Source organism: Maylandia zebra, linkage group LG2, assembly GCF_041146795.1.
Source record: "Maylandia zebra isolate NMK-2024a linkage group LG2, Mzebra_GT3a, whole genome shotgun sequence".
NCBI classification, from domain to species: domain Eukaryota; kingdom Metazoa; phylum Chordata; class Actinopteri; order Cichliformes; family Cichlidae; genus Maylandia; species Maylandia zebra.
Window position 1 is genome coordinate 5,052,377 of NC_135168.1, and position 72,089 is coordinate 5,124,465.

At 42.3% G+C, this 72,089-nt stretch overlaps 2 protein-coding genes across 2 annotated transcripts; both read left to right on the forward strand.

The window, feature by feature from the left end:
- Positions 1-9,552: 9,552 nt before the first annotated feature.
- LOC143413378 (uncharacterized) lies at positions 9,553-21,234 on the forward strand. The gene is made up of 4 exons (XM_076876300.1): positions 9,553-9,652; positions 12,264-16,642; positions 19,220-19,900; positions 20,226-21,234. Exon 2 carries the CDS (start codon positions 12,828-12,830, stop codon positions 15,321-15,323), a length of 2,496 nt encoding a protein of 831 aa, XP_076732415.1. The 5' UTR covers positions 9,553-9,652; positions 12,264-12,827; the 3' UTR covers positions 15,324-16,642; positions 19,220-19,900; positions 20,226-21,234.
- A 13,007-nt stretch (positions 21,235-34,241) lies between these two features.
- Positions 34,242-41,122, forward strand: LOC143420409 (protein NLRC3-like). Its single transcript, XM_076888531.1, has 5 exons — positions 34,242-34,389; positions 34,474-34,638; positions 36,866-36,944; positions 38,920-39,124; positions 39,276-41,122. Exons 1-5 carry the CDS (start codon positions 34,301-34,303, stop codon positions 41,075-41,077), a joined length of 2,340 nt encoding a protein of 779 aa, XP_076744646.1. The 5' UTR covers positions 34,242-34,300; the 3' UTR covers positions 41,078-41,122.
- Positions 41,123-72,089: the final 30,967 nt, after the last annotated feature.

Sequence of the window (72,089 nt, forward strand, 5' to 3'; positions counted from 1 at the left end):
AACAGAGGTTAGCAGTAACAGTACGGGGAAGTATATTGTGTTGTTCTTTTGTTGGTTTTTATTTTATCCTACTTTACTTTGTTATTTTGATTTTACCTGTTGTGAGTGCTTCCCGTAATTCTCCTTTTTCTTGCGCCGCTGCGGCCAGAGTTCACAACATTACATATTTTTGTATCTATAAACAGGAAGCTGACACTCTCCAGACTTTATCAAAGGTGTGAGCGTCACAGCAGAGGCCTTTGTGTCAACGTAGCTGAAGACAAAACACAGAAACACATGAAGGAGATTTTCCTGGCCTGGATTTTATACAAATATTCTGCAGTACATCAAAAATGAAAGAAAACCATTAGTCAACATATGAACATCACCTCTGAAGTTACAGAGCTTTGATTGGAGACACAGCTGAGCGTTTTGCATTTTGCATAATTAATTACATAATTAATTATGTAACCATAATTAAATGGTTACATCATCTTTAAAGTCCCCAGAGATCAGGAAAAGGGCCTGAGGGTGCTGTGTTTGGAGTCTGCTGGTTACAGTGTGCAGGACCTCACAGGCTGCTGCAGCGTTAGCAGAGGGCGGGACATACACAGCTATCATAATCACGTGTGTAAACTCTCGTGGTAGATAGTACGGTCTCATGCTAACCGCTAGCAGCTCAATGTCCTTACAGCATAGCGTCTCTTTGATAGAGAAATGCCCAGAGTTACACCATCTATCGTTCACAAACACAGCCAGACCCCCTCCTCCCTTCTTACCACTCTCCGCTGTTCTGTCATAAGAGGCTCAGCAGCTAAAGCAGCACACCTGGGTCTCCCAGCCTATTAAAAGCAGCCCTTTGCTTCACCTGCTTCACTAAACATTATTATTTTAAGCAGAGTGGTGTGATTTATGTAGGCATTGCTGTGTGACAGGATGACTTTTCTTGCACACCCACCAAATGAGGGCGCACATGCTTCCACGCCCACTGGTGACTGCACACATCCTTTCAAGGAAGCATTTCATTCATCCCTAACAAATGGAACAAAACACTGTGCAGCGTGTTCAGGTTTGAACGTGGCCCTGGCCTCTCTCTGCATCCACCTGGCACATGCAACACACATCCACTCCCTGCTGAGCTGCTTGTATTTGATGTGTTGAAGTTTTGGTAAAGTTTGAATAAATTCCACTTTATTTATAGGAACATTTCATCTGTGGACTCCTGCTTCCCCTCTCCTTGAGCCAGTTTGTGACGGGAACATGACATAAGAAAAGTAATTTATCCCTTTTTGATTCTGTGTATCTGGCGCTCATCCAGTGAGTTCACACTTGGCAGAAACAGACTGAATTTGTCTGGAGAACTTTGGCTTCAGCCAAGTTAGATAAACACACTGTGTCTCTGTCAAAACAGCAGTGTAGTTGTGGCACCCCTGTGAGGGAATGACCACATGAATATTATTTTGTGTAAAACACTCATGTAACGGGACATTTTTCATTGCTATATGTATTTATTTTCAGTTTCTTTAAGAGGATAGAAAATCCATGTAACAGGGATTCATTTTATGTTAGAAAGCAGTGAGGGCGGAACTTTGGTGCTTGCTCCGGGGTTTCGGGGAGCAGTAAGTGGAGCCCACCTTCCGCTGCTTCCTCAGACACGTTCTGGAGGAAAGCAGAGACGCATCGTGTCTTCCTTACTCTGCTCTTCACCTGCTTTTACAGGTCGGTACACGGTGCTCGCACCGAAAATGTTGTTTATTGTCACCATGGTTACCCACGTTAATGTGAATGGGAGAGTTAAGGCGGTCCGCCAAAGTTATTTATATGTAAACACGGGAGAAAACCAGAGGAGTGTCCCGCGCGACCGCACCGCGAGCCCGCTCGTTAGGTGGAGCGCTCGTGAAGCAGAGTCAGTGCGCTCCTATGCTCTGTGCAAACGTGTTGTAATGCTCCAATCAAATCAGTTCTGTGAGATGTGAATGTTAATAGTTCTGTTAAAGTGACTGAGTAGATTAGCTAGTGTAACACAAGCACTCTGAGCAACTCTGTGTAGCTAACAGAGGCATTCATGGGTTGATTCAACAAGCTGTGTTTCATGATGCACTAAATAGTGATTTTGCCAGTAAATTACTGGAGGGAACAAATGTAATGTATTTACCAATGCTGTTATTGAATAGAACTGTTTAGCCAGTAAGACACTGCAGAAGACAATGTGATGTGTTTATTGATATGATAAAAGGATGTAGCTGTTATGGAAAGAAGTGTGAACTTGAGAAACTGAACCAGTTAAAAAGAGTATATTTCACTGATGTTGTGAAATAAGTAAATGTCATTGATGTGAATGAGGAACCAGCTGAACAGTATATTGAAAGCTCATGTTTAGTGTTTTATAGCATTTATTTGTGTGAAATAAATCAGACTCAGACACGTTCTGGAGGAAAGCAGAGACGCATCGTGTCTTCCTTACTCTGCTCTTCACCTGCTTTTACAGGTAACATATTTGTCATCGAGGTCTTCATCCTTGGGACCCGTAACATAGTAACTTCTTCATTGTTATACTTCTATAGTTTTCCCATTTTGTGAGCTGTGGATGTGGAAAGTGTCTCAGTGACACATCCACATGAAAACGGCGTTACCTTCGTTCATTTGCACGTCAAATGAACGAGCTGTTTGGACTTTAACGTCACAGCTGATGCTTCGATACTCGAACTCAAGAGTTCAGCTTCCACTCAGAGGTACAAGTACACACAGCAAAGATAAACGTGTACACAAGGTGGAACCCACAAGTGCACAGCTCCAACCAGAGATGGGCAGTAATCCGATTACTTTTTTCAAGAAACGAGTAAAGTGAGGGATTACTATTGCAAAAAAGGTAATTAGATTACTGTTACTTTGCCGTAAGCACGCTGCGTTACTGCGTTACTAAAACCGCAGCTGTGTGCAGATGAACAATGGATAATCTATCGAGTGTGGAGAGAGTGTGAGCGTGCAGCGTTTAAAGCGTGGAAGCACTGACCTTACTTTGAGTTTGACTCTGTAAAAAGTGACAAAAACATTAGCGTCCGCTGTTCACTGCGTGGGAAGACAACATGCTCACTCACTATGTGTTAATGGGCATGCTTATTTATAACTTTGATAAAATGTCATAAAAATAATTCCATGCCAGCTCACCATTGGTGATCAGGTAGTTTCTGTTCCAGTTCCAGTCCCATAAATCATGAAGCTTGCTGCCAGAAAAGCTTCAAATCTCCTTTGAAAGCTGTTTGTGGTCTTGATTGTGGGAGCTTCAGTTGTCTGACTCCAGCTGCCACACAGTGCTCACTGATATCATTTGCAAAAACCCCAGTGTGACAATATTTATCAGTGAAGCAGAAATCAGGAAGGGACGACTTTTCTTTGAACATTTGCTAAGGCTAAGCTGTGCTTTCTACCACAGTTGGGAATTTCCTGGTTTACAACAAATTATTGTGTCAACACCGCATAAGATTTCAAACTACAGGAAAATCACTGGAGTTATAAGAGGCAGACAACGACACACACACCACATGCATGCTGTTGCTATTTATTGTGGATTAACCTGTCAAGGGCAAGAACAAAAGAATTCTGCCTCAAATACAGGAAATCATAGCTTTCCTGTATTTCCTCCATTGTTGGCATGCTGGTTAGTGCTGTTGCTCCACAGTAAGAAGGTCCTGGGCTAAATTATCCATGAATGTAAACGGCTGTGTGTTTCTATCTGATAGACTGGTGAGCTGTCCAGGGTGTACCCTGCCTGGTAACCTATCACTTCAGGGTTATTTCCCAGCCCTGCTGCAACCAGGATAGAGATAGGAGGATGGTAGTTGTTGTAGACCCATTCAATTTCAATTGAAGGATTAAAATGTTCCAGGAGCTCAACTTACTCCATCTGAACATGTTTCAATCGTGTTTTATGAACACAACATGCAGCTTTACTGAATATGAAAAGGTTGTGTTGATTTAACTCAGTTGTTTAAGTTTCTGCCAAAGCAAAACCTTTGTGTGCAACCAGTGTCCACTATTGAATCAAGTAAATCCAACATGTTTTTGTCAGTGCAAAAGGAGTTACGGTGCCTGTATTCCTGCACAATATTGTCCCGGGAGGGAGGAAAACTTTCTGGTGAAGTTTTGGTTGATTTTTGGGTTTTGCTTGACACTAGGTTGATTTTATCAGTGAGGTTTGGATTGTTTTCTTTCTCTAAGAGAGAGAAAGATGGTTTTATGCTTGGACATGTTTGCAATGGGCCCCAGTATTGGAAACAGTGGCAAAGTGTTTTTCTCCATGATTATAATGGGCTTGGGAGAAATTCACTTATATGTGACATTGATCACATGAGAAGTCCTGAGCCTAAAAGGATTGCAGCGAGTCAATCCAGTCCAAAAACAAGGAACTGTTTTCCTTTAAAATGATGACGTCATCTTGCTGGTGATGGAGGCTCGAATAGGCTGCGCGTGAGACTCCATTATCAGCAATATCTGGTATGAATGTGTGTGGATGTATGCATGTGACTGGACTGTGACGGACTGACGACTAAAAGTTTAACTGACTTGATACTGAGACAAAAACGGTGCCGACTTTAGGATTAGTGAATGTCCACAACAATTCACCCAGCCTGTAGAAGAAGGGTGGAGGTTTTGTCTTGCTTTGTTTGTGCAGGAGCAGAAGGATGACAGAGACTAAAGGGGGAGGCTGTAGCTTCACATGAGTGTGAGCTGCAGACTGAACCCTTTGGTTGCTAATGTTGAGTCACTGATGTTTGCATTAAGAAAATTGTGTTTTATTAGCTGTGTTTTAATTAAGGTATCACATTATATTGTTGGGAATGTTAAATGCTAAAGTGAAGAAAAGCTTTGATTTCACTCATGACTGAACATGTTATTATTAACCATAGCAGGCCACTGTAAAGAGTCAATTAACTGTTATAGAGGAAAAAAAGGCCAAAAACTCTGTTAATACCTATGAATAACAGGCAATGATAGACTTGTCACATTCAAAATAGAGATATGTAATAACAAACACGGGTCCGTGTCATTTAGGTTCTCCATTGAAATAGTCAATCATTTAGAAAAGTAGAATATATATATATATATATATATATATATATGTCTCAACGCTGTTTCTCAATAATATTAAAAACCTAAAAACTATTGTTGTGGAAGATAGAAGTCACTGTGACAGCCCTCTGACTGTGGAGGACGTTTGTAATCCTATTTCTGCACTTAAGGCCAACAAATCTCCCGGCACAGATGGTTTAACTGCAGAGTTTTATGAATCATTTTCTAATCTCCTGGCTCCGTTCTTACTGCAGCTTTTCATAGGAAGTGTAGAGAATAACATCCTCCCTCCTACTCTTACTCAGGGTCTCATAACACTTATTCCAAAGCCAAACAAAGACTTACTTCTTATTGATAATTGGAGACCCATCTGTCTGCTCAATGATGACTAGGGATGGGTACCGGTGTCCGGTGCCATGATGGCACCGGTTCTGACATAAACGGTAGTAACCAGACCGAAAAGCAGCGCACATTTCGGTGCTTTATTTCGGTGCTTTTTTTCCTGAGCCTTGATACACTTCTAGCCAATCATTTTACGTTTCCGAGGATAGTAGGCGGGGCCAGGTACGTACGTTCTGTTAGAGCAGAGCTACCGATTAGAAATGCCCAAGACGAAGCGGTCAAAAGTCTGGCTGTACTTCACAGCAAAATATGCAAACTCAGCAGCCTGCAACAAGTGCTTTAAGCTGATACTGTGATACTGTCAAAGAAGGTAACACCTCAAATCCGATGAAACACCTGGCGACGCATAGCGGGTTTTTTAAAGCCGAGAAATGCACCGTATTTGATGGCAGCAGCAGCCGTTCTTCTCTGTTGTTCGCGTGTAATTTACGTTGAGTAGGCTAACCACGTTATTACATTAATGCATGTAAGGTGAACTAGCAAACATCATCATAGCTACATGCGGCTGTCTTCTTGTTTGATGGCAGATACTCCCTTCACCCTGGCCAAAAAGGCTAAAATGACCAAAGAAAAAGAGGGAAACAGTTAAACATGAGAGGTTTTTGGATAAAGTTTGTATTTTTTCCATTGGTTAAGCACTGCTTCCAGCTAAGAGTGATACCATATATGCCCCATAGCTGCAGAAAAGGCTAACATTGTTATCTTTTTACACAAAACCAGCTGAACATGAGAGGTTTTTGGACCAATTTTGTGTTCTCCATTCTTTAAGCACCGGTTTGAGCACCGTTTGAGCACCGGCACCGTTTCAAAAGTACCGATTTGGCACCGGTATCGGATAAAACCTAAACGATACCCATCCCTAATGATGACTATGAGATTATGGCTTTAGTACTTGCTAACAGAATGAAAGAGTTCTTGGACACAATTATGGATGAGACACAATCAGGCTTTATGAGAAACAGACACCTTTCTAAGAACATGAGACTGGTTTTAGATCTACTTGATTACTCTGATTTGGTATCTGACTATAGCTTCATTCTCTTCCTGGATTTTTAAAAGGCTTTTGATACAATTGAACATCAATTTATTTTCCACTCTTTGGAAAAATTTGGCATTTTTCTGTAAAGCTATCAAAACCTTGTACACGAATGGCAATAGCTCAATTAAAATGATTAAGACTCCACCCCGAGATTTGACCTGTTATACAAGGAATCAGCACAGCTGATAAGGAGCTCATCATCAGCCAGCTAGCTGATGACACCACACTCTTCTTGAAGAATGCAAATCAAATCCGTCCAGCCCTTAGTGTTATTAGTGATTTCTCTGAGGCATCTGCTTTATGTCGAAATCTAAAAAAATGTGAATTACTAGCAATTAAAGGCTGCACTGCAAATGCTCTCTGTAACATTTCTGTTAAACAAGAAGTCACATATCCAGGACTGTTAATATCCAAAGACCAAAAGTCAAGATGCTCGTCAAACTTGTCAAACAGTGTTGGGGAATTCTCAATGGTGCTTGGTGCCATACCCTCAGGGACTTTAATGTTATATAAAAACACTGACAGCTCAATATCTGCCTCAGTCACTCTCCCTGATCCAGCTGAGTCAGCAGTGGGAAAAATCTGCTTTTCACAGGAACTTGGTAACAGCAATAAGAGAATACGTAGTTTATTATGGCGGGGAGTCTCTGGCTGGCTGCAGCGGCATCTAATAACCAACTCGCAAAACAAAATAAAAACAACACAACAAACAGATATTATGATACAGACTTATAATCTGCACCAATGTTTTTTCTAAATTATATAAAGTGAGCGCGAGAGCCCTCGGTGCGCCTGCGCGCTGCTGAAGTCAAAGTAAACTTTATTGTCAAAGGAGCTTGCATAGAAAAGCGTCTGGACTTCTTTAAGTTACTTGAAGACGTTTCACCTCTCATCCGAGAAGCTTCTTCTTTTGTCCCTCTGTGGGGGGTCACTCCCACTAGGTTTATATCTGGGACTCTCCACCATTTGACCTTAGAACTGAAGAAGCTTCTCGGATGAGAGGTGAAACGTCTTCACGTAACTTAAAGAAGTCCAGACGCTTTTCTATGCAAGCTCCTTTGACTACGATGACCTGGATGACTGAGAACCTTCACAGACATAAACTTTATTGTCATCTCCGCTACAGACAGTCCAGCATATCCGGTTGTTCAGTCTGACGTCACTAGCCGTGTCTGGGCCTAAACTCCGCTGCAGGTCCATATATCAAACGATCACTATGGCATTACTGAGAGTTGAAAAACTGTCTAAAGTCTTTCATCTTTAATAAAATGAGCAGCGTTCTGCTCTACCAGGTGTAACAATTGAGTTTAACATTCCAGGCATCCATGAAAACGGAATTTATGACATTTAACGGAGTTAGAAGTTAGCAGGAAGTTAGCTCGCTAGCTTCTATCTAAATACAATATAGCATGTCCTGACTGCGGGGTTTTGGAAACAAATTCAAACGTACAGCTCTGCTATCACTTCCAGCATAAATGAAGACAGAAAACTAAACAGCAGTGGCGTTTGTAGGGTTACTGAAGTTGGGCTAGCTGGTATATAATGATGTGCTACGTGACCGTTAGCAACACAGCTATGTTAGCATAATATAAACAAGCTAACTTTTTTTCCACTCGATAAAAGTTAACGTGAGTGTTCTCGGTGGTCAGGAACAAATGTAATCGCATGGCAGGATGCTGTAAAAGGACCAAACTTCAGCCAGGAGAACAACTGAGATAATCTATCCACAATACGAGGTTAGTCATTCATATACTGCTGCATGGGCTGGGCTGTAGTTACATCCTAAGGTTTTAAAAACTGAGCTTAAATAAATGATTAGCGGTAATAAAAGCCGAGGGAGGTCAATAGTGATCGCTGACTGTTTTAGGAGCGTTTTGAGATCAAATAGAAGAAAATACATAACATTAAACATGTTAACAACACAAAGCTATATTAAACGCAGACTACTTTAGGCCCGGAAGTAGGATTCGTCTTGTCATCACTGAACAACCGGATAGAGAGACGAGACGACGAGGCTGCAGTTACAGCGGTGCAAGTAAACAAACAATAAATATAAGAAGAGTAAGAAAATAAATCTACACTTTAGGACTCGGGGTAAAGGATCAATAACAATTTAAATTTATAATTTACAGTTTGATGATTTAAAGTCTCACGCAACCCGTCAAAAGGGGCGGGGCCGGCTGCTTCCAAGTAGAGCACATTTCATTTATAATGATGTAAATCCAAGCCCATCATGGATTCACGATCTGAATCCTGGGTTGTGTGAAATCCCAGAAATCAACCTTAGACAAAGTGAATCTGTGAACTAAGGTGTAGGTCTGTTAGGTTAATTGTGCTGATCCTCGGGTTGGGGGATTTGTGTTTGTACTGGAGCGCAAAATTCAAACCAATGGAAGATGGACAACAAAAGTTCAAAGCCATCAGGTGCTCAGTTTATGTATTTATTTTTGGCCTACATCAATAAGAAATGCCAAATTATATACACAAAGTTACAGGAATCACCACTCCTGTTATTCAGTCTTTTCTCTGCAAATGAACATTTTCAGCCAATATAGGTAATACATCAACATGGCTGCCGTGGCTAAGTTAGGAATATTTATAATGTCATTTCCAAAACTTGCATGTGATCTGCAATTTGTAGCAGATCTACTAACTGTCACAGAGCAGCTGGAGCAGTCTCAAATGCAGGTCAGTCCACTGCTGCCCCCTGTGGCCAAGTGCCATAGCTACTGCTGGATGAACTCCTGACACATGTGCACCTGTTTCTATGAACACATTGAGTCTGAGTGGCTGCACTTACACTGGTGCATTCAAACATATTGAAAGATGCCAGCAATGTGGATTGTCAAGACTCAAACCAATCCACATTGCTGGCGTTGCATCTTTCAATGCCAGCAATGGCAGGTATCAGTGCTCAAACCTTTTGTGTTTGTTTCCAACAAGTTGCCCACCTCGGGAAACAAAAATGTGTTCTTTTACTTGTCAGATGAACATATGAGACACTTTGACTCTTCAGTGCAGTGTGGAGCCTAACAAAGATCTGTTTTGTGTCCCAGCTGATCAGCAGGAGGAGGAGAGTCTGACGGAGCAGCAGAGGAACATTTTCAGCTACTTGGACTCAGCTCAGCCACTACAGAGGAAACAATGAGCTCAACACAGAAGGTGACAGACAGAGCAGGACCATATGACCAAAGATATTTATCACCATATACATTTGAACATTTGCCATAACGATGTAGCTGACGATAGAATTGACACCAGACAAAATACTTTACAGCTGCACAACTTTATTAAAAACCCATCAATGTATTTTCACTGAAACAAGCAGCTGTTGTTTATGTGCATTAAAGTTATATAAAAATGTAACAGTGCAAATGCAAATTCCTCGCTGACAGTTTAACCAAAAGGCGTTTCCAGTGGAAACTGGCCGACACATCCTGAGCATAACCATGTATAATATCCACTAAACTTCAGAAGAGGTTATACAGTCGTGGCCAAAAGGTTTGAGAATTGCATAAATATTGGAACCTGGAGAAGTTGCTGCTTAAGTTTTTATAATAGCATTTTGCCTGCACTCCAGAATGTTATGAGGAGTGATCAGATGAACTGCATCGTCCTTCTTTGCCATGAAAACGAACTTAATCCCCAAAAAGCCTTACCGCTGCATTTCATTGCTGTCATCAAAGGACCTGCTGAGACCATTTCAGTGATCGTCTTCTTAACTCAGGTGAGAATGTTGGCGAGCACGAGGCTGGAGATCATCATGGCTGTATCCCGATTCAGGTTCTGCAGCTTTAAAGTCCTCAAGGGCCGCGTACTCAAAGACCGCTAAGGCCGAAGTGCGAGGCTCGTAGGCTCGTGAAATGGGACGTCTAGCCTCCGTCGCGCTGCCCAGGTTGCCTAGCAACCATGATACTAACAGCTGGAAACGTTTCATACAGCTTTGTTTGACAGAAATGAAGGAGAACATATTTAGTTCATTTGTTTCTACATGAGCTCTGTGTGATTTGATGAGTATCTGAGGCTGAGACCACAGGACTGTGAAACATGATTGTTGGGCTTCATTTCTGTGCTGAACAGTCGTTTAAGATTAGCTGTAAATAACAATTAGCTGATGTTCATGAGACTAAAGTCAGTGTAAATATGATATGGCCAATATTATAGTTATCATATTAATCACTTCACTCACAGACAAGTATCTGTGACAGTGTGTATACAGATGTATCATATCTATGTATCATGTCTCAGTTATGTGTGCCTTTACTGTATTTAACACACACATAAGGCGCACTGGATCATAGGGCGCATACAAGTACCGTATGCGTATTTAAAAATAAAGCAGGAGCAAACCTGAGTTCGGTACCTTACTCACATTTTTATTACCAGTAATCGTCATCATCAACAACACACAAGCATACAAGTGTGCGTATTTAAAAATAAAGCAGGAGCAAAACAAAGTTTGGTACTCACATTTTTATCATCAATCAAACCCATCGAAGTCCTCATCCTCTGTGTCTGAATTGAACAGCTGCGCTAAATCTCCATCACACATGCCAGGTTCACTTTCTTCACTGTCAGTCACTTTCCGTGCCGTGCGGCTCCTCGGAAACGATGCCGGCTTTTGCGAAAGCTCGAACAACAGAGCCAGCAGCCATGTTAGCCCAAGCATCTACAATCCATTGGCAAATTGTGGCGTAACTCGCCCGGCGCTGCCTTCCACTCTTGGTGAAACTGTGGTCTCCATCGGTCATCCATCGCTCCCAGGCCGCTCGCAGCCTTACTTTGAACGGGCGGTTCACACCGATGTCCAGCGGTTGGAGTTCCTTTGTCAGGCCTCCCGGAATGACAGCAAGCTCACAGTTCATTTGTTTCACTAGTTTTTTCACATCGGCTGTGAGATGGGCACGCATAGAGTCACAGATCAACAGCGATGGTGATGCGTGGAAAAAAACCACCTGGTCTCCTTACATACACCTCCCTCAGCCACTCTTTCATCATTTCCTCATCCATCCAGCCCTTTTCATTTGCCTTAATGATGATTCCTGCTGGAAACTTCTCTTTAGGCAAAGTCTTTCGCTTAAAAATCACCATAGGCGGCAGTTTCTGTCCATTAGCATGGCAGCCAAGCACAACAGTAAAAGAAGACTTTTCATACCCCGTTGTGCGTATCGCTACCGTGCTGGTCCCCTTCTTCTCCACAGTGTGACTCACCGGGATGTCAAAAGTGAGCTGCTTTTAGCCGAATGGTGACCGTCGAAACGCTTCTCCCGCTCGTTCTTTGCTCGATGATCCACCGCTCGAGTCTTTCCTCCAACTCGGGCCTCCTCGCCTTATGTCCGCGGAAACTCAGCTGCGTTTTCTTGACCTGCCGGAGCTTGTTTTCTAGCTTCCTCCATTTGCAAACCATCGATTTGTTAATCTTAAATTCTCTCGCCGCTGCTCGATTTCCATGTTCCTCCGCGTAGCTGATGGCCTTCAGTTTAAACTGTGCTTCGCAAGCGTGTCTCTTTGGCATTTTCAGGGTTGTTAAAACAACGATGTTCTGCATAATGCACATACCTGTTCTTTTATACAGGTATAAAAGAACAGGTATAGGGCGCACTGCGCTATAGTAGGGCGCACTGCGCTATAGGGCGCGCCGTACTTTTTGAAGAAAATCTAAGACTTTTGGCCTTATGGTCGTGAAAATACGGTATGTGTAAAAAGCAAACGTAGGAGCTGTGATAACTGTCTTCTTTTTTTTTTTTTTTTTTTGTCCCGTTTGGATCTATAGCCATCAGAATTGTTGTCTTGAGGCCAAGAAAGATGCCAAGCGGATTTATTTTACCAAGTGGATCATCATTGAATTAAGATGGCGCCGGTGAGGTCGGCTGCCGTCACGACTGCTCCGACCACTTTTTCTTTGTCTTTGTTTTTTTAAGTTAGTTTTCAGTGTTTCTAAATCGGCAAAATCATCACCATTGGGTACATTAGGTATGACAGTGACACTCTTGTTTCTATTGGTTTACAATGTACTCACAATTCGAAGTTTTTAACTCCGGATCCGAGCTGGCCGAGTGAGATCTCGAGGGAGAACAAAGGGAAGCGGCGGCGGCCTAGAGGGAAGCGAGCCGGCGTCAGGAACAGGCTGAGAGCTCGTGCACACCGCACACCTCTGCCTAGCATCCTGCTCGCCAACGTCCAGTCACTGGAGAACAAGCTTGACGACCTCAGGGCCAGGATAAAGTTCCAGAGAGACATTCGGGACTGCAATCTCCTCTGCTTCACCGAGACATGGCTGAACCCAGAGGTGCCGGACCACGCCATCCAGCCGGCCGAGTTCTTCTCGGTTCACTGCATGGACAGGACACGGGACTCGGGGAAGTCAAGGGGAGGCGGCGTGTGTTTAATGGTGAACAACAACTGGTGCAACAGTGCGAACGTTGTTCCTCTCACACGCTCCTGCACACCAAATCTGGAACTACTGTCCATCATGTGTCGTCCTTTTTATCTACCTCGGGAATTTACATCGGTCATCGTAAGTGCCGTTTATATTCCACCACAAGCGGACACGGTCACCGCCTTATGCGAGCTGCATGAGGCACTCACACAGCACCAGACACAACACCGGGACGCTGCGCTTATTGTGACGGGGGACTTTAATAGCGCCAACCTCAAACGCGCAGCGCCGAACTTTTATCAACACATCACCTGCCCCACCAGGGGTGAAAGGACACTGGACCACTGCTACACTACGGTCAAGGACGGCTACAAGGCACAATCCCGCCCCCCGTTTGGCAAATCTGATCACGCCGCCATCTTCCTCATGCCAAAATACAAACAAAGGCTGAAACAGGAAGTTCCGGTTCAGAGGAAGGTCGCGCGCTGGACGGATCAATCGGTGGCCGCGTTACAGGACGCACTCGATGACGCAGACTGGGGCATGTTCAGAAACAACTCCGACGATGACGTCAACGTGTTTACGGAAGCGGTTGTGGGATTCATCGGGAAACTAGCGGATGATACCGTGGAGACAAAGACTATCACAACGTTTCCCAACCAGAAGCCGTGGGTGGATAAAACCATCCGCGACGCTCTGAGATCCCGCACCGCTGCCTACAACACGGGACTCATGACGGGGGACATGGACCCGTACAAAGCCGCGTCATATAACGTGCGGAGGGCGGTGAAAGAGGCGAAGCAGCGCTACGGGAGGAAACTAGAGTCACAACTCCAACAGAGTGACTCTAGGAGCCTGTGGCGGGGACTAAGGACAATAACGGACTATAAAGCACCAACAACCGGTATGACGAACGCGGCCGTGACTCTGGCAGACGAGCTGAACACTTTCTATGCTCGCTTCGAGGCTGCAGCTAAGGTCTCCAACAATGCTTGTGTTAGCGGCGCTAACGGCTGCAGACAGGAAGATACTGCCAGCACCGGAAACGTGCTCGTCATCTCCGAGCATGAAGTAAGGAGAGCCTTCAAGAGAGTGAACACCAGGAAAGCAGCAGGACCAGACGGCATCCCAGGTCGTATCCTCAGAGACTGCGCATACCAGCTAGCTCCTGTGTTCACTGAGATATTCAACATCTCTTTATCTCAGTCGGTGATCCCCACATGCTTCAAAGAGTCCATCATTGTTCCTGTCCCGAAGAAACCCCACCCTGCTTCTCTCAATGACTATCGCCCTGTAGCCCTCACCTCAGTAGTGATGAAGTGCTTTGAACGCCTGGTCAGAGACTTCATCATTTCTTCACTACCAGACACACTGGACCCACTACAGTTCGCTTACCGTCCAAATCGTTCCACAGACGATGCCATCTCTCATCTCCTCCACACATCACTCACTCACTTGGACACTAGAAGGGGGAATTATGTTAAAATGCTCTTCATAGACTACAGCTCTGCATTTAACACCATAATTCCCTCCACACTCACCACCAAGCTGGAGCATCTGGGACTCAGCTCATCTATGTGTCAGTGGATCTCCAACTTCCTAACTGGCAGACCACAGGCAGTAAGGATGGGCGGACATGTCTCAGCCTCCACCACTCTCAGCACTGGAGCCCCCCAGGGGTGTGTTCTGAGCCCCCTGCTGTACTCTTTGTACACATATGACTGTGTGGCCACTACCAGCTCCACCACCATCATCAAGTTTGCTGACGACACCGTCGTGGTGGGCCTGATCTCTGATAACAACGAAACGGCCTACCTGAAGGAGATTAGGAATCTGGAGAACTGGTGCCAGAGGAACAACCTCCTTCTAAACGTCAGTAAGACAAAGGAGCTGATAGTGGACTTCAGCACTAAGCAGGAGAGGAACTACCAGACCCCCGTCATCAACGAGTGCCCAGTGGAGAGAGTGGACAGCTTCAAATACCTCGGAGTTCACATCACGCAGGACCTGTCATGGTCCTGTCACATCAACACCGTGGTGAAAAAGGCCCGACAGCGTCTCTACCACCTCAGATGCTTGAGAGACTTCCAACTGCCCTCCAAGGTGCTCAGGAACTTTTACTCGTGCACCATAGAGAGCATCCTGGCGGGAAACATCTTAACCTGGTTCGGGAACAGCACCATGCAGGACAGACGAGCTCTACAGAGGGTTGTGCGGTCAGCTGAGCGCACCATCCGCTCCGAGCTCCCTGACCTGCACTCAATCTACAGCAGGCGGTGCTGGACCAAGGCCAGGAAGATCGTGAAGGACCTCAGCCATCCCAACAACAGACTGTTCTCTCTGTTGAGGTCAGGAAAGCGATTCCGCTCCCTGAAGACCAACACAGAGAGACTGAGGAGGAGCTTCTTCCCGCAGGCGATACGGTTTCTCAATCACACCACCACACAGTACTGACCCACACATACAGTTCTTACACACACTGGACATTCTGGACATTGGTTTTGCACAACACTGGTCACTATATTCTTCATTTCCGGTTAATACTTGTACAGCTGCTGTTATTGTGTATATATTTATTTATATTTAGATTTCTTCATACATTCTTATATAGTTCTATATTGTGTATTGTGTATTTTGTTGTACAGTTATTTTATTTTCAACTTTAATTTATATATTTTATCTTATTCTTCCCAGTTAAATTTACCCTTCATTCTAATTTGTGTTGTACAGTTATTTCATTTTTAACCTTAATTTATATTTTATTCCTTCCTAGTTAAATTTACCCTTTTTAATTTTTCATATTTATTTCCTATCTTATTCATAGCCTTTTCCTTTTTTGTTTTCTTTAGGTCACGAGCAGTTGTCCAAGCATTTCACTACATATCGTACTGTGTATGACTGTGTACGTGACAAATAAAATTTGAATTTGAATTTCATGGCCTTGCCATATTGGTCCATTTGATTGATCTTTATTATAATTATGAATTTATTTTATTTTCAGTTGCAAACGGGACAGACATAACTGTGGGATAGGACAGGGGGAAAGAATGAAAGAAAGAGGGGGAGAGAAAGAAAGAAAACCAAAGGGGAGAAGAGACGGTGAGAAGGGGGGGAAGAGAGAAAAAAAACAAACAAAAAACAAACAAAAAAAACTCCTGGGTCACCTGTATGGAGAAAAAAAAAACAGAGGAGACAGCAAACAACAAAGAGCAACATAATAATAGAAAAAAAAAAGCACCATCACAATAAACTAGCTAGCAGTAGATATCAGTAGATACTAAATAATAAACGATATTGTGCAACACTCAAGATAGACAGCGCACAGTGTGCTTTGAGGCAGCAGCCAAGAAAGCTGTAGTCCGCGTCTGTGAATACCTGTGTGGATCAGCATGCTTGCATTCCAAAGGTTTCTCCATGTAATGATCTGCTAGGGAGTGTGGGGAGCCACAGCCCTGTCCTTTATGGTATCAAGCAGGTATGGAGGAGATCAAAACTCCAGACATCCAGAGGCCCCCAGAACACAAGAGACCAAGGAAGACCCACAGAGGGGCAGCCGCGCCACTGTCCCAGTAAGAGCTGAGGAGAGTCCCAGATGAGGGCTCACTCAGCAGCCGCGGAGCAGAAGCCAGGGGGAGTTGCAGTGACGCGCCCGTGAGCTCCGCCGGCAGCCAGCTGTGCCTGAGTGACTGAGCCCCAGGCCGAGAGGCCGGGGGCACCCCACCTCTGAAATGGCCCGAGCGAGCCCCAATAAGCGGCCGCCAAGGAGTGAGCCGGTGTGTACCCGGACGCCCACCCCCAGATACAAAGAACCACCAACACACCGACACCCGAGGGAGTCTGCCACCGGCAGGGGAAGTGGGGTGATAACTGTGGTGTGATAACTGTGTCTGATAGAATGAAGAGTAGACTGATATATGAAATATTCCTTTATTGGGTGAGAAAATCAGACCATGTCATAACTGCTGTAAGTCACACAGAATAGATATCAGAGCCTTAAACAGGCTGACGTCTGCTAAATGGGTCAAACTGGGCAGAAAGTCTACAACCACATAACATCCTTATAGAATATGATGTAACACTATAGATCAACTTAGCTCAGAATATATAAAGCATATAAACAGTTACAGCAATATGATGCAACAAACACAGCAGCTACTGATCCAAAACACTCAAAGCTTCATAGAACTGAAACCAACATTTATTTTTAGCTCCATCCTGCTGCTGATACAGACTTTAGGTTTCTGAACATTAAACTTGTTGCTGTCTTTCATAGTGTGTAACTTGAAGGCCCTGAGTACTTTCTCCCACACTGGAAACACTGGGATGATCACATTATTTGAACATTACCTAATAAGACTGATTCAGCACAGACAGTTGTGTTAAACTTTCCTAGCAGTCCTTCACAAACAGGGAACAGTCTGTCTATTCCCTCCATCTGTCAGCAGCTGCTGGCTCTTCCTCCTCCTCTTCCTCACACACTGCTGAGTTTGTCCTGGTGGATCATCAGGGGTGCAAAGCCTCACAGATGATGTGCAGCAGTGGCTCCCTCAGTCTGTCCTCACTCTGGACACTTGCAGTCGTCACACATGGAAATCAAATGTGTGATAAGCTGCAGGATTCAAACACAAGTGTAACTTATAAACACATGTTCATACTTTTATTCCACAATCAGAGAGAAAGAAACAGAGAGAGAGTGCAGGACAGACAGACAGGTGACAGTCTCAGGTGTACACACTGCTACACAACAGCACCAGAGAAGCAGGATTTAGTGTTTGTGTTATTACGAGTGTAAACAAGAAGAGTTCCAGATGGTGCAGTGGACACATGTGTGACTGCTGTGATTAAAGCATCTTTCTTTCAGCTTAACGAGTGAACCGTCAGCTCGTTCAAACACACGTTAAAGTGCGTTTGGCTCGACACCACCGAACAGAGGCAGCAATATAACACAGCTAACATTAACAGTGCAGTGAATCCTGCTTGTGCCGTGATGTTCAGGACTGCAAACCGAGCAGCATCACTGACTTTCAGCTTGTTGTGTTTGTGGATATATGACTGACTTTAATTATCCACAAAATCATCACATTCTCTGTTAGATGAAGGTCGACTATTGAACGGCGTATATTTTAAAAGCTTTAAAACCAAGTTAACGCTGAAAGTACAAACATCACTAATGTCACATAACTCTGCCGACAAGGCATAGCTATGGCTATGAAATGCTCTTTGTGTATCACTTCTTCATTATGAAAGATGTCATTAATGCACTAGTAATGTCTCATCTGGAGTATTGTTCAATCATTTGGTCAGCAGCTAATAAGACAGATCTTAACAGACTTCAGTTAGTCCAGAATAAGGCGTCCAGATTAGTGTGAAGATGTTCATACTATACTAATATTGATAAAATGCATAATAACCTTTCTTGGCTTCCTGTACAGGCTAAAATATTCTCTGGCTTACTTGTAGTTCTAAAGAAAGCAATTCTGTTAAACACACCACATTTATTCTGCTCAGCTGCAGTATCCAGATGAAATACATCATCATATTACACAGTTTTCAACAAACTGCAACTTAGTAAATGCTCGAGTTAAAAGTAACGTTTTGTAAAACTGTTACATTTAGAGCAACTTTTAAGTGGAATAAGTTGCCTTAAAAAATTAGAGAATTATTCAAAACTTCAATGAACACTTAAAAGCCGATTTACAGAGCTTTTAGTTGTTGTAAATATTGTAAGACATGATTTGTTTTTGAAATTTGTGTAATGTGCCTCAATGTTATTGATATTATTATTATTATTATTGATTGCTTATATTTGAACAATTGTGAAACCTCACTGTGGATGTAAGAGTGAAATTATGTGGATATCTTGAATCCACTTTATTGTGTAATATTTTATGTGAGTATTTGACGGAAGACGAGCAACATCTGTTGTGGAAGCTAACGGGGTTCCTTTAGAATAAACAAACATAGGATTTATTATCACTGAATAATTCTGTATAAATCTATACAAATTATAGAAATATGTAATAGGAAACAACAAAATAATCTAAATTATAAAATAGTGTGTGTGTGTGTGTGTGTGTGTGTGTGTGTGTGTGTGTGTGTGTGTGTGTGTGTGTGTACAATCAGGAGGGATGGGCATGATTTTAGTGTTTGAACAGTCATGAATTATCTTTAACAGCAGGTTGGATGTAATGTGTTAGAACTACCAGCAGGTGGGGATAAGAGACCTTTAAGGTGTTTGGTGCCACGCTCCACCTTCAGGTTTAAAACTAGTGTTAATGGAGTTTGAAGGTTGAGTTTGTTCCACGACTGCATTTCACTCACTGCCTCTGTTTGTATCTCTGTCACTGCAGGACCAACATGGAGCCAGAAGTCAGCGCTCTCAGGAGGCCGACAAACCTCACAGAAGAAAGGGAGAGAAAAAACACACCTGTGACGAGTGTGGGAAGGGTTTTACTGTGAGGGCTTCACTAAAACGGCATCAGGTCATCCACACTGGTGAGAGACCGTTCAGCTGTGACTTGTGTGGGAAGGGTTTTACTGTGAGGGCTTCACTAAAACAGCATCAGGTCATCCACAGAGGAGTTAAAGCGTACAGCTGTGATCAGTGTGGCAGAGCTTTTACTCAAAGTAGCAGCTTACAGAGGCATCTAGTTACCCACTCTGGAATTAAGGCATACAGCTGTGATCAGTGTGGCAGAGCTTTTACTCGCAGTAGCAGCTTACAGAGGCATCTAGTTACCCACTCTGGAATTAAGGCATACAGCTGTGACATCTGTGGAAAAACTTTCAGCCAGAGAGGGTACCGAAATACACACCTACGCATTCACACCAGACATGATGTGTACTGCTGTGAACAGTGTGGCAAAGAGTTTACAACAGACGCACACTTACAACAGCACATGTTTACCCACACTGAGGAGAGACCTTATCAATGTGACCTGTGTGAGAAGACTTTTAAAGCTCCACATCACCTGAGACAACACCAACAGATCCACACCAGAAAGAGACTCTACAAGTGCAGCTACTGTGAGGTATGTATTTATATTGTTATCTTGTCATTTTAGCCTGACTGTTTGGAACAACTCTGCTCATTAAACTGTGTTAGCATGTTAGCAATTCTACTGCATGGAAAAGCAGCTCTGAGTGATTATTCAGATTTTCCTTTCAGTTATGATTTTAGTATTACTGTAGTATTATGGTGGTAGTATTGTAGTTATTGCAGCCCAGTAAACTGAGTGTGTTAACTGAAACAGTCAAATGTAGTTGGACGTCTGCAGAGATGCTCTTTATTTCAGGCGACGTTCAGGATACAAATGTTGAAGGACTGACTTACACTGTCTTTGTGTCTTTGTTTAGAAGCAGAGCGACACAGATGGATCCAGTTCTCAACCCTGTCATCACTGTGGTGGTGGGAAAGACTTTCATTGTGACCTCTGTGGAAAAACTTTCAGTTGGCAAAAGACCCTAAAAGTACATCAACGTAGACACACTGGAGACAAACTGAAATACTGCAAAGAATGTGGGAGAAGCTTCACCACAACAAGAGATTTAAAACGACATGAACTGATTCACAGTGGGGTTAAAAAGCACCTCTGTGATCAGTGTGGGTCATCCTTCACCACTGAAGGTCAGCTTAAATCACACAAAGGAGTCCACACAGGAGAGAAACCACACAAGTGCAGACACTGTGAGAGAAGCTTCTCACAGTCAGGTAATCGTAACAGTCATGAACGTGCACACATGGAAGGAAACTACAGCTGTGACCAGTGTGACAAGAGCTTCAGGAATCTCAGTTCATACTCTGCACACAAACGATCCCACGTTACTAATAAACTGTTTCACTGTTACCAATGTGCCCAAACATTCACCTCATTGTCTGCTCTGTGCAAACATCAGCGCGATCACTCAGGGCTGAAATCACTCCCATCACTGGATCACAGTGAATCTGAAGACACAGAAAGATCCTCTGGTTTCTGTGTCAGACTCAAAAAGCTTGAGATCAGGCTCCACAGAGTTCAGATAGAATCATTTAAACTTGTGTTGAACTGAACTGGTTGCTGGGATGAACTTCTACATAATACAGATCTACATGGGATCTTCTTTTCTGTTTTTTACTGAGTCAGTTTTGTCCTTTTTTCTCTGTCCTGGTTTTGCTCGTCTGTAAATGATTGAAACTCAGTCAAATAGTTCATTGTTCTCCAGCAAAACGTTTTGGAAACTCATGTTTAACCTTTAAAACTCTGACATGTTTTAGCACACAAGGCTTCATCGGGGAGTTCACTCATGATTGGACCATGAGAACAAAGGTTTTTAGTTCTTTCAAAGAGAGTCTTGGAGATGTTTGATGTTTCTGTTTTTCTGAAACCACCTGAAAGAAAAACTATTTTTCTTGCTTTATGTAGTGTGGAAGTTTTTAATGTTTCTTCATCTGTGATGTTCTTGAATGTGTTCACGTGAAGATGGTACAAATAAACTGTCCTTTCAGCTTTAGCTCCTAATTTATTCATTATTTATGGATGTAGCACAGCAGCCGTCTCTTGATTAACACATGGAGGGCTCGGGATCTGATGGTGTCGTCTCCCTAATTTGCCCACTCAGTAAATCTCACTCATGGCCAAGAAATTGAAATAAACCTTGTTTCCCTGCTGGATAGTGATCCACTGTAACTCTGCTCCTCCTTCCTGTTTAGGATTTCTGTGGCTGAAGTAAAATTCCCTCCATCCATCACTTATCCCAGCTAACCCAAAGTGAAATAAAGTTTTGCTCGTCTTAAAAAAGCATTACAATAATGGGCATTACCAATGCAAACTGAATGATACAGAAGATGAAAGAAGAGACTTTGATCAGTTAATAAAACTCATGATCTGGATTCATTGTGGCTGCTACACAGATACTTCTGGGTCACTTCTCTCAGTTAGGAACCTTCCTCACCAAACTGACTGTTGGACCACACCCCTGGTTTCATGAGAAATTGTTTCAGCCATGATTTCTCTTCCTGTATTTCAGAGTAAAGACTGAAGTGACAAATGGAAGCATGTTTAAAAAACACAATGTGAGAGAGACGTTGAGGTCCTTAGAAGTTACCCTGGGTTTTTCTGTCACCCTGCTAGATGTTACACACCTTGTTATTGGACTGATTTCTACTGCTGGACTACTCTTGCGGAGAGTAACAATACTCTTACTAATTAGCTCCCTTTCACAGCTTTGGGGATATTTATTTTTGTGTTTGCAGCGCTGTGAGCCAGAACAGCGAGAGAAAAATCTGCAACAGCGACGAGCCGAATGCTTACGTGAATCGCAGCAGCTGCACATGTGCTACGCTGAATTAGAGGATATCTTTGCTCTGGATTTCTATTTCTACTTTTTCATTTCTATATGATTCTTCTTGCATCTAAACAAAGATGATTCAATTTGCTAAATGTTGATGGCTCTTCGTGCTCAGGTGTAAATGAGACGTAATATTTGCTCTTGGTTTGGTTCTCCTGTACAGAACCTTGCAGTACAACAGAAACCTAAAAACATTATTTGTAGTTGTTATTCTTAGTTGTTCTGCTGCCTAAATACCACAGGGTCTGATTATGAAGTTATTGAGCTGCACATACTTTACGACCTGCTTAAGTTCGAGGTCACAGCGTCTGTAGAGCAGCTGGAACATAATGAAGTCTACAAGGTTAAAGTTTTCTCTTCAGTTATTGTTCTTTCTGCTGCTTGGTTTGATGGATCTGAGAGCTTTTGTTTTTATTATTGTTATTATAATTATCATTAATATTTTACTCTCTACAAGCTTTAAAATAGTGTTTGTGTTTGAAAAAATTGATTTAAGAATTGAACAGAAACATCTGTCCTTCTGAAAATGGCCCAAAGGCACGGAGACAAAGTCAAAGGATGCAACCTGTAACTTTCTCTTCCTTCATGTCAGGACCATCATCCATGATTTATATAAAATGCATATAGCAACAGTAGCACTTTAGTTTGGACTTTATGATTTCTGTAACTGGAAAATATTATTTTGTTTAAAGACAGAAGTGACCGCATAGTTGCAACATCAAAGGGAAATATTAATTAATTAGCATCAAGTATATTTGTTGCTTAAGCGTTTGCACTATAACTTAAGTAGGATTATAACTTTTAAGGAAGGAAAGATTTCAGATATTTAGTTCACTGCTTCAGTTATTTTATATGAAATTAAAACATTTACGTTGGTCAAATATGATGCTCTAAATCAAATAAAAGTTTGAAAATAAATGATGTATTTTTAAATGCTGCAACAAATGTTCACAAAAAGTAACTATAATTAAAACCAGTTAAACAAAATCAAATGTTTGAATCATGCTTAACCAAATGCCAGGCTGGAGAGCTGAACCTAAAGTATACGTAGAAAGATTTCAACATGTGAGCAGTTTTTAATGTTTTTATCACATATAAATGTCACAGCAGTGGGTCCTGGCCCAATGCTTTGTGTTTTTGGTTTTCTTTGACTCTTGTTTTTCTTGCTTTTTGTTCTTCTTATTTATCAGGCTCTCAGTAATCTTAGTTCTCCCTCCCTCAGTGTTCATTTCAGCCTGTGTTTAGTTTCTGTTCCCGTGTCCCACGTTTCATCGTTTCATGTCGAGTCAGCCCTGTCTCTCTGTTTCCTGTGTCTCCCCAGTCAGCCCCGCCTCCCTCGGGCACTCATGTGTGATACAGAGTAATAAACTTAAATACTTATTTTCCACCCTGAGTTACGAATAAATTCATACCAAATCCTACCATGTGAATTCATGGATTTTTTTTTCACATTCTGTCTCTCACAGTTGAAGTGTACCTCTGGTGCAAATTACTGACCTCTGTCATCATTTTAAGTGGGGGAACTTGCACAATCGGTGGCTGACTAAATACTTTTTTGCCCCACTGTACAGCTGATTATGATGCATGTTTTACTATTGCTATGTTCACATCATCTGCTTGGCTTTATTACTGAAAGCCTGGAGATCCTCTGACGTGTGCATGGCTGATGTGAAGTATGATTAGTCCTACATGACATCAACAGCAGAGGCAATGAAAGCTTTGTTGTTAACAGGTTGTAGGTAAAGTCAAATGTCTACTTCTACACTTGTGTTGGGTAAAGTTCTTCTCACTGCAGCAGATTTATATCTGTGCTTTCACAGGGCGTGATGTGGAGCTCAGCGCTGAGGTGCAGGTCTCCTTGGAGACGGCATCCTGGCTGAAATATTATCATGCTTCCAAAACATTTCAGCTTTTATTTTGAAAGAAACAAGACTTGAAAACGAATCCCCTTCTTCCTCTTTGTCTTTGTTCTTCAGAGGAGTGTCACCTGGACAAACTCAGGGCTGTTCTAGAGCCTTTGTTATTATTTGACTCCATAGAAATAAAACTGAATCGAATCAAACAAAAACTCCCAAACAGCTAAAACACTTTGCTTTATTCTCTTTTTTAACAAATACGTTGAAGTCCATCCACAACAACACAGCTGAGATCTCCTTTGTAATCAAGTGTTTACATCCTTTGTACAGATCTGCATACAAAACAATCATTTACGTCCCACAGAAGTCTAGTTACACGTAACTATACAAGAACTGGTGAATGACAGAAACATGAGACACATGATCACAGGTGATAACAAAAAGAGAAAGAATTCATGTGTTAGTGATGTTTTTCAGCCCTGATGGCTCATGTTGGAGAAACAAGCTGAGGTACGTGGAAAGTTCACACACACAAGTGGGCGTGAGCGCACACACAGAGAGAAACACAACTGAAGCATCTGTTTGCTGTTTCTGCTTTCATCATCTCTGCTGCTGTGTCAGGCTGGGGTCTCTCAGTGACGTGGTTGAGGTGAAGTATGACGAGTATCCCTGATTCAGTCCATCGAGACAAAGGGCAAAGAAAGCTGTTGTTAACAAACTCTATGGTGATGTGGCATTTAGCTCTGACTCTACGCTCTGCTGAATCCTTTGAACCTGCTGATCAGTAAAGCTCTACGTGCTGCAGCAGATTGACCTCATCTGTGTTCACAGGTGTGGACCTCAGCGCTGAGGTGCAGGAGACTTTCATTCAGTTCTCCCTGCAAACAGCATCCAGCCTGGAAATACTGTCATCTTTCCCACAAATGGTGCTCTTATCTCAGAGAAGAAGTCTGATGTAAATAACTGCAATCAACAGTGATGTTCTGCACAGATCACTTTTCCATTTTGCTCTCTAGATGAGTCCCAGCTGCCTGACCTTGTGTCCAGGTGATCGTCTCACTGAGGAGCTTTTGTTCTGAAAATCTCACGTCCATCACCTGTTTCCTTTTTACTATCTCTGCTCTTTCTTTATTCACAATGCTCATAATATCACACAATTATATTCATCACCTGCATGTTTTTATCCAGCTGCTGTTAGAACCAAACAAATAAAAAGGATGAAAAGCCTGAAATCCTTTGATTTATTACATTTGAAACAAATATGAGAGCATCCCTAACAGCACAGCTGAGACCTTTGTTTTAATCAAGCCTTTGTATCGACACACTTGTAAAGATTCATATACAAAACATAATAGAATAAATCAATATAAAATACACATAATCACAAAAATGCAGCCATGTTGTGAGTTTGCATCTAAAACATGCATGTTTCCCTTTGTACAGGCAGATTTACAGCAGACAAAGCAACACGCTGATCGACTTTGACCGCTGCAAAAACAAAATACCCACCAAGTCTGAAGTCGATCAGAGGAACTGTTGACAGACTGACAGACAAACAGATGCTTGATTCATTAGTGCGATTAAATGTTCTTCTTTAGCAGCATCACTTCATGTGTTTGTGTTCCAGGAATAAAGGTCTGTTTAAACTGGACGTCTCCTCAGCATCACTCGTGCTGTCATGGTTTCAAAGCTGTGCAGAAAGAATCTGAGGGATGATACAGAGGTGACCAAAGTTACAAACATCCAGCTGTGCTGCAAATGTTTGCAGAGCTCCAAACTCTTTGGCTTTCTGCAGAGCAAGTATGGAAGAAGCACCTGAGCTAACTTCAGTTTAGACGATATGAGGAAAAATGCTGCTTCCCAAAGTTTCCTACAAGTATCCAGTTTATATTTAGAGAAGCGAAGGCTCTTTATCCTGACAACTACTCCCTGGTGGATCCCTGTCCTGTGACAGCAGCAAAGACTGTGTATCAGTATCATCAAAGCCACTTCAATAACCAGTGTTTAAAGCTCTCTAGCAGATGGACTTCAGTGGCAGCAGCCTCTGTCTGCTGTGTACAGAAGGTTCTCTGATGAAGCACACAGCAGATGCTGCACTACAACAGCAGCAGCAGCTCAGCTTCAGTTTGCTTCGACGCCCTTTTTGACCTGTGAAACAGCAGAAAATGAAACATTTCAACACCCGTTTGTTAGCGTGAGCTATTCTGCTGTTTTTCATCATTTCACAGGTGAAATAAAATCACATTTACTTCCTGTAGGAGTGATCGTGTCCAGCCTGACTGAGACCATGTGCTCCATCCTGCACAGGTAATAAACCTCTGACATGAAGGGCTGTCAAGTAGTTTTAGACAAATGGGGGTAAAAGAGACGTTAAAAGCTTAAAGAGAAACTACATTTTCTAAGAACTGTCTGACGTTCACCTCTCACACAGTGGATACGATTCTGCCGCTGCAGGAATAATCTTTGTGGTTATGAAACTGTCCATGTGTTTGCAGAAAATGTCACATGTTCAAAGCCATCCCAGCACCTGGGGTTTGTATAAGTGCAGCTGCTGGTGGGGAGATAGTCTCACTCTTCTATATAAAGAGTCAGCAGGCAGCAGATCTTCATCTGTGATCTCCTCCATCATCACGTCTTCACTCTTCAGCAGCTATGGCTTCACTTCGTGCCCTTCTGGGAGTGGTGCTGTGCTCCTCATGGTTTCTGCTTCTGCCTCAGGCCGACTTTGATTTACAGAGTCATCCATAATATTTTTTATTTTTTATTTTACTGCCCATCTATTTTCATACAAATGTCTCCGTCTTATGGAAAAGGGGTGGAGCTTATCCAACGAGGACAGGCAGGGCCCCCCCAGACAGTTTAGCAGTCTATACAGGAGGCCGACCTTTGCAACATGTACTTCTATAATGACTTCACCATTTAGGTTATTTGGTTATGTTTCACCCTGGATTTTGTGAGATAATATTTATTTTGTCCACTGATTTAAAAACAACAAACTATATGAATATAAAACAGAGTGAACAACAAAACATCAGCTTTGGAAACTTTGATGTAAAATTCTGCAATTGTTTTCTCAGATATAGCATAAATCAAACTAACATACATCAGTGTGTTATTAATGTGCACACACACACACACACACACACACACACACACACACACACACACACACACACACACACACACACACGTGTTACAATAAACAGCTCTTATGCTTCTGTATGATTCTCAGTGCTTTCCATTTGCGTGTCCACAGGTTGCTGTAAGTGGTGCTTGACTGCAGTTTGCTCTCATTTCAAGTGGTTTGCTGTCACAAAGCCAACAGGAAGTCCGGCCATGGTTGAGCCAACTGAAGATGGGTTGAAGGTGGCGTCCTCGTTTCCTCTGTGAGTGCGAGAGGACAGACAAAGCAAACACCGTTTGGACAGCATTAAAATATTTACACTGATGATTAATGTTGTGTCTTTGCACCTGTAGCGATACATGTTGGAAAATGGAGACTTTAGCCACCAAGACTGACGTGCCTGGAAACTTCCCTGTGAGTACGCCCACAAAGACAGGAAACAGTTTAGCCACCGCGGTTAATCCTCCATCATCATCATCCAGTATTTTTCACATCTTTTCTTCTGCTGTTTCCCTTGTTGTCAGTCACGGGGTTTGTGACTGAAATGCGTGTGGTCGACGGGAAGCCTGACGAGTACGGCCTGAATCATTCCATCAACACCGGACGGAGTGAAACCTTTGTTGAAAACAGATTATATGGTAACGTTGCATTTAGCTTCAGTAAACTGTGAAGTTACAGCAGCAGATTTACATCACGTGGCTTCACAGGAAGTAGTCTGGACCTCAGCGCTGAGGTTCAAGCAGCTCTGCTTGCAGACGGCATCCTTCCTGAAAATGTTCTTCATCTTCCTAAAACCAGAACTTTTACATTGGTGCTGAAGTTCTATATAAAAACAGCCTGAAATACAAAGTGATGTTGTGCACTGATTACCTCACACTTTCCATGTTTCCTTCTACAGAGGAGTGTCCGCCTGAGTGTTTTGTCTGATCTGTTGTTGATCGTCTCATTGACACTGCATGCAGATCTGACACCAGGGCTGGACTGGGACAAAAAATGGTCCCGGGCATTTTGACTGGAGACCGGCCCCCCAGGTATTAAAGGAAAAACCATAAAGCCTTTGAATGAAAACAAACGCTGTTGTCACAGTGATGGACACTGTCTTGTTGGTATACATGCATCAGTCTAATAAACTTAAACCTGCACCATCCTCCCTGTCCTGGTATTCTAAACAGGAAGTAGACTGTTGGTCGAGTTAACCTCCTGAACATCTACAACACACGGTGGAAACCTGACATTAAGACAGAGACTAGAGGTGAGACATGATCATTGCTGATTACTGATGACAGATTTAGATATGTTTTCATAAACCTTTCATTTGCCACATCAATAAACAGCACGGCAGGGCAAAATATGTTTTCTAACATGGCAACCTTTAAAAAGTGAAAGGAGACAGAAAGACAGGTGAGAAAGAATCAAACTGACTTTTTGATGCATTTTACACACAGTACTGGTGCAGAATCTAGAAAATGTGGGAAACACTGGCATCATATGCAGTACTTACTTCTGAAGAAATTATGATGGGACCCTAAAAAATGACTATGTACAATAATGGATTTCTATACATTTTACATCAGATGGAAATGTTTGTTGTAAGATTCAGATAATTATTTATTAAAAGTGAGACATTTTAAATGAGAACAAGAAAGAAAAGTATGTCTTTGTGCCCCCCTCTCCCTGTTAATGCCCTACCTGCCCCCCTGGCAACACTTTGCTAGACCCGCCCCTGCACAGTTACCAGCTGTCAGCTACACAAAAAGGATCCTGGTGTTATTTGTCTCTCAGAAACAGTTCATAACTTCAACTCATTTTTGTTTTGTCATGTTTTGTTCTTTACATTGTCTTTCTTCAATATAATTGTTAAACATTTAATAAATATGTCTACAAAAAGATTTTAAAAATCAGACATTTCACACAGACACCCAAATGATTTCTGACTGATGAAGGGGGCTGAAGGTGCCCTGCTCTTGCCCAGCTTCTGCTGCTCTCTCCCTGCTCACTGTCAGCAGCTGGCAGCCTCGGTCCTGCCTGAGACTCTTCATCTATCAGTGCCAAAGAATATGGGAAATAGCAACGCACAACATGCACATTACAAAACAAGCACATGAATCAGCATTACATTCATTAGTGAAGTGCTGACGTTCGTTCCTAAACTTTGGGCCTTAATTAACATCACTGTGAACTAATGTTTGCTTTGCTTCTTAACCAGTGAAGCAGCGAGGGGCTTTCTGAGGTTCCTGCTCGTAAATGCCCAAAATGAGTCGAGTATTTCTGCAACTACAAACTCTGTTTTCATCAGAGGTGTAAATATTACAGCACTGTGTCAGAGTCACTGAGGCTGGAACACAGAAAAAGGAAGTAGATGTATTTATTTTTAGACTTTATTGCCTGGAACCACTTTAAAAATACGCTTTGGGTCACAATTAACTGCAGAAACCAGGAATCCACATATGAACATTATCTGTGCAGAGATTTATGCTTCTGAAGGTAAACAGTGAAAACTTGCAGCACTAAATGCACAGATAGCCAGGCGTTTCACATTTTGGGACCATCTGCCAGTTTTCATTTCTTAGGTATTGAAGAGCAGAAATGATTGAATTTTATTTACATGCTTAAAAATGTTTGCTTTTGAATATTATTTGAAGAATTACCCACACACTCAGGCACTGTGGGCCTGTTTCCCTTTGCACAACCGAGTGTTGGAAACGGGCCTTTTCTCTTTAAACTCTGAGGGGCTGTAACTTTGGCTTCTATTGGCAGATTTGCATGATTGACCCTCTTTTTAAAATAGTTTTAGCCCAGAGAATCAAGCTAACATCACTGTTTTTACGTCAGCTCACGTCACACGAGCTGTTTCAAGAAAAGTCCTCCTGTCACACAGCAATGCCTACATGAATCACACCACTCTGCTTAAATAATAATAATAATGTTTAGTGAAGCAGGTGAAGCAAAGGGCTGCTTTTAATAGGCTGGGAGACCCAGGTGTGCTGCTTTAGCTGCTGAGCCTCTCATGCTAGCCTCCATCTATAAGCTGGGATCACAGGAGCACTGCAGTCCTGACTAGATCAAGGATTGTTATTCATGCAGGTGACAAAAGTTTACATTCACAGAGTCATAGGATTGAGCCTGGTTTGAAAAGCAGCTGTTTAATGCAGCTGCTTAGAGTTCACACACAGTAGAAGAATCAGACTTGAGTCACATTTCAAACACTGGAAAAATACTCAGCAAGTAACAATGAAAACAGCACAGACTCAGTATATCCTGTTCAGTCCTGTGTTTGATATGAATGTGCTGTTCAGAGAGGATCTCGTGTCCTCTTTTACAAAGCCTTTGTTTCATGATGTTTGTGTATAAATGAATGTAGGTGTGTTTCTAAGTGTGAAGGAGCCCTGGGAGAAAAGACTGAAGCTTGTGCCAAAGAACAAACAGGAAAGAAAGATCAGCATTAATGAAGACGAGCACAGAAGGAGCCCAAGCACGTGTTGCTTTTTCAGATTTCTCTAAAAGTGTGTGTTCATTTGTTCCATCCTTCACAACAAACAACAGCTGACAGACACACATGCACTCTGTGTCACTTCACAGGGGCTGATGAAAGTGGACACAGTAAAGGGAGAGCTGGACCTGCTCTACACATCCTGCACTCTGTTAACAGACTTTATTCTGCAGCATCAACAGATAAAAATATATGAAGATATAGAAACGTTTAACATTGTGACTGTTCACATTAGTGAAGCTGTTACTTTGCTGCCAGGTGGGAAAAGAAGCCTAAAGCTGAGTCTGATTAAACATCTGCTGCACCAGAGAGTTTCATGGCCCTGCTTTATCCTGTGCTTGCTGACCACCTCGTCCTGAAACCTCTTCATCATCCTCACAGTTGTGTGAAGAAAGAGGGAAGCAGGTGGAAACCATCTGTGCTGCTGTGTTCACTTGTGTGTGTGCGTCTATGGTCATATCTAATGTGTACCTACAGACAAACACAAACACCTGGCATTGCACAAGAGTCTCTATGGAGCAACCTGCAGATGTCAGAGATGTGATTAGAGGGTAAAGTGGACTAGTGAGAGCATCTATGTTGTTGTTGTCTGCTGGGGGACAGCATCAGCTCCAGAGATGCATCAGGATCAGCAAACTAATCTGCAAGGCTGCAAGTGTCACTGAAGGAGTTTGAGTCAGTGAGGGACTCAAACTCACACAGCTGGTCAAGAAGGCTCAGCAGCTGCTGTATTTCCTGAGGAGGCTGAGGAAATTTGTTATGTTGGCCAAGATCCTCAGCAGGTTCTACAGCTGCACTGTGGAGAGCAGCCTGACAGCTGCATCACTGCATGGTACGGCAGCACTACTGCAAACCGCAAACGCCTGCAGAGACTGATAACAACTGTGGAGAAGATCATCAGGACCCCGCTGCCCTCTCTGCAGAGCAGCTACCATCACAGAGTCCAGAGGAGAGACACACCTCTGCCCTCGAGACGAAGGTTCAGAAGTGTGAAATGTAGAACATCCAGACTCAACAACTCCATCTTCCCCACTGCTATCAGACTCCTGAACAGCTGACCGACCTCAAACTGCAGTTTGCACATCAGGTCACTTTGCACACTAAGTTCATTTTGCACATTAAACTCCATGTACATCCATGTACATCGACATCTGCAGACCACACGTGTCTTCAGTTACTTATTTGTACTTGTTTGCAGTTATTTATCTTTTTATTTTATTTTTTTAAGTTATTTTTTATCCTTATTTTATCTTTTTATTTATTCTTATCTTGTTCTTTTAACCATTATCTAACTTGGCATTGTGCACGGTGTGTTTAGATTCAGTTTAAATTCAGGGACACGGAGCCCCTGTTGATCCTCTACCTAATCACACGAGCCACGGTGTGAGAACGGGTGTGGGTCACAATCAGCCAAGGTCTTGGGTGAACCCATTGTGAGATCTAGCCCCACGCTATCATGTGATTTCCTGTGATCAAATGTCCCAGGATGTGAGTGGGCGTTAAGACGTCCATGTCCCTCTTCAAGCAACTTAAAGAAGTCCAGACGCTTTTCTTTCCAAGCTCCTTCGACAACATCATTCATAGAACAGCTTCCAGCTTCTTTTGCTCGGCTACAGTTTGGATGGATTTGCAGATGCAACAAGACTAAAATGGTTAGGGTCAGGAGGTCAAAGGTCAGAGCTCCTGTGGGTCTGAGGGCGGCCTCACGCTGGAGAAGGATGAAGGAGTCTGACCTGAGCCAGTGTTTGACATGAACACATCAGCACTGCTGTCAGTGAGCCTAACGACAGCCGTTAGCATCATTTCAGTGTTTCAGTCATAAAAACACTTCCTGTCACTGTGGTGGTTACAGTGACATCATGCAGTTTGTGCTTTGACCTCCAGAGGGCGACAAATCAGCACAGACAGAGAGCTCCATTCAAACTTTGCTGCCATCAGGAATAATTCTTCAAATATAATCATCAGTGTTTGAGCAGTTATGATATCAGGGACAATCTAGACATGTGTGACAATACTGAACATGTCACATGACACACCTCAAACATCATGTGATCCACTCTCAGTCTGCACTTTCATTCATGACTTCAACAGGTTGAAATGAGCTTTGAAGAAACATTCAGTGAAATAAATATTTCATGGATTCATGTGAGCAGCAGATGAACTTTGTACCAACAACATCTTCAATAACAGAGTCTGAATGAAGCTCAGGTGTTGATGCTGCTCACTGATTGGACGCTTGCTTTCAGCTCTGCTCTCAGTCTTTACTGCACAGGTGAAGGTAGAAAGTGTGACTGGATCTATAGACTGGAAACAGAGAAACATGCTGAACATTTGAAGCTTTGCAGCAGAAATGTTCATGTTACAAATACAGCAGAGCTGATCTGGGATCAGTGTGTTCACACCTGCAGCTACAACAAGGTTTCATGTCTCCACACGTCAGCATGTGAACTTTACTCTGACTCAGTCTGAGCAGTCAGACGGCATATTCTTAAAGTTAACACATCAGCACACACAGAGCTGAGCCCCTCCCACCTGTGCTGAGTTTCAGGTGGAGCCCCGCCTCCTTCCAGGAAGCAGCTCACCTGTGTGTCCGTGTTTAGTGTCCAGGTGTGGAGTGGAGCTTGTTGTTGGTGTGTGAAGAAACTGTAAGTTTGCTTTGTTTCCTCCTTTAACAGTTTGTCTTTAGGAACTTTACTGTTTGTTCAGCTCGTGTTTGATTTCTTCACACAACAAACTGTGTGTGTTTGTATTTCCGGTCTCTCCATTAAAGTCAGTGTGTAATGTTTCCTGGCTAACATCAGCTGTGTGCAGCTTAGTTCAGCACAAATCTGCCGCTCCATAGTTCACGGTAACGGACTCACAGCTGGACCAACGAGGCCGAGTGTGTCCGCCACTCTGAGCTACGTTCGTGTTTGTGTACTTGTAGTTTGTACTTTGAGTTCACTCAGAGCCCACAGAGGACGCAGCGTACGTGATGACGTCACAGCCCTTTACCTCCTTTACTGTCACTGTGATTAATATTTACACACGAGACACCTGCAGAGCTCTGACGCTGAGCTAGCACACAGCATGTTAACACTAAGCTAACGCTAAGCTAACACTAAGAGTTCTTACAGACACGAGTTAAAAAGCTGCTTTTAGTGTGTGATCAGAGTCCAGGACTGAGAGCAGCAGCAGAGCTGATGGATGATGAATTACTGGATGGAAGAAGCTTCTCATTAGCAGTGAATCAGTGTGTGTGCAGTTCTCTGCAAACTCAGCAGGAAGAATTAGTGTGAAGCTTTAACTCTGCTGATCCTCTTTGAATCCTGGATCAGCTGAAATGTTTAAAATGTTGTTCACACGTGTTGGACTGACTGAAGCTTCCAGTCACAGTGAATCAGTGTGTGTCAGTGAATGCATCGTGTGTGCTTCAGGCTCCATCTAGTGGACTGATAGCAGAGCAGCTGATGGCAGCTTCCTCTGCCTCACACTGCTGTCTGACTGCATCCAGCTGACACTGAGATGAAGCAGGAAAGAAGCAGCTGATATTTGGACAGCACACATGATGAAAGGAGGATTTCAGCTGATGTGCACATGAATGATTTGTGTTTCCTCTGCAGGTAGAAAGTGTGTGTGAGCTGAATTGAGCAGCATGGATCAGTGTGAGGACAGAGAGGAGGGAGCCCCTCCCTCTAAAAGCACTCTGTGTGGGGAACATGAGAGCCAGACCAAAGCTCAGAGGTGAGATGACCATCTCTAACTGTCCATGACTCTTCTCCATGTCACAGCTCAGCACTCACATCACTGCTGCATCATTATTCACAGGAACCAGCCTGGACCTCCACCCAGAAAGCGTGACAAGTCTACATCTCCTCCCATTAATTTTAAAGTCCAGCCTGGACCTCGACCCAGCTCTGTGTCCTTACAGAGTGACTGGTCTAAAGATCGCTACATTGATTTTAAATCCCAGCCTGTGTCTGCTGCAGAGAGGTGAGCTGTTAGTAACAGGAACTCTTTGATTAAACTGCTTGATGTTGTTGGATATAAACTACAAACACGTCGTTCCCTCAGTCCCATTTAAACTGTCTTTTAAAACAAGCCTTTGGTTTCTAAACAACTGAAAACCCACTTCAGCAAACAGGAAGTGATCAGAGCGTCCGTCCACTTCCTGTCAGGCCCTGCAAACATTTCATATTGAAAAGTAGCTGACATCTCACATTTTTACTCCACCACATTCAACCATTTTGACATTTTACAGCATGAAACTCTTGTCACATGACTCCTGTTATGTTATAGAGTCATGTGACCACCAGGGAGGGATTTGTATGGATGAAACACATTCAAATCAATCTGATTCATCAATGGAAACATTTTTGGTGTAAATGCAGCAACACTGAAAACGCTGAAGATAAAAACACAACAGATGAAATATGAACAAATCGAGGCTTTGAATACACGTGTGTGTGTTTGAGACACAGAGATAAATGGATTGTGTGTCTGTCCTATTGCTGCGTGAGGGTTTTATTGTAGATTTTGTGCGTGTACACTTTTGACCACGAAGGTGTTGAAAGGGCGTAAAACAGTTGGAGGCACCAGAGTGAACACTAGTGCTGTCAGTAGATTAAAACATGACTAATTAATGACACAATCTTCTGTCATTAATCCTGATTAATCACAATTACTTGATCAATAGCTGCAGTTACATTTTCCAACTTTATATTTAAGCCTGTAACAGACGTTTACACCATATAATGAAGTCAATGCAGAATAAACACAAAGAATGTTAAACGCTTCAATTCAAAGAGACTTTGAATAGTTTTCAGTCTTTAACTCAGCTTCTCTGCTGTAAATACAACTTTGTAACAAACATATATACTAAAAGCTAAGTGTGCACTAATATATAATAATATATAATCTATATTACTGCTGTTAATGAAAATGTTTAATCAGACTCATCACAGGGTTACTGTGGATTCATTTGGATTAATCACCATTAAACATCATTTTTAATGTAAACGAATCAAAGTTCATTTCATGAGCAAACAGACTCGAGAGAAAAGGGCAAATTTACACACTTAACATGTTTATTGAACATGTAAACATTGATTAACCTCCTGAATGAGCCGACCCCCCCAGGGACAGTCCTGCATGCTAATGATGGGCTCTGCTCTGTACCTGCAGGATTCTGTCAGCCACAAACTCCTCAGCTGATCCTGAATCTGAGCCCATCTGTCAAACAATCATTTTCTTCACAGGTCTGTGGAGGTGGCACTGATCCTGCAGCAGTCTAACACTCTCTGTCACTCTTCTTCAAGTCTTTGACACGAGGAACCAAAACTATGTTATTAACAACACTAACAGGTCTGCAGTTTGTCCACTTGGCAGTTGTGTCATCAGTGCTTTGCATTGTTGTGATATTTTAAGCTGGAAGTGCTTCGGTGAAAAGAAAATTCCTTCTGTCACGATGTGCAGAATCCTTCATGTTGGTCGGCTGGTCCGTCTTGTTATTTTTTTAATGCTCAAACTTTCCATCGGGAGGTCAGTGTGTGTTTGTCATCTTCCATATTGAGCTGATTGGTTCAGCTGCCGTCACTAACAGATGTGCTGCACATCTGCACGTGTACAAAGGTAACTCTACTCGGACAAACTGCTCGAAGTGCGTTGATAGAAACATTTCAGGGATTTTGAGTTGTTCTGCTCTCCAGATGTGTCGTGTTAAAGGTTTTTATCATGTTAATCATGATAACAGATGAACCCTAACCCTACATGTTAATTTTGACAGCACTGGTAAATCCTTTTTAATGTTCTTCTGTCAGATCATTGATTAGACTCGACTCCAAATACGAGACTCAGAAAACTCAAATGAAAACTCAAATCAAAGCAATGAGAAAAGGACTTCTTGTGTTAGAATGAAAACATATGGAAGTGGTCAGGTTTCAAACACTCGTTGAATCTACTGCACAGTTACATTCAGGGACCTTTGGCCTCCTGAGAGCATTAGTTGATGGTTCATCACAGTTTTCTCAAAGTTTCCTCTGAGCTTCTGCAGCATCATCACTTCCATCACTGATGAAAGAAAGTTCATAGAAAACAGAAAATATATCTTCAGAATCTGAGAGTCTAAAACTTGACAGGCTTGATTCAGATGAAGTTATTTGAGCAGAAACTCCTGGATCGTTATCCTGTGTTGATCTAATCCTTCATGGTTCCTCCACAGAGTGGAGCAGCAGAGCTCAGAGGTTCCCAGTGGTCAGTCTGCCCAGCAGCATCAAACACAGCTGGACTCCATATTTATGGTCTGTACATGTACAACAACTACTTTATTATTAATAATAATGCATTTATTTATAGGTCCCTTTCAGAACACCAAGGACTCTGTGGACTAAATGACCAAAAGAAACAAACTTTGAAATCAGATGGTGCAAATGTGATCACAGGGAAACGTTTTAAACATCGAGGCTTTAAACAGAAACCAAAGTGAAACAGTTTGTAGTCGAGATCAGTGGAGATGAAGCTGAATAACTGTTTCTTCAATAACTTTGAGCTCTTAAAAAAGAAAAACTAGCTGAAAGTCTGGCTGCTCTTATGAAAAGTACAGAGAAATTATGGGTCGCTCAACACTTGTGCACAATATAGGAGTTTAAATAAATCTGAAAAATAACTCAAAGTCCTACAATCATACTGATAAAGTCATCTACAGCTAACTATCCAAGTGGATTTGTTTAAGACAGCTCCATCTGCTGGTGGCCCTCTGCAGGTGCATGAAAGGGGCGTGTTTATAGTGAAAGTAGTAGAGAAAGTAAACCCCACGGGAAGGAGGAGGACTCTCAGCAGCTTCCAGCTCATATTCAGACATTTGACTTCTCACTGAAAGCAGCAAGTTTGAGTGTCTGTACCTTAGTTAGAAGAGATAACATGGTCATAGTAATTAGAGTTGATTGAGCAATGCTGTCCTTATAATGTAGTTTATGATTTTTATGGACAAGTCCAGTTTTTCTGTAGAGCCTCTCAAGTTGGTGACAGCAGTCAAAGTTCACGTGTAAACCAGAGCAGCAAATCAGGTCCAAATGTGTTGTTCACAGTGAGTGGGATCATCATTGGCTGCTATGTTAACCTCCTGCAGCAGGATGTCTTTGGTCAGAGAATGGATAGATCACTAAGTCATTGTTGAGTTTAGGGAGACAGTAGACAGTTGGAGGAGGTTCAGCCAGTTGACACACAGTAGATAAAATAACTGAAGGCAGGAGCAGACACCTGTATGACTTTCCACCTCTCACATAGATTATTTCCCTGGGCAGCGCCACAGGGCTGGTAGATGTAAACAAAGCTGGAGGAGAGGATTTATTCATCTGAGAAAAGTCACAGAGTTGTGTCTTGATGCTCAATCATCCAGGTACGTAAATCCCAAAAAGCTTGATTCTGTTCATCTGGATGTTTTCAGTGGGAGAAACGTTTCATCATCATCAGGTGACTTCTTCAGTCTCAGCTGACTGCAGGTTTCAATCTTATAAACAGGACATTTGTATGACTGAAACCAGCCCACTGAAGGAACAATGGGCTGGGAGGTCAGTTCATTGATCATTGGTACGCATATTGTCAGGACCATTGATCAATGGTTGTTGATCAATGGTCATGAGTCCAGTTCACAGAGAGCTGGGGAATGGCTGCAATCACAGCATGTAAGATGGTGACAAATGTACCCTTAGGCCCCTCCTCCATTCAGAGATGGTCTTTCCTTTTCACATAAATGGCCTCCTTGACTCCGCCCTCAAACCAGCGTTCACATTTACTCAGGACCTTCTTGATGTGAAGTTCTTCTGCTTCGCTGGCTGCTGTGTCTGTGGGGATGGTGTTTGTTCTGTGTTGTAGCGTCCTGATGACGCCCAGTTTGTGCCCCAGTGGATGATGAGAGTCAAACCTTAAATACTGATCTGTATGCGTAAACAGAGTGAACCTTTAAGACCAGTTGTCTGTACGATCAACTCAGTCACCTGAAACATCTCCAAGTTTCTGGCTTTGATCATCAACCTGTTGGTAGTTCAGCTCTGAACACCAGTGAAATGTTTCTCCCACTGAAATCGCTGCATTCATATGAACAGCATCAACGTTTTGGGATCGTGGAGTTGTGGACAAAGTCTCAGTTAATCAGATAAAGTCAAACCTATAATTGGTAAAGAGTTCGCGGATGATATGCCCCTTGATGGTAAAGAAGTGGATGTTGTGTGGACTAAAGTTCAGAGTGGTGGGTCATTCATAAATATTCTGTTCCAGCTGCTGGAGGACAACATCATCACTTTTGTGAAGAACGAGCTGAAGAAGATCCAGAAGGCTCTGAATCCAAATAAGCCCCAGTGCTTGGAGTTTCAGAGGGAGGATGATGAGCAGAGGAGAAACAGCAGAGAGGCATTTGTGAAGATCACAGTGGACTTCCTGAGGAGAATGAAGCAGGAGGAGCTGGCTGACCGTCTGCAGAGCAGTAAGAGGATTTATCTAAAGATTTAAGCTGCTGGATAAATGAGAGACTTGTGACACCAGTGTGTTCAGTCATTTCTCAGTGGGTCAGAAATTGTCATCAGCATTTTGTAAAATATGATTGTTAAAGTTGTATTTTTATTATTATTATTCAGAACTTCCAGCTGCTGTTTGTCATCGTAAACTTAAGTCTAAGCTGAAGAAGAAGTTCCAGTGTGTGTTTGAGGGCATCGCTAAAGCAGGAAACCCAACCCTCCTGAATCAGATCTACACAGAGCTCTACATCACAGAGGGAGGGACTGCAGAGGTCAATGATGAACATGAGGTCAGACAGATTGAAACAGCATCCAGGAAACCAGACAGACCAGAAACAACCATCAGACAAGAAGACATCTTTAAAGCCTCACCTGGAAGAGATGAACCAATCAGAACAGTGCTGACAAAGGGAGTGGCTGGCATTGGGAAAACTGTCTTAACACAGAAATACAGCCTGGACTGGGCTGAAGACAAAGCCAACCAGGACATCCAGTTCATATTTCCATTCACTTTCAGAGAGCTGAATGTGCTGAAAGAGGAAAAGTTCAGCTTGGTGGGACTTGTTCATCACTTCTTTACTGAAACCAAAGAAGCAGGAATCTGCAGCTTTGAAGACTTCCAGGTTGTGTTCATCTTTGATGGTCTGGATGAGTGTCGACTTCCTCTGGACTTCCACAAAACTACAATCCTAACTGACCCTAGAAAGTCCACCTCAGTGGATGTGCTGCTGATAAACCTCATCAGGGGGAAACTGCTTCCCTCTGCTCGCCTCTGGATAACCACACGACCTGCAGCAGCCAATCAGATCCCTCCTGTCTGTGTTGGCATGGTGACAGAGGTCAGAGGGTTCACTGACCCACAGAAGGAGGAGTACTTCAGGAAGAGATTCAGAGATGAGGAGCAGGCCAGCAGGATCATCTCCCACATCAAGACATCACGAAGCCTCCACATCATGTGTCACATCCCAGTCTTCTGCTGGATCACTGCTACAGTTCTGGAGGATGTGCTGGAAACCAGAGAGGGAGGACAGCTGCCCAAGACCCTGACTGAGATGTACATCCACTTCCTGGTGGTTCAGGCCAAAGTGAAGAAGGTCAAGTATGATGGAGGAGCTGAGACAGATCCACACTGGAGTCCTGAGAGCAGGAAGATGATGGAGTCTCTGGGAAAACTGGCTTTGGATCAGCTGCAGAAAGGAAACCTGATCTTCTATGAATCAGACCTGACAGAGTGTGGCATCGATATCAGAGCAGCCTCAGTGTACTCAGGAGTGTTCACACAGATCTTTAAAGAGGAGAGAGCACTGTACCAGGACAAGGTGTTCTGCTTCATCCATCTGAGTGTTCAGGAGTTTCTGGCTGCTCTTCATGTCCATCTGACCTTCAGCAACTCTGGACTCAATCTGCTGGAACAACAACAAACAACATCCAAGAAGTCTGAAACAGGAGAATCTGCAAAGAAACACTTCTACCAGAGTGCTGTGAACAAGGCCTTACAGAGTCCAAATGGACACCTGGACTTGTTCCTCCGCTTCCTCCTGGGTCTTTCCCTGCAGACCAATCAGACTCTCCTACGAGCCCTGATGACACAGACAGGAAGTAGCTCACTGACCAATCAGGAAACAGTCCAGTACATCAAGAAGAAGCTCAGTGAGAATCTGTCTGCAGAGAAAAGCATCAATCTGATCCACTGTCTGAATGAACTGAATGATCGTTCTCTAGTGGAGGAGATCCAACAATACAGGACTTCAGGAAGTCTCTCCACAGGCAAACTGTCTCCTGCTCAGTGCTCAGCTCTGACCTTCATCTTACTGTCATCAGAAGAAGATCTGGATGAGTTTGACTTCAAGAAATACTCTGCTTCAGAGGAGGCTCTTCTGAGAATGCTGCCAGTGGTCAAAGCCTCCAACAAAGCTCTGTGAGTAAACATGTTGTCATCGCTTCATTGTTAAAATCATGGGAAATAAATCAGAAATGCTGAGTTCAAAGAGCACTGTAACATTTTTTTAAAATAGTGAATTAAATGATCATCAGTCACTCGGTAAATATATGGTAGTTTTAATGTTTCACTCCAGCATTTCTAAAACACACTTTGTTCTGTAACTCTTATCAAAGGACAATCCAGACCCAGCCTATAAGAACATGAGCTCTGATGCTTCAGCCCCTCTGACAGGTTTATTATCCTCAGCTTGTTCATTTGTCTCCAACTCCAGGAGTTTGGTTGTTTTATTCTAAAGCACAAACTTCACCTGCCAGACTTCACCTACATCTTTTTCTGATGTTCATAATTTAAGTTCAAGTTTGTATCTCACGTTCAGTGCACACCCTCCCTTTTTAAATATAAATCTCTGCTGTGCTGTCATGTTTTCATCCTGTATGGAGGGAGAAACTCGGTCTTCATTACTGAAATTGCCTCTAAGGTCGTGTTTCTTGTCAGTAACCATATGTAACTGTAAGGCTTCCATAACCAGTGTTATCACAGAATTACAGTGGGTTCACTCTGGGTCCTCTACAGTTTCTTCCCACTGTCCACAGACATGCAGTTAGGTTACCTGGTGATCTAAACTTCATGCAGGTGTGAGTGAGAGTGGTTGTCTGTCCCTCTGTGGGCTTAGTGGAAGAGACTGGATGGATCTCTGCTTTGTCTTTGATATATGCTGACAGCAAACATTCTCCATGAAGTCTGCATTTCAGCTCATCTCCTTTATACACACCTTTAACAGGAAGAGTTTTATACAGCTAGTGTTTAAAATCAAGTGTTATTCACAATACACAGGTAATGAGCATGATTATTGAATTACTAAAATTTTCTAAAATAATTGTTCTCAATGGGGTTCAGATCAGGTGAACAAGGAGGCCATGTCATTAGTTTTTCTTCTTTTATACCCTTTCTTGCAGCCACGCTGTGGAGTACTTGGACGCGTGTGATGGAGCATTGTCCTGCATGAAAATCATGTTTTTCTTGAAGGATGCAGACTTCTTCCTGTACCACTGCTTGAAGAAGGTGTCTTCCAGAAACTGGCAGTAGGACTGGGAGTTGAGCTTGACTCCATCCTCAACCCGAAAAGGCCCCACAAGCTCATCTTTGATGATACCAGCCCAAACCAGTACTCCACCTCCACCTTGCTGGCGTCTGAGTGGGACTGGAGCTCTCTGCCCTTTACCAATCCAGCCACGGGCCCATCCATCTGGCCCATCAAGACTCACTCTCATTTCATCAGTCCATAAAACCTTAGAAAAACCAGTCTTGAGATATTTCTTGGCCCAGTCTTGACGTTTCAGCTTGTGTGTCTTGTTCAGTGGTGGTCGTCTTTCAGCCTTTCTTACCTTGGCCATGTCTCTGAGTATTGCACACCTTGTGCTCTTGGGCACTCCAGTGATGTTGCAGCTCCAAAATATGGCCAAACTGGTGGCAAGTGGCATCTTGGCAGCTGCACGCTTGACTTTTCTCAGTTCATGGGCAGTTATTTTGTGCCTTGGTTTTTCCACACGCTTCTTGCGACCCTGTTGACTATTTTGAATGAAACGCTTGATTGTTCGATGATCACACTTCAGAAGCTTTGCAATTTTGAGACTGCTGCATCCCTCTGCAAGATATCTCACTGTTTTTGACTTTTCTGAGCCTGTCAAGTCCTTCTTTTGACCCATTTTGCCAAAGGAAAGGACGTTACCTAATAATTATGCACACCTGATATAGGGTGTTGATGTCATTAGACCACACCCCTTCTCATTACAGAGATGCACATCACCTAATATGCTTAATTGGTAGTAGGCTTTCGAGCCTATACAGCTTGGAGTAAGACAACATGCATGAAAAAGATGATGTGGACAAAATACTCATTTGCCTAATAATTCTGCACTCCCTGTATTCATTCACTCTCACATTCACACACTGGTGGAGGTAAGCTACAGTTGTAGTGGTAGGTTAGGTTTTGCCCAAGGACAAAATGACCAAGACAGAGAGAGCTGGCTCATCAGACAGACAAGCTCATCTTGTAACCTACTGGTTCGGTGGTCAGCACACCAGCTGACTAGCGAACCGGCTAACTAGCACACCAGCTAACTAGCACACCGGCTAAATAGCAAATCAGCTAACTAGCAGACCAGCTAACGGCAGCCACAAGCTGAAGGACGATTAAATGTAGTGGAGATATCAGAGATGACACTGGTGTGTCCGATTCACTCTTTAGCACTCTGGTCACTCCGGTGTGTCAGCCAGAACACCACTGAAGGCCAAATGATCCCAGCATGTGGAATAAAGAGCTTAAGGTTTGGTTTGAGACACTTTATTCTTTCACTGATTGATTCTTGCGGCTGTGATCATGTGTGTGGTTTCTTACAAAAAGGAAGTACACAATACAAATACATGACAAATAAGATGAATAGATAAGTTACATATCCAGTTATATGTACGTACATCAGTATAGCTAATATAGCCATATATAAGGACAAAGATCACAGTACTATAATGCAGTAATGTTAAACACAAAGGTGTATATCTACATAAATCTGTCCTATCAGTGATCAGGGTACTGTAGTATACTTCCACTACATAAACTATAGAAACTAAACGACATTAGTGTGACTTTAAGTTACCATCAGTACAGACGAACTGATGGTAGTTGTACAAAATAAAGGCATTGCAATTATTGTGAAGGGCTTCCGGTTAAACTAAGATCAGCTGATTACCTCATAACAAATTGTTTGCTATAGAACGCAGCTCCCACTCTTCATTAATATCATGTACTGTAACTCCCAAGTAACCATGGTTACCCAGCCACGCCCAGTAGTCTCCAGAGAGACCAACAGCTGGTGCACGTTGTAACGCCGTGGCTTTCATAGTCTCTCCTTTTTCTACAGCTCATGTGTTCTTCTTGTGATGGTGCGTCTTGAGGGAGGCTCATACATGCCGTCATTTGTTGATCCTAAGAACGTTCCTCAGACCGACTTCTTCAACAACACTAATCGGCCTGCAGTTTGTAGCTACTCACTTCACTGTGGTGTTTGTTAGCTTGTCTTTCTTTGGTTTTATCCTGACTCCTCCCACAAGCTGATCCTACGTAGTCTGCCCAAGCCTCCCACCTCTGTTTGTTTGGGTGGTTTGTTTGCTGCCATCAACAGCGTGTAATGCATTTAAGTGATACTTCAGGCATGAAGTACTGCGACAATAAAAAACTCAACTTTGCTTAAAAATAACTTTAGTTGTATCAACACTGCCCTCTGGAATAATTAGACTTTGGTGACAAACTGATGTGATCTCCATGTTTCCTTTGTTGGACTGTGGGCGAGTGTCAGAACTGAATGTACTGAGTAACATGTGGAGTTTAAATATGTGTCAGTTCCAGTTTTAGAGCTCTAAAGTGCAGCTATCATGTTAGGAATATGTTAGGAATAGACAGGAACACTGAGCACACTGAGGTCAAATCTTTATTTATCCAGTTCATCTGTAGGCTGAGCTCAGTCCATCCATTTAGTGAAATGATGTTTAAAGGTCTCCTTGTTCTGTGAGCGTGCACAGATCCTGAAGCAGAAAGCCTGGGTTAACAGAGAAATGATCATCACTGTGATGATGCTCACCATCTCTGACTGGGATTTGAGGTTTTGTCAAAGCAGCAAAGAAAGCCTGGCTATGTTGGACTGGGTGTGGAAGCAGCTCCCAGTTTGAGTTCAGGCGACAGACACCCTCTCTACTTTGACGATCAGCTTCAAACTTTCCTTTTTGATAAAACTTATAGTTAGAGCTGGATCAGGTGACCCTGAACCATCACTTAGTTATGCTGCTATAGAGATGGATAACAGATGGATTGTTGTTTTGTGTGTCTGCAGTCTGTCAGGCTGTCTGATCACAGAGGAAGGCTGTACTTCTCTGGCCTCAGCTCTGAGCTCCAACCCCTCCCATCTGAGAGAGCTGGACCTGAGCTACAATCATCCAGGTGATTCAGGAATGAAGCTGCTCTCGGCTGGACTGAAGGATCCAGGCTGGAGACTGGACACTCTCAGGTATGGAGAGAATGTCTGATATAGGAGGAAGAGCTGGAATCATTTCCTGTGTCTTTCACTCACTTCCTGTTTGTTTCCTGCAGATGAGACATGAACAATCACACATGCAGGAATATTTTCAGGGACAGACACACTAGTCTAGCTAGTCTAGTACATGGATATTTATGTAGGGGGTCTTCAAGGAGTCTGTTTGCAGGAACATTAATGATAACTGATAAGTCATGTTGAGAGTTTCATTAAAAGTAGACTTACAGTTAGGTAATATTTGGACAGAGACAACATTTTGTAACTTTAGATACAAGTATCAGCCATGTGTGTGTTTCCCATGCTGTATGTCCACAGTCACAGTGACAGTCAGTGACACTGACAGAAGGATGAAACAAGGCTGTGAATCATTTCAGTCTGTGTGTGTGACAAAGAGGCAGACAGGAGCAGCTAACATTTGGAAATGGAAGCTTACTGGAAACACTACATTCACAGCTGAATTCACAATAGATTTGTTCTCAAGTGCACATTTAGCAGCTAATGCTAATACTGTTTTCCCTTTGCTTTCTACAGCAGCTATTGCTAAGTAGGCCACTTTGCTCCGCTAAGGATTTGTGTGACCATGATGGAGACTCTGATAAGCTAATGCTGCTAAGCTAATGCTGTTTATGGGCCCTGTTAGAATCAATATTTCATTCTCATTCTGTTGTTTGAGAACAATATTAACGTTTCACATCATTATAACACAAGAGAAAAGGGTATTGGCATTAGCTACTAGTGCTTATTCACCTCAAATTACCTTTAGCTGCTAATGGCAGCCTACTTAGCATTAACTCCTCACTAATATAATGCTAATTTACATCAAATTAGCATTAACTGCTCATATTGTTATAAGGAAAGAGAAAACGGTATTAGCATTTGCTGCTAATAATTATTCACCCCTAATTAGAATAAGCCGCTAAAAGCAGCCAACTTAGCATTAATTCCTCACTTTGTTGTTACCCAACGGAAAAGAGTATTAGTATTAGCTACTATCATTTTTAATAAGTAAGAGAAAACAGTATTAGCAGTAGCGCATAATGCTAATTCACGTCAACGTAGTATTAGTTAATAATGGCAGCCTACTTAGCATTAACTGCTCACTAATATAATGCTAATTCGCATCAAATTAGCATTAGCTGCTCAAGTTGTTATAAGGGAAAAGAGAAAACGGTATTAGTATTAGCTGCTAATAATTATTCACCCCTAATTAGAGTTAGCCCCTAATGGCAGTCTACTTAGCATTAACTCCTGACATTGTTATAATGCAGGGGAAAAGAGTTACCATTATCGGATAATGCTAATTCTCATCAAATTAGCATTAGTTAATAACGGTAGACTTCATATCATTAGCTGCTGTCATTCTTACAAAGCAAACAGTATGAGCATTAGCTGTTAATCCTTTTTCATCTAAAATTAGAATTAGCCACTAATGGCGTATTGTTAAAAAGTAAGAAAAAACATTGTTAGCATAAGCGGATAATGCTAATTCATCTCAAATTAGTATTAGCTAATAATGGCACCTGCTTAGCATTAGCTGGTCACATTGTTATAAGGCAAGAGGTGCAGGAACAGTCTGTGGAGCAAGAGACACCATACTTCTTACTCCTCTCAAAGGGAACAAGGTGGGATTTTACATCTTTTAGAAGTTTCTCAAACGTGATTATCAGCAGAGATCTCATTTCAACTGATTTAACTTATTGATTCATTCCATATTACTGGTTTATTTCCCAATCTTCTCACCCCCCAAAGAGATCGGGCACTAAGAGAAATCAGTCTGTAATCCTACAAGAAAAATCTGTGAAAAGAAAATGTTTTATTGTTCTTCTGCTTCTTTTATCTGGAAATGTGCAACCTAATCCCGGTCCAGACTGCAAATGCTTAAGTACTCCTTGTGATTTCAAAACTCGAACAGGTCTTGGTATCACTCATTTAAATGTCAGAAGTCTTCTTCCCAAACTTGATTTTGTGAAAATTTGGATGAAAGAGTTAGATACTGATATTCTTATATTATCAGAAACCTGGCTTACTAAATCAATTACTGACAAAGACATTGCAATAACGGGCTATAATCTTTTCCGTTGCGACCGCCCCAGAAAGGGTGGCGGTGTTGCAATTTATGTAAAAAGCAAATTCCATGTTACTGTCGATTCATCGGTATCTGTTTGTAAGCAGTTTGAACTTCTTGCCCTCAAACTCCAACTTTTCAAGGGCTATTTTATTACCATTGTGGGCTGTTATAGACCCCCCTCAGCTAGTAGTGAGGCTTTAGTTTCACTTAGTGAAAAACTATCTACTTTAGATTTTAATGAAATTGTGCTGGCCGGAGATTTCAACTGGGACTGGTTGTCCTCTGCCTCAGACAGTTTTAAATCCATGTGTGATTCATATAATCTCACACAACTAATTTACAGCACAACTCGTCCAAATCTTAAATGCCCAGAAAAGTCATCACTTATTGATTTATTTTTAACTAATATGCCGTATAAATATTCTCACACTGGGGTTTTCGCAAATGATATCAGTGACCACTGTGTGGTAGCTGTAGTCAGGCAATCGAAGCTCCCAAAATCAAGGCCACAGATAGCTTTTAAACGAGATTTTAAGCATTTCTGTGAGCAAGCTTTCTTTCATGATTTATGGGACTATAACTGGAGTAGAATCTACCTGATAACTGATCTTGAGCTGGCATGGAATTATTTTTATGATACTTTTATCAAAATTATAAATAAACATGCCCCTATCCGCAAATTTAGAGTAAAATGCAGAAACAACCCTTGGTTTTCTCTTCAGCTCTCTAGTCTACTCAAAAAAAGGGATGCTGCCTGGGCTAAGGCCAGAAAAACTAAATCCGAAGCGGATTGGCTGATTTTTAGACAGCTTAGAAACCGTTCAACTTCCTTAATTAAAAAGGCCAAATCAGAATTCTATCTTTCAAATACTACTAAACATTTGAACGATCCTAAAAAATTCTGGAAAATAATAAAATCTTCTTATGGGGACATAATTACAAATGAGATGCCAACTTTTGTTGTAAAAGACTCCTGTACTTTAACAGAGAAATGCGACATTCTAAACTGCTTTAATGAGCATTTTGTTTCTTCAGGATCTCTATTTGAATCTTTATATCCAGATTTAAAACAGCTTAATCAACAAGAGGCTCTCTCTGCAACCGCTCAAACTGAATCTGCGGTCCAACCCTTCAGTTTTTCTCCGCTAAATGTTTTTGAGGTCCACAGGGCTTTAAATCTGTTGGATCTAAATAAATCAGCAGGACCAGATCAACTTGATCCCTATTTTCTTAAGTTGGCTGCAGATTTTATAGCAGAACCAATAACTTACATTTTTAATCTTAGCCTCTCGAACAGTGAGATCCCTGTAATATGGAAATCTGCCTATGTTCTCCCTTTGCTGAAAGGAGGTGATCCTTCAGATGTTAATAATTACAGGCCCATATCTAAATTGTGTGTTCTAGCAAAAGTTCTAGAAAAGTTCATTAGTGAACAACTGAAAGATTTTTTGGACAAAAATTCAGTTCTTTCCCAACATCAGTCAGGATTCAGAAAACAACACAGCACAATAACTGCTGCTATTAAAGTGGTTAATGACATTGTTGATTCAATGGACTGCAAAAAATACTGTGCGGCTCTTTTTCTTGACTTGTCAAAGGCTTTTGATACAGTTGACCATGCTATTTTATTAAATAGACTAAACAATATTGGTCTATCTGTAAATGCTGTAAGTTGGTTTTCAAATTACTTGTCAGCAAGAAAACAGTGTGTCCGTGCTGCTGGGTCTTCTTCCTCTTTTCTCCCAGTATCCAAAGGAGTTCCGCAGGGCTCCATATTAGGACCATTGCTATTTTCTCTTTACATAAACAACCTTTGTGATAATTTGTCAAATGCAGCATTTCATCTTTATGCAGATGATACAATTATTTATTGTTCATCCCCTTCAGTAGCACAAACCCTGCAATTTCTGCAGTCTGCCTTTGATGTCGTTCAGTCCCATTTAACTCAACTTAAGTTGGTGTTAAATCCAGAGAAATCCAAGTTTATGTTATTCTCAAATGGCTTTTTTAGAAACCAATCCTGTTTCTCCCTCCAAGTGAGAAAACATTTGATTCGTTCAACCTTTTTACCTTTATTGGATTATGGTGACCTGCTTTTTATGAATGCACCTGCCCACTACCTAAAGAGGTTGGATACTGTGTACCATTGTGCTTTACGTTTTATTACTGGCTATGGAAGTCGTGTACATCATTGTTCTCTGTATGCTGCTGCTAAATGTCCATCTTTGCATATTCGTAGACTCTCCCATTGGTTGATTTTTATCTATAAATCTCTCCTTGGGCTGGTTCCATCTTATTTATGTGTTTATATGTGTAAAAACCACAACCAATACAACCTTCGTTCGAACAAAATCATAAAATTGATTGTCCCAAAAATCAGAACAGAATGGGGGAAAAGGGCTTTTAAATACGCTGCCCCTGCTTCCTGGAATAATCTGCAGAAGGAACTGAAATTATCAGAATTGGTTACCTTGGGAGAGTTTAAGTCTGTTTTAAAGGAACGAGAGAACAGCTCTTTTACTCAGTGTGATTGTTTTTAATGTACTCTTTTTGTATTTGATCTGTTATTGTATATTTTACACATGTTTGTATGCGATATTGTATTTGTTTTAAATGTTATATACCTATGTGGTATGTGACTTTTGTTGCTATGATGCCAGGTCTCTCTTGGAAATGAGATTTTTAATCTCAATGAGATTTTTTACCTGGATAAATAAAGGATTAATAAAAAAAAATAAAAAGAAAAATAAAAAAGAAAATATGGTATTAGCATTAGCTGCCAATTTCTATTTACCTAAAATTAGCATTAGCCACTAATGGTAGCCTATAGCAAAAACTTCTTAATGCTAAATGAAGTTAATTAATGCTAAGTAGGTTTAACTGAAATTAAAGTAGTGTTAGCATTAGCTGCTGATATTGTTAAAAGGTAAGATAAAACATTGCTAGCAGCAGCGGATAATGCTAACACACATAATAATTAGCATTACCTAATAATGGCAGCCTTCTTAGCATTAGCTGCTCATATTGTTATAATGCAAGGGAAAAGAGTTGGCAAAAACAGTGTTAGCATTAGTGGATAATGCTAATTCACCTAAATTAGCATTAGCTAATAATGGCTACGTACTTAGCATTACCTACTAATATTGATATAAAGCAAGAAAATATGGTATTAGCATTAGCTTCTAATGCTTTCTCATCTAAAATTAGAATTAGCCACTAATGGCATCCTATTTAGCATTAACTCTTCACATCGCAAGGGAAAAATTAGAATTCAATAAAAAAAAAAAGTGTTCACATTAGCTACTTGTATTGTTAAAAAGTAAGAAAAAACATTGTTAGCATAAGGGGATAATGCTAATTCACCTCAAATTAGTATTAGCTAATAACGGCAACCTACATAGCATTAGCTGGTCACATTGTTATAAAGCAAGAAAATATGGTATTAGCATTATCTGCCAATTCCTATCCGGTTGTTCAGTGATGACGCGACGAATCCTACTTCCGGGTCTAAAGTAGTCTGCGTTTAATATGGCTTTTGTGTTGTTAACATGCTTAATGTTATGTATTTTCTTCTATTTGATCTCAAAAAGCTCCTAAAACAGTCAGTGATCACTGTTGACCTCCCTCGGCTTTTATTACCGCTAATCATTTATTTAAGCTCAGTTTTTAAAACCTTAGGATGTAACTACAGCCCAGCCCATGCAGCAGTATATGAATGACTGACCTCGTATTGTGGATGGATTATCTCAGTTGTTCTCCTGGCTGAAGTTTGGTCCTTTTACAGCATCCTGCCATGCGATTACATTTGTTCCTGACCACCGAGAACACTCACGTTAACTTTTATCGAGTGGAAAAAAGTTAGCTTGTTTATATTATGCTAACATAGCTGTGTCGCTAGCGGTCACGTAGCACATCATTATATAGCAGCTAGCCCAACTTCAGTAACCCTACAAACGTCACTGCTGTTTAGTTTTCTGTCTTCATTTATGCTGGAAGTGATAACAGAGCTGTACGTTTTAATTTGTTTCCAAAACCCCGCAGTCAGGACATGCTATATTGTATTTAGATAGAAGCTAGCGAGCTAACTCCCTGCTAACTTCTAACTCCGTTAAATGTCATAAATTCCGTTTTCATGGATGCCTGGATGTTAAACTCAATTGTTACACCTGGTAGAGCAGAACGCTGATCATTTTATTAAGGATGAAAGACTTTAGACAGTTTTTCAACTCTCAGTAATGCCATAGTGATCGTTTGATATATGGACCTGCAGCGGAGTTTAGACCCAGACACTGCTAGTGATGTCAGACTGAACAACCGGATTCACCTAAAATTAGGATTACCTGCTAATGGCAGTCTACTTAGCATTAACTCCTCACTAATGTGATGCTAATTCACATTAAATTAGCTTTAGCATTAGCTGCTAGCATCAGCCTACCTAGCACTAGCTGCTCACATTGTTAAAAGGGAAGAGAATACGATATTAGCATTAGCTGGTAATATTTATTCACCCCTAATTAGAATTAGCCACTAATGGCAGCATACTTAGCGTTAACTCCTCACATCGTTGTAATGCAAATGAGGCTAACTTGCATTAAATTAGACTGCTGTTATTAGCTAATGCTATTTAGCAGTAGCTGCTCACATTGTTATAAAGCAAAGGAAAACGATATGAGCATTAGGTTCTAATGCGTATTTGCCTTAAATTAGACGTAGGTGCTAATGGCAGCCTACTTAGCATTAGCAGCTCAGATGTTATAATGCTAGGAAAAAGAGTGTTAGCATTAGCCGTTCACATTGTTATAAAGTTAAGGGAAATAGTGTTAGCATTAGCTACTCACATTTTTAAAAAAAGTAAGTGTTAGCATTAGTGCATAATGCTAATTCATGTCAAATTAGCATTAGTTAATAACGGCAGCCTATTTAGCATTAGCAGATAATGTTGACCTTGGGCCACTGGAAAAGTTAAGAACTAAAGATTTAGGAGTGTTTCTCGATAGCTCTTTCTCGTTTGAGAAACAAATTCTGTTATTAAAACCAGCTGTAAGGTTTATATTGTTGATTGTCATTTATGCTTAGAAATATTTACTCATATATGCTTAGAGTTGTATAATCGATTGCATGATGATAGAGGTTTGATCCTTAGTAGTCTGTAAAGACTCTGTGTGCCTTCCAGAGTGCTCTGGCATGCACACACCACTTGGGGCCACGAGAGAGGTCGTACCCTCTCTTACTGATTTATGGTGTAGGACAGGGGTCTCAAACTCAATTTAGCTGGGGGCCGCTGCAGGCAGAGTCTGGGTGAGGCTGGGCCGCATTAGGTTTTCCACAAGAAAGGCATGGTTAAAAAATTCCAATCTTCTCAAATCTCTTTATTTTTATTTTTTAACACAAAATATGAAAAATGAATAAACAAATTAAGAATTAATAAGAAAAAAAATCAATCTGTAATACATAAATAAAATAATAATAAGATGTTTTTAGTCAGTGAACTTGTGTGTTTCTTTCAGTCTTCTATATCTGCTGTATTTAGATTGAAATGTCTGTATTAACAGTTCTATAACCTTCTTCTGAACATGAATGGAACACTGGAGAAAATGAACTGTTCTTCTGAACATGGCTTCTCTTGCCTACTCCTTGCTGCTAGAGACCTGGCAGCGTTTCCTCTCGCATAGCCGAGCCAGATTTGGCCTAAAGGAGGAAGCAGTTGCGACCCTCAGCATGTCTTGAAGATGATCATCTGTAAGTCTGGACCTGTACTTGGACTTATTGAAGTTCAAAGTGGAGAAGAGCTTTTGGCACAAGTATGTGCTACCAAAAAGGCACATGGTCCGCTTGAACATTCGGGAAAGCCGAGGGAAACTAGGGCTCAATTCTCTCAAAGATTGTCCAAGCTTGTCTGCTTTTCCACTCACCTCCCTGAACTTTGCTTTGAGTTCAGAGTTGCACTGCAGCTCAATGAGCTCCATTTGAAGCACAGAAGGGGCATCTTGCACATCAAAGGAGAAGGGGTCCGCAAAAATGTGAAAGGTGGCTCTGTGTGTCTTGAAGTCAGCAAATCTGTGATCAAATTCCTCCTGTAGCCTCAAAATGACATCAACATACTCGTCAGCACTGAATGGTGTGCCTGCATCCACGAGTGCCTTGCATGCTGGGAAATGGCAAAGGTTTGTCTGAGAGAGCTGAGCTTTCCAGAGCGCCAGTTTTGTGGAGAATGCTCTCACGTTGTCATAGGCAGCACTGACAAGTTGCCCCTGGCCTTGTAACGTCTTGTTCAGTACATTAAGCTCATGTGTCATATCAACAAGAAAAGCTGAGTCCATGAGCCATTTGGGATCAGTTAGCACAGGAACACTAACTCCATCCTTCTCCATGAAGGCTTCACTTCTGCTCTCAACTCAAAAAGTCTCTTTAATACATTTCCCCTGCTGAGCCAACGTACCTCAGTGAAGTCGAGCACATCCCCATATTCTGACTCCATTTCCTCTAAAAAAGCACAGAACCTTCGGTGCTTTAAGCCCCTGGATCTGATTTGGTTGATGCATTTCACAACAATAGACATCACATTGTCAAACTTCAGGCATTTGCTGCAAAGGACCTGCTGATGGATGATGCAGTGCAGAGCAATGGCCTCCTCCACGCCTTCCTCTTCCAGTTTGTTTTGTGCCACCAGTCCATGTTTCCTCCCTGTCATTGATGGCGCTCCATCTGTTGTTATTCCAACAAACCTCTTCCATGGCAAACCAACATTCTCAATGGCATCACACAGCTTGTAAATATCTGCTGAGCGGTGGTCTGGCCATGCATTGGAATTACTGTGAGCAGCTCCTCCATCACTTCAAAACTGTCATCAACACCACGGACATACATTGGGAGCTGGGCAGTGTCGGTGATGTCTGTGGTCTCATCAAGAGCGACTGAGTATACACTGAAACATTTGGCTTTCTCACACAGTTGGTCATAAATGTCACTTGACAGGTCAGAAATGCGATCTGCTGCGGTGTTGGCAGAAAGGCTGATGTTGCTAAACTGACCTTTCTTTCCCGGACAGACTATATTTGCAGCCTGCAATATGCACTTTTAGACAAATGCACCTTCTGTGAATGGCTTCCCTGCTTTAGCAATCATCTCACTAACCACGTGGCTCCGACTGCTGCATTATTCTCTTTGGTTGCTTTCTTGGAGAAATCTTGCTGCCTCAGTAGATCTGTTTTAAGACTGGCAACCCGGTTCGCTCTCTCGTCTCCCTGGTATTCTGCATCCAGCTCAGCATGTCTAGTTGTGTAATGACGTTTCAAATTGTATTCCTTGTGCAGCGCAACTTTCTCTGTGCAAATAAGACAGGTCGGGGTGCCCCTGTGCTCAACAAAGAAATATTGCATTTCCCACTTTTCCTGAAATTGTCGGTGCTCATCACCAACCTTTCTCTTCACCGCAGGCTTTGAAAAAGACATGTTTGGGGCTATGTGACATTTATAATTCTACTTGGTGTCACTGTCGCATTGAAGTTTCAATCAAGCGTTTAGCCGACGGACGGGGAACGTCTCAACGCGTAGAGAACGTCATTTCTGCTTCTTTTTCTTGCAACCGTAGCACGGCGATCGGCAGATAAAAAGCCGGTAGCAGTCTCCTTTGTTTTTACGCTCGATGTTCATGTCTTTCATGACGACACGAACACCGTGGCGTTTGCAGATGGTAGAAAGTGCAGGGATAGCGAGCGCAAAAAAGGCGACTGCTCACGGCGCCGGGCTGTTGTTACAGGAGAAAGAAGCGGAAATGACACCGTGACATATAACAAATAACATCAGCTGTTTCTGATGTTAGTTGTTTTGACTGCTTTTACATTATATTGAAATATATGTAATGTTCATGTTTGCTGCAATGCAAACGCAGTGATGCAAATAAAAACATGGAGCCACAAATTACGGTGCGACCCTATAATTAGTCCGGGTTACCGGGGACTGTTGTTGCCGATGAACAGGTGTCGCTATGTGACTGCAGACTAAATTGGGCTGCATTGAGTTCATGACTTTTCTTTTATCCCGCCGCCTACGCATCACTGTGAGAGTTAATATGAGATCTCTCTCTGTGGAAAAATAACTTTAAATCCCACTGACGTGTGTATAAATCTATATACGTATAATGTCCCGCTGGGCAGCAACTTAAAAAAACAACTTTTTTTGAAGTGTTGTGAACGCAGCGCGCTGGGGCGAATGTCGGCGTTTGCCCAATAGAAAGGAGGAAGCCAGCCAGGCACAGGAAAGAAAGAAACACTCCAGGGCAACGCTGCTGGAACTTTGACTCATTGAGAAATGTTTCCCTGCTTGCATCAAGCCCGGCTGGTGTCCCCTGAGATCCATATCCCACCCTGATTGGTGGGTTAATTCAGCTCCGCCCACAACACTGTAAAGTGTCATACATTATCAAACTAACATTACATTTTCATATTAAGGTGGGGCCAAAAACTATGGTCCTGCGGGCCACATCTGGAACACACACACACACACACACACACACACACACACACACACACACACTATGCACAGACTGGTACTCTTTGTTCATACCTGTGTAAGACGTCATAATGAACTTGTGCATATTCATGTAAGCTCAATAAAGAGCAGTGTTACGAGGGAGCAGACGAGAGCGACTGAGGTCAAGTGAAGGAACGGCGCTGTCACAGTTCTCTCCCTCATCAATTGTCTGGTTCCAGCGGTGGGTCTGTGCTAGACGACCCATCAGCAGCTTTTTCCACTGGTTACCAGTACGTGGTAGAATCCACTTCCAGATCTGGTTGTCTTTAAATCTGTGAATGGATTGGCTCCATCTTATCTCTCTTTAACAAAAGAATCCAAGTGGAGCCCTCAGGTCTGCAGATAAGCAGCTTCTGACCAGAACTAGACGTAAAAACAGAGGTGAGCTTTATCGATGGCTGCAGCCAAACTCTGGAACAGTCGCCCTTCACATCAGGTCGTCACCAACACTGGACATTTTTAAAAGCCGGTTGGAAACACATTTGTACTCTGTAGCTTTTGTTAAGGTTCAAAAATTGAGGAAGGAGAGTACAAACAACCATGGTCCAGAAGATCTTGGTCAAACAATGATTTTAATGAATACACACGTGTGGGAAGCCAACTCTGTACGCAGACAGCAATTGATCTTCGACTTACTAAAAGCACAAACAATTATTTTATAACATCAGGGTTTGATTAATGACGCCCCTTCATGCGTCACAGATACATTTTATACATAGATCAGATCAACACCACAATGACTTTTAACACAGTTCGAAAGAACATCATCTTCTATTTTCATGGCCGGCACTTCCTTTCTACCTTTCAGTTCCTCTTTCTTGCCGAGACAACAAGGAACGGTTCCTCTTTTACCGAGACAATTTTGCAGTTACAGCCAGACATGACTAACCTCTCTCCTCTAAATAAATCTAACTAAAAGTGTGTGTGTGTGTGTTGACCTCACTCAGCCTCTATGTCACCTCTCGCACTTCTGACCTTTCACCAGACAGAGAGACAGAAGCCACTCTCGTATATGTAATAATCGAACCGAAACTATGGATATATCATCTACTAAATAAATGTTTTAATCAAGAACCTCTACTAAACATAATAACTGTGTGCATAAGCATCTTAAGGCCTTCTTAAAGCTATCTGTTACATTGTTAGAGCAATGATCAACTTGAATAACCTAGTAATTCAAATAGCCTCGTCCAACCCGCTGCTCAGAATAACCTAAGACTGCTTTCACTTCTGCAAACTCTCTGCAAGCCTATTTCCTGTCAGCCTGTGACTTTTAGCCTTTCCTGACAGACACACTGTTTAAACCTCTGAATGCAATATCCATGCTGCAGATTATATTATTCTTAATGCAATGGTAATGATGATAATTATTTAACAATAGCAGTAAAATAATTTCCCTGCTCCACACTTTCAATCCTGACCAGTCTTTATAGTCATTACTGTGTATGTTTCCTATTTTCTCTCTACTCTGTGCAGCACTTTGGCTCAAGCTGTTTTTAAATGTGCTGATAAATAAATGTAGATTTCTTTGAATAAAACAGTGGAGCCGAGCTTTGAGCTCAGTGTGTAACAGTGTGTGTGTGAGAGCCATGTAATGTCCATGTGTGCATGCTGACTGTGCTGCTCTGACCCCCCTCCTCCTTTCAGGGTGGAGCCTGCTGGAGTCCGATGGTTGAGACCAGGTCTGAGGAAGTGTAAGTGTGTTTTTAATGGGATTCATGAAAACAAAGCAGCACACATTCAACCATCTTCATCATGTCAGGAGTCATCATCAAAGTGTCAATCAATGAACAGATGATGGATCAATAACTGCAGCTGGATTGTGTTTGTTCTCTCCATCAGATTCCTGTCAACTCACAATCGACACAAACACAGTGAACACAAAGCTCCAACTGTCTGACAACAACAGGAAGGTGACACATGTGGAGGAGGTTCAGTCATATCCTGATCATCCAGACAGATTTGATGTTCGTCAGCTGCTGTGTAGAAATGGTCTGACTGGTCGCTGTTACTGGGAGGTCGAGTGGAGAGGAGACGTTTATATATCAGTGAGTTACAGAAGCATCAGAAGGAAAGGAGTCAGTTATGACTGTTTGTTTGGAGGAAATGATCAGTCCTGGAGTCTGGAGTGCTATAATGATGGTCCTCGTTATGTCTGGCACAATAACAGACTAACATCCTCCTCCTCCTCCTCTGTCTCTAACAGAGCAGCAGTGTATGTGGACTGTCCTGCTGGCACTCTGTCCTTCTACAGAGTCTCCTCTGACACTCTGATCCACCTCCACACCTTCAACACCACATTCACTCAAACTCTTTATCCTGGGTTTAGAGTCTGCTATCCTGGTTCCTCAGTGTCCCTGTGCTGAGTGGAGTGTAAAGAGTGTCTCCTGTTACAGAAACACTCTGACTGTTGAACAGATAGTTCAGTCTGTACATGTCTGTCTCTTTCACTCACAAACACGTTTTCAGATTCATGGATTCAATCAGTTGATGTTTGAAACTCTTCTAAATGATTCCTTGTAAACTTCTTCCTCTTCAGTCACAAACAAACAGGAAGTGATGTCACATGTGTTCCTGTCCACACAGCAGAATGAGTCTATTGCTGACAGTGATGTACAAACAGAGTGAGCATTTCTGAGGCCCAAAATAAACTGAGTAGTTCACTGAATGAACAATGGACTGTGAGCTCAGTTCCTTCATCATTAGTATGGATTATATATGTATATGTATTATATTAGTATCATATATATCAGGTGCTGCTGCTTTCAGTCATTGTGCAAATGTGCTGTTTGTAAGCTTGTAAAGCTGCAGTCAGCTGAGACTGAAGAAGTCACCTGATCAGTGAGCAAACGTTTCTGAAAACGTCCAGATGAACAGAATCAACCTTTTGGGATCAGCCAGCAATGCAGCATCATTGTTGTTCAGCTTCAGAGGTTTGCAGGAATGAACTGATGACCAGAAACAGCTGCAAAGTCCAAGAAAATACCAGCTGGAGTTCAGCTGCATTTGAAGAAGTCAAAGAAAAGTAAGGATGGCAAAGGGCGACGTTTTCTTCCAAAGAGCTGCAAACATGGTCGACGCCTCATTAGAAGAATCATCTGGACATTTGTGAGGAACTCTAACCAAGAAAGCAACGTCACACAGATCCAACAGACAGTTTCCATGACTGCAAGTGTTGAGTGGAAAAATGCTACATTGCATTATTGCATCCTCTCACCACAGGAGGCGCTGTTGGCACCACTGATTGCTGATCAGCTGTTCTCTGATGATCTGATTGATACTGTGAATAACGGGACTCACTGAACTCTGTGACACAGTGAAGATTACAGAGTTTAACTTCACCCTTTAAGACTGACCACAGAACCAAGTCCGCCAGAGCTTTTGTTATATTTTTACATGCTGTGGAGCCATTTGTGGGAGCATTTCAAGTTGCTATACATCAATACAACTGTTATAGCCCTAATTTTAATAATATGTATGCATTAAGTCCATAGTAACTACATAAACTGCAAAAAAACCTCTGCTCATCCATCTCTGTGTGTATCAGGATACATTTGGTTCATAATACACAGAAAAATCAGAGTTATTACCTGTAATAAATGTGAAAGATTCCTGCAGTGATAACCAGGCAGGACTGAAACACATCCAAGCTGTCACCACGGTAACAGCACCGCCCATCCACAGGTGAGGGGAGGAGCAAAAAGAGGGACTTTGACCATTTTATACTAAAAACACTCAACTAATGTTTCTAATATGAAACAAATAAGCCCACATTAATGTGAGCGTTTATTAAATAATAATAATGATGATTTCCTCCTGATCTCATTTCCACAGCAGAGAAAACTGTGGTGTATATTGAGGTGGAGGGTGTGGTCTGTGGCTCAGGTGTAGAGTGAGGGTGGGGTGCACCACAGCAGCATGCTGGGACTGCTGAGGGTGGAGGAGGGAGTGATGATGACATCAGAGCTGCAGCACAGAGACCAGTGAACACACAGTCTGTTCATCTTTGCATAGATACAATATACAGCACAATATTGAATGACAGACACGCTGTGGGAGCTTCCACAGATACACTGACGTCAGCATCCAGAGTCCTCCTGCTGCTCCCCCCTCAGAGCCCCGTGATCAGCACCAACACATTCAGTTAGATGACAGAGTCCAGCTGCAGCTAGAATCAGCTCCCCTCTGTGAACAACAGCACAGCGTCAGTGTTTCACACTCAGTGAAAGGAGGAAACAGCAGAAGAACACCATGTGTGCTACGTTTCCCAGGACACACTACAAACTGCACAAATACAGAGCAGCACGTGGAAGGACCTGGAGCTGCATTTACAGAGCTGCAGACAGCGTGATGTCCTGTATGGACAGGTGGAAGGAACCAAGTCCTCAGCTGGAACACTCGTGTTTGTCCACAGACAGGAAACACAGCAGGAAACTTCCTCACAGAAGTGCAGCTCATGGATAACACACTTCCTGTCAGTCAGAATGAGGCTGCAGCCAAACACAGAAAGGTGTTTTTGTCCAGATGAGCCCAGAGAAGAAACACGAGTGTTCACAGACATCAGAAGCTCAGAGAGGTGAAACATGAGGTTGGAGTCCTCGTCAGCATCCAGAAGAGCTGCTGTGAAACCCTGAGTACTCATGACAGACTCTGATGGCACAAACACATCATGATTCAAACAGAAAGACAAACATGGAGCTCCTGATCCTCCTGCATGAGAACAAGCTGACATGAGCGCTGTGTCTGAGAGTGTCTCCCTGTCACAGTGACAATAACACAGCTGCTGCTCACAGTCATTAAACTGACCTGAGGTCAGCTGTGCTCCTTACATATGAACCATGTGACCTCACATCAGTGCTGTGGATGACTGTAGTCATAGAAGAGTAGAGCTGTAGCAGGTGGTGTGAGGAGGAGGTGGTGTATTCTAGTTAACGCAGTACTGAAACACTCCAGCAGAGGGCGCTGTTAAGTCCTTATTGTAACACAGTTACTGTGTGCAGTTAGACTTCATACATAATCTGCACTTATTTCCATCAGACATGCTGTCAGTAAATGATTGGTTTCTATTGATTCTACTTCCTGTTGACTCGTTTGATGACAGTGAAACAATCACAGCTGATTGTGTGATGATGTAAACTGTCACTGTTACATTCAGTGTGTGTGACATAATGTTAGTGCAGGCTGATAACAGCCTGGTTCTGTTAGAAACACATGAACGTGTCCATAGATCAGTGTGTGTTTAACATGAGAGCTTCAGCCCTGCTGATGTGTTAAATAAAGACATGCAGGAAAACTGATGAGACTCTGAAATAACTCTTTATATTTATAATGTAACTCTGCATCAAAAGAACAACAAAGGATCCCAGACAGGTTTCTGTGAACAAAGACCATTCTGATGTTTCTGTGTTTCTAACACTTTGACATTATTAGTAAACAGACTGCAGTGAGCAGCATTTATAAAGAGCTTCTATATAAAGATATGACAGCTGTTTGACAAGTTTATCACTCTGTGTTTGGACCTGATCAGTCCAGCTGTTTACTTGAAACATGTTCATTTACCTGTTCTGTTATATTCATGTTCTTGTCTCTGTTGAAAACACATTTTAATGTCCCTCAGATTTTTCTCCCAGATGAATAAATCTAAAAATGACACAAACTGACTGCAGCTACTTTTTGTCCTTTCTGTCAAAAACCTTCATGTGACTCATGAGAGACACGTTTCAGCTGTTTGTGACAGATCAGAGGCCAACAAGTCATTTATAACACTTTCCATCATTGTTTAAAGTTCTCAGTGTTTCTGTGTTGCTGCGTATAGGATCTCCCAGCATCATCACTGTGCTGTCCAATCATTGTGTGCGAGGTTACCCTTATAGTGCGATGTGTGTTTGCACAAAGAGAAGCATGTGTGTCAAATATAAATAAGCACAGAACAGAAACAGCTGCTCGTTTCTTCTGTTTAGAGTCAAGTTAGTGTTTTGTGTCTTTGTTTGAGGCCTGATGTCGAGCAGAGGTGTGTGTAACTGCACTGCTCTGTTATATGTGTGAAGTGTGTGCTTCTCTTCAGCATCATCTTTGTCACTGCTGATTCCTTTGTGTCATCATGTGTTGAGAAGAGAGAACAGTTATAACGGAGGAGCAAAAGGAAGCCCTGAAATCTGCATCAACAAGGAAGTGTTGGCTCACCAGTGATCCCAGCAGAGCCACTGGTTTGGCTCCAGTTGTTCTAGATTCAATGATGTTGTTGCTACAGATACATGTCAGCATCTTTATTGTAGTAAAGTCTTGTAATGTGAAGATAGAAACAAGGCAGCAAACAGCTCCATGATCTGATCTTAATGATGTTGTTTTTATTCCTGTCTGTCAGAACTGGATTGGAAACTATCAAAGGTCTAAAAACAGCCTCGACCCTCCCACAGAGCAAACTTTACACACGTCATCTTTCAGCTACAATCTTTGTTGCAGGGATCTTCTGCCAAACAAGGCTGAGAGAAGATTTCTTACAGCTGTCATGTTGATGCTGTTTCAGTCTTTGGGCAAACACACTCATATATTAGGGCTGATATCAGGGCTGCACAAGTTCTTTGTGTTTGTGATCATGAATAACAGAAGTGTGCCTGTTGAAGATCATGTTTCTACATTATTATATGTCCTGTTATTGTTCTGTGTTATATTCAGCTTTCAGCATCCTTTCCCAGCCCCCTGTTACACCATCCATACAAAGCCAATCTGACTGTGAGCCAATGTGTTTGTTTGTGTTGGATCAATAGATTTGACAGACTTGGTTCATCCAGAGGGAAACAGTCCAAATTCAGATCTAATGAAATGATGGAGGCTGTTTCCTACCACGGTGCTGATGTGTGACTAACAAGGCTCATGGTCTCCAGCAGACCAGCGCCTGGAATGAGGTGAGCTGAGTGTTGCTTTGGTGGGTCTGTGCCCACGTCATGCATCAGGATTCATGTTGGCAATAGTTCATATCTCTGTTCTTCAGCCTTCATCACAAAGCTGTGAAGGAAAAACAAACATCTAACAGGATCTGATGGATGCAAAGTCCACTGAGCTCTTTGTCATTTACAAACTTGTCCAACCAACAAGAGCACAGATGAAAAACACAGTGACAGTTACAGGATTTTGCCATATATGAGCATAGATGACTTTCATATAGATTTTCAATGCAGGCTTTTGGTGAGCCGCTGGGTTCTGTCTAATAATCATCTCAGCATTTTACAATAGACTCACAGAGAAATGACTCAACCAGCTGTGTTTGACTATATGAAAGGTCAGTGTGTGTCTGCACACAGACTGTTGTGTTGGACTGTTATTCAGTTGTCTGCTGAATGTTTTCAAATGTCTGCATCTCAGCTGTGATGAGGCTGGGGGTCATGGGAGGCCACCGTAGCAGCCTCTTCAACATCATGACATCATCATAAATGCTGCTGGACTGTCTGATGGGCTGACGGTGAAAAAGCCGTCGGGAAGGAAACAGAAGACATTTCAGAGGCTGCAGCAGATTTCTTTGATTCGGGGCCTTTTTCAGCTTTATTGGACAGAGCAGTGAAGATAAGTGACAGCAAAGCAGAGAGAAAGGGGGCGTGGCCCGGGTCAAAGCCAGGCCAGCTGCTCTCCACCTCGTGGTCACCTGCTCATCCTAGTGAGCTCCACCAGCAGCCCTTTCACACACTTTACACTGTCAAACACTGTGTGTGGACCTCAGCTAACAACAGGCTACATTTAAGTCTGGACTACATGCTTTTATATTGTTTTTATTCCATCAGCAGCTCAACATCATGAGCAGCTTTGACATAAAGACATCAAACTCAAGCTGACTTTAAACTACTTTTAATACAGGGGCTCAAAAACAACAACATCTTTATTATATATCAGGACACAAAGTCATTTCATCTCAAAGGGAAACAGCTTTATTTGGAATAACCAGCACTATCAACTGGTTTGGGATCTCCACCAGTTTCATGTCTTTGCAGCTTCTCCAACAAAGTTCCTGTAAAATCAGCATGTTTGTCTTTATTGGTTTGATAGTGATTGATTATTCAGTCCCAATCTGCTGTCATCTAAAGAACAAAATGATGTTTCTATGAGTCACAAAGCTCCAGATGTTGTCGGCTTCACAAAGAAAACAAAGAACTTAAACACAAAGTGTTTGGAGCCAAAATGTTCCCAAGCTGCTCTTTTTGAAATGGCAGAGGTACAGTGGTGTCTAACAGCACACTGTGGAAGGCAAACATGTTATTGTTGGATGAAACTTCATGAATCCTTTGTAGATTTGAGCTGTTGGAGCCTTTCTTTTCTCTTCAGGTGTACAGATGCTGAGGAGGCAGGTGAAGCAGGTGGAGCTGTTGTGATGCTGCAGAGGGTGTGTCTTAGTAACTCTGTGAGGCAGAACTGGATCCAACATTGTGGATGTGTTGATGTTGGAGCCATTAAGAGTCTCTGGCCACACTGTAGGATTTCCCTTTGATCCACTGTGGGGGCATTTTGGAGTCTGTCAGTGAAACTCTTCATGTTTGTGTTTGACTCCAGTTTATAGAAACAGAGAAATGTGTCATGCTTTTGTTCGGCCTCCACAAATACACACATTTGTTCATTGGTTGGACTTTTTGGAAGGAGACACATTGAAAACCATGTTAATAAGATCTTGTTGTTTCCTGTGGATCCGACACAGAGAGTGGACTTCAGACAGAAAGCGTGGAAGAGATTTTAGAGGCCGTGTGTGGCAACAGGAAGTTTCTGTGTGTTTGCTGATCTTACATGTGGAAAACAACACGTGATGTTTGTGAAGTTCTACAATGATCATTGTTCTCACAGCATTTTGAGTGGGAACAGTTCAAACTGGGAGTAGTGGGAGTTATTTACTGATTGAAACAAGCTGAATGTTTCTGTGACGATGAAGATCAGCAGCTCAGCTGATCAATGAACTGACATCTATCAGTTGTTTCATGAGATGAAGTCATCAGCAGACATTTGTTCTGACTGTGTGATGAATGTCAGAAGGTCAGGGCTCTGCTTTAGTCACTGCTTGATGATCATTGGCTCATTGTTGAATCCAGGGCCCAGTCTGACCTCTGACCTTTGCTGCAGGTCTTCTGTGTTATCTCCACTTTCATGTCTGATCTTCTACTTGTAGTCCTGTGTCTACATATACAGTGGCTTTCAAAAGTATTCGGCCCCCTTGAACTTTCCCACATTTTGTCACATTACAGCCACAAACATGAATCAATGTTATTGGACTTCCAGGTGAAAGACCAACACAAAGTGGTGCACACGTGAGAAGTGGAACGAAAATCATAAATGATTCCAAAAATTTTTTACAAATAAATAACTGCAAAGTGGGGTGTGCGTAATTATTCAGCCCCCTGAGTCAACACTTTGTAGAACCACCTTTTGCTGCAGTTCCAGCTGCCAGTCTTTTAGGGTCTGTCTCTGCCAGCTTTGCACATCTACAGACTGAAATCTTTGCCCATTCTTCTTTGCAAAACAGCTCCAGCTCAGTCAGATTAGATGGACAGCGTTTGTGAACAGCAGAAATTGAAATTGAAATTGCAGTGAAGTCAGCTAGAAACTTACAGTGACGTGGACATCATGCAAAGACTGCCAGACTCTGTAATACTGCAAATGATCAGTGACTCAGGTTAACACTAAACTTTAAACGGCACCTCTGTGTCTCTGTGTGCTGAACATCTAGGATTGAGTCAGGCTGCATCAGCTGAAGCTGTTATTTGTATATATCAGTATTTTTTTATTCAGGTGTGGGGAAAATACGTAAGACTGCAGTGAAGCGATGCACCAGATGAATCCCTGGCCAAAGGTATCGTACTCAAATCAGACTACTGATCCAGCCACATCAGCCTTTTGTGAGGTCTGTTTAAAGTAGACTAAAAGTGAACTGCAGGTTCCTGAGAGGTGGACTGTGAGCACAGAAACACATGTTCATACATACAGCTGCAGCAAACTTACATTAATTTTAAATAGATTTGTTACTCTGATGTCTGTCTCTGTGTTAGTCCTCTGACAGACTGGTGACCTGTCCAGGTGTGCTCTACCTACTACTGGGACAGGTTCCAGCCTCTGTAATAGAAATGTTCTGTTATTCTCATTTAAAGTGTTTAAGTGCTTATGCATATGCTTAGTTGTGACACTGTTACTGTTCAGTGAAAGTTGCTAAAACTAGATGAACTTACTTCAGCAGTTTGAGAAAACAACTCCCTTTACAGGTGCTGATAAGGCCAAGGGCACAAAACAGCACAACCATTGATGCGTTAGGTTTCATAGCGAGACACGTGAAGTGTGGTAGGATCAGTTTGTAACTTCCTCCCTCTTCCTTGGAAGGCGTAAAGGAGGAGGAGCACGACCTCTGTGGCAGCGCTGACATGACTGAACTGTGATGTTTGATGTGTGCTGGCGCAGTAATAAATAGCTTGATCACAGCTCTTTCTGTGTTGCAGACTTTATTTAAAAAATTCCACGAACCCCCCCCCCCCCCCACTGTGAACCTGAATTGAATATTCAGAAGACATTTGTTTAAATAGTTCTACAAATCTGAGCTGTTGGTGTGTCCTTGGATTGTGTGGTAATAATATTAGAGCCTGCAATCTTTCTTACTGGATCTCTACTATGAGTCATGTTACCTGAGATTAGTTCTATGTTTACCTGTCAGCCTGGACGAATGTGCTGTGTGAAGAATGTAAATGACATCAGATCTGAACTGCTTACATCTAAGGAGCCTGTTCATATTTAATTGTAATATGAACCAATGATTTTCTGATTGATTGCTGATATATACAGTGGGGCAAAAAAGTATTTAGTCAGCCACCGATTGTCATCATTTTAGGTGGGGGAACTTGCACAGAGGTCAGTAATTTGCACCAGAGGTACACGTCAACTGTGAGAGACAGAATGTGAAAAAAAAAAAAAATCCATGAATCCACATGGTAGGATTTGTAAAGAATTTATTCGTAAATCAGGGTGGAAAATAAGTATTTGGTCAATAACAAAAATACAAGTCAATACTTTGTAACATAACCTTTGTTGGCAATAACAGAGGTCAAACGTTTACTATAGGTCTTTACCAGGTTTGCACACACAGTAGCTGGTATTTTGGCCCATTCCTCCATGCAGATCTTCTCGAGAGCAGTGATGTTTTGGGGCTGTCGCCGAGCAACACGGACTTTCAACTCCCGCCACAGATTTTCTATGGGGTTGAGGTCTGGAGACTGGCTAGGCCACTCCAGGACTTTCAAATGCTTCTTACGGAGCCACTCCTTTGTTGCCCGGGCGGTGTGTTTTGGATCATTGTCATGTTGGAAGACCCAGCCTCGTTTCATCTTCAAAGTTCTCACTGATGGAAGGAGGTTTTGGCTCAAAATCTCACGATACATGGCCCCATTCATTCTGTCCTTAACACGGATCAGTCGTCCTGTCCCCTTGGCAGAAAAACAGCCCCATAGCATGATGTTTCCACCCCCATGCTTCACAGTAGGTATGGTGTTCTTGGGATGCAACTCAGTATTCGTCTTCCTCCAAACACGACGAGTTGAGTTTATACCAAAAAGTTCTACTTTGGTTTCATCTGACCACATGACATTCTCCCAATCCTCTGCTGTATCATCCATGTGCTCTCTGGCAAACTTCAGACGGGCCTGGACATGCACTGGCTTCAGCAGCGGAACACGTCTGGCACTGCGGGATTTGATTCCCTGCCGTTGTAGTGTGTTACTGATGGTGACCTTTGTTACTTTGGTCCCAGCTCTCTGCAGGTCATTCACCAGGTCCCCCCGTGTGGTTCTGGGATCTTTGCTCACCGTTCTCATGATCATTTTGACCCCACGGGATGAGATCTTGCGTGGAGCCCCAGATCGAGGGAGATTATCAGTGGTCTTGTATGTCTTCCATTTTCTGATGATTGCTCCCACAGTTGATTTTTTCACACCAAGCTGCTTGCCTATTGTAGATTCACTCTTCCCAGTCTGGTGCAGGTCTACAATACTTTTCCTGGTGTCCTTCGAGAGCTCTTTGGTCTTGGCCATGGCGGAGTTTGGAGTCTGACTGTTTGAGGCTGTGGACAGGTGTCTTTTATACAGATGATGAGTTCAAACAGGTGCCATTCATACAGGTAACGAGTGGGGGACAGAAAAGCTTCTTACAGAAGACGTTACAGGTCTGTGAGAGCCAGAGATTTTCCTTGTTTGAGGTGACCAAATACTTATTTTCCACCCTGATTTACGAATAAATTCTTTACAAATCCTACCATGTGGATTCATGGATTTTTTTTTCACATTCTGTCTCTCACCGTTGAAGTGTACCTCTGGTGCAAATTACTGACCTCTGTCATCATTTTAAGTGGGGGAACTTGCACAATCAGTGGCTGACTAAATACTTTTTTGCCCCACTGTATGTATGTGTGTGTATATATATATATATATTTATTTTTTTTACATACATAGTTTTTTGTTGCCTTATGGTTCCAAGCGCTGTCACCAATCTTTGCATTTTGTTATTATCTCATGACACTTGTTTAATCAGCTACCATCTCTCCTGTGGACTTTTTAATGTCTACAGTCTCAGACCAACACAGCCCTGCCCTTCCCATATTAGATTCTTGATGAATGTGTGTTGTTGTTATTCAGCCTGGTTCAATGTGCCCCTTTTTAACTTTGAGCACCCGCCCCTTTAAACCTCTCTGCACAGCCCTGCACTGAACTCACTATCTTCTCCCTCTAACAGCCTCCACATGTTCTCACTGTAATTTCCCCTCATGAATGAATTTATGCTGCACTAATGTGAATGTTTGCAGGGAAATCAAACGCATTTCACACGCAGTACTCGAGCTGACTTACCTTTGTTTGAATGACGACTTGTACGCGCTGACTCCACAGATAAGGTACAAAAATATATCAGGCTACGTCTTCAGGGTTTCTACTCCACGGCCGTATTTCATACGGGTCCACATTTCCACTGCACGCTATTTTCTGCAAATACCGCCGCTTCGCCTCTGGACGCAATCGGTCTCTATACAGTCCGTTCTCTTTTGAGCTGCTTTTAAGCATCTTGTAATCGTCGTTCCAACACAGTGTGTTTGTTTTGATTCGTAGACCTCGAAAATGGTGCCGCGCTCCCACAATGCATTGCGGCGTGACGTCAACTCCAAAGCCCTATAGAACATGTTCTTTTTCATTGTCAAAATTATCAGGAATAAAGAAGAAAACTGATTCAAAACCCGTGGAACCTGCCAAAAAACAAGTTTTACTGCAAAGGATTTCTAGATGTGAAGGTTTTGTGGCTTTTTTCAGTTTCTAAAACAAACTCATTTGTACAGAAGGATATGAGGATGTATATGTCCGGTGGTGGGTTTTTTTCTTCTTGATTTAATGTATTCATTTATCTCTTCACTTAATCTTTCTTTATGTTTTTTTTTTTTTGATTTGGCATGAGCGATTTCCGGTCCTCACTCCAAGCCAGTTGGTGGCGGTAATGCACCACATGTTCTATCACAGCTGCGTCCGAGAGGACAGGAAATGTCTGTATGCGTCTGCAAACCAGGTAACTACACTCAGCTGAGCCTCTCTGCTAGTCGTTATTAGTTGGAGGGTTTTGCGTCACTTTCTCTCGGCTTGATAAAGGGCTGTATAGAAATCTCTGGTACGTAACACGTAACGTCATTTTTAGGGAGCGTCGCAGAGAAGTGAGGCTGTTTCTTTGTTTTTGTCGAGTTTTGATTGAAGACATGTTTCCAGTCCGTTTTTTACTCGTTTGTTTTTTCATTAATAACTTTACATTATCACAGAGAACAAGAAGGCGCTTTGTTTGTCACATTCACCTTATGTCTGTGAAGGTTCTCAGTCATCCAGGTCATCGTAGTCAAAGGAGCTTGCAAAGAAAAGCGTCTGGACTTCTTTAAGTTACTTGAAGACGTTTCACCTCTCATCCGAGAAGCTTCTTCAGTTCTAAGGTCAAATGGTGGAGAGTCCCAGATATAAGCCTAGTGGGAGTTTCCCCCCACAGAGGGACAAAAGGACCCCCTGATGATCCTCTAATCGCCTGAGCCAAGGTGTGAAACTGGGTGTGGGTCCCAATCAGCCAGAGTTTCGGGTGAGTTCATTGTGAAACCTGGCCCCACCTTATCATGCGAATTCCTGAGGTCAGATGGCCCAGGATGTGAGTGGGCGTTAAGGCGTCTGGGAAGGGATCTCAAAACTGGATTATAGATGGCAGAGAGTTGGTGTCGTAAACCCCGCCTCTGTTCAAAGATGGTCGCTCACAGTGGACATAGATGCTTCTTTCACTCCTCTTTCAAACCATCTGTCCTCTCTGCCCAAAATGTGAACATTAGCATCCTCGAAAGAGTGTCCTTTATCCTTAAGATGCAGATGGACTGCTGAGTCTTGTCCTGTGGAGGTGGCTCTTCTATGTTGTGCCATGCGCTTGTGAAGTGGCAGCCACTTGGCAGCCACAGTGATAAATGGCTGAGATGGCTGCAGCTGTACGTGTGAGGTACCTACATATTTCAAGATGAATTTGCAGAGATGTCATGTTTGGTGCTTACAGACATCACACTGCATTTTGTGATTTCGTAGCTATTGTGATATTTTGGAGCTTCCCATGATCACCGTGACAGTCATTCATTTTAACATAACCTTTCTATTCCTTTCAGGGATCCTCATTTTTTTGGTGAGGAAGATCAGCAGCTGTGTCGACAGGCAACAGGTAACGGCATGCTTTTCTGTTAGTACTGTAGACCTTGGTCTGGTGCTCTTTTTTAGTTTAACACAGTATTTTCATTTGCCGAAGTGTAAAAAGCTTGTTCCAGGAGAAACAAACTTTAGTGAGTTCTGCAAAATGATTCCCACCATTGCACACTCTGTCAGCCTCCAGTGTGCCCTTTTTTTGTCCTTTAACTGAAGAAAGTCGGTAGTCAGAACATATGAGATAAGTGAGATCCTCATTTTGCCTGCTTATTTCAAGATACAACATTTTCACAAACTGCTGTAGGATAACCTTGCTATTTGTCTTTTCCAACACTTCTACATTCATCCATATTTCCTTGTCTGCTTCTTTCCAGGTGAAAAGTACCTGAAATGGGTGAAAGATTTTGTTTCCAAAAACAAAAGCATGTGCGTTCACCTGAAGAAGCCAAGTGGTGCTGACCTGTGGATAGAAGAGCTTGAGAACACCAAATACAACGGGGATGATGATGAAGTTAACGCCTGGGGAAAATTCTACCTTCCCGAGATTGTAAAAATGCAGGTTATTGGTGTGGTAAAGGGCACCTCATGTCCATGTGACGAGCTTGTGCTGATGACGCGTGAGGACAAAAAGCTGTACGGCTATGACGGAGAGGAGCTGCATCTGGTGGCTTCCAGTTTCCTGGAACTATGTGACAAAACGATAGAGTATCCAGCATCCAAGCGCTACTACAATGGAGAGGCCTTCAAAGATATGGTGAGAAGTTAGACTGCTAAGAATAAGACTGGGGATGCCTAGTGTTAGAGATCAATCACCTGAGCTTTTCTTTGTATTGTTGTGTGTTCTGTTTAGACTGAGGAGGACTGGAAAAAAGTTAAGATGAGTGATGTGGGGAGGAAACTGCAGGAAGAACATAAAAAGCTGGTAAATGAAACCCAGTCAGCGTTCGTCAGCCTAATATCATAGGTGGGTATTGGAGCTGAGTATCATCACTGATTTCTAGAACCTGTTCAATTCCAATTCACAAGGTCCCAATTAGATTCCATTTAATTCTTACTCAGAGAGTCAGAAACATTATAATTCTGATCATTTATCAGTACTGACACTTGTGAAACTTCATCAGAGGTGTGAGCATCACAGCAGATGCTTTTGTGTCAAAGTAACTGAGGATAAAACACAAAACCATGAAGCAGATTTTCCTGGCCTAGCTTTTTACAGTAGATAACCTTAAAAATATTATTCTGCAGTAGAACAAAAGCAGACGAGAACCACGACTCAACAAATGTACATTGGCTGATGCTGCTGAAGTGATTCAGAGGTTTTAATAAGAGGTTTTAATAGAGACACAGCAGAGCATTTTGCAGTTTCACTTAATTTGAAAAAAATAATAAATAAAATTTGGTATTGAACAGCAGAAATGAGGCTGTCTTGTCGGAAGTCATTAAAAAAAAATGGCTGTAAACAACGGTAGACTGCTTCATAACAAGCAAGCGAATAATGCCAAAAACAGAGATTTGAGATGGGAAACGGTGTTCTTAAAGTACACTGAGAGAGGCAGAGAGCTGTGCTGTGTTGTTTTTCTGTGTGTGTTTTAATGGTGGTGGAAGCAAA

Excerpts from the sequence above, each read along its gene's own strand:
- LOC143420409 (XM_076888531.1), top strand. The coding sequence starts at position 34,301 with ATGGATCAGTGTGAGGACAGAGAGGAGGGAGCCCCTCCCTCTAAAAGC. Across the intron at positions 34,390-34,473 it reads AGCCAGACCAAAGCTCAGAG|GAACCAGCCTGGACCTCCAC; the intron begins GTGAGATGACCA and ends CATTATTCACAG. Across the intron at positions 34,639-36,865 it reads CCTGTGTCTGCTGCAGAGAG|AGTGGAGCAGCAGAGCTCAG; the intron begins GTGAGCTGTTAG and ends GTTCCTCCACAG.
- LOC143413378 (XM_076876300.1), top strand. The coding sequence starts at position 12,828 with ATGGACAGGACACGGGACTCGGGGAAGTCAAGGGGAGGCGGCGTGTGT.